General features: G+C 33.9%; 3 protein-coding genes and 1 pseudogene across 4 annotated transcripts; all 4 read left to right on the forward strand.

Annotated features, from left to right (window-relative positions):
- The first annotated feature begins 13,365 nt into the window (after positions 1-13,365).
- Positions 13,366-17,979, forward strand: LOC143602274 (BTB/POZ domain and ankyrin repeat-containing protein NPR1-like). The gene is made up of 4 exons (XM_077079446.1): positions 13,366-14,645; positions 15,200-15,953; positions 16,621-16,818; positions 17,654-17,979. Exons 1-4 carry the CDS (start codon positions 14,091-14,093, stop codon positions 17,911-17,913), a joined length of 1,767 nt encoding a protein of 588 aa, XP_076935561.1. The 5' UTR covers positions 13,366-14,090; the 3' UTR covers positions 17,914-17,979.
- A 5,196-nt stretch (positions 17,980-23,175) lies between these two features.
- LOC143602275 (E3 ubiquitin-protein ligase RSL1-like) lies at positions 23,176-25,690 on the forward strand. The gene is made up of 3 exons (XM_077079447.1): positions 23,176-23,614; positions 23,694-24,433; positions 25,030-25,690. Exons 1-3 carry the CDS (start codon positions 23,297-23,299, stop codon positions 25,466-25,468), a joined length of 1,497 nt encoding a protein of 498 aa, XP_076935562.1. The 5' UTR covers positions 23,176-23,296; the 3' UTR covers positions 25,469-25,690.
- Positions 25,691-36,861: 11,171 nt separating this feature from the next.
- LOC143602276 (transcription termination factor MTEF18, mitochondrial-like) lies at positions 36,862-39,024 on the forward strand (annotated as a pseudogene). The gene is made up of 2 exons (XR_013147803.1): positions 36,862-37,073; positions 37,275-39,024. The product of XR_013147803.1 is annotated as a transcription termination factor MTEF18, mitochondrial-like (transcript).
- A 17,330-nt stretch (positions 39,025-56,354) lies between these two features.
- Positions 56,355-58,548, forward strand: LOC143602277 (protein ZINC INDUCED FACILITATOR-LIKE 1-like). The gene is made up of 9 exons (XM_077079448.1): positions 56,355-56,516; positions 56,600-56,640; positions 56,736-56,796; positions 56,873-56,975; positions 57,065-57,167; positions 57,256-57,309; positions 57,448-57,510; positions 58,155-58,204; positions 58,322-58,548. Exons 1-9 carry the CDS (start codon positions 56,369-56,371, stop codon positions 58,440-58,442), a joined length of 744 nt encoding a protein of 247 aa, XP_076935563.1. The 5' UTR covers positions 56,355-56,368; the 3' UTR covers positions 58,443-58,548.
- Positions 58,549-61,815: the final 3,267 nt, after the last annotated feature.

Consider the following 61,815-nt stretch of genomic DNA (forward strand, 5'->3'; position numbering starts at 1 on the left):
TATACGTCGAGGCTTTTGTTTATTTAGTTTAATCGAGTCGTGGGGATACATTGTTAGATTGAGTTTCTATTGAATATTGATTGAACCGCCCGTACTCAATCTCCATTCGGGCGGACAATCTGGTTTTATAAATGTTGTACAGGGTCCCAAAATATTTCGTGTTTATTTGATTTTTATTTTACTATTTTATTATTTTAATATTATTTTATTGTGTGGGACGACCGTGACCGAAATGGTATACGGCCGGGTGCCACAATTTATTGTTGACATGTCTAACTTGCATGCTTTAGTTTCAGATATATATGTCTGATGTAACAGGATCGTCAGGCGCCGCCGGGCCCAAGAGATCGCGGACCCTGCCAAAGGGTGCGGGACGCCATGGCCCCGTTGCTGCTCCTCGGGGTGCATCGGAGGCCCCACGGTTTGTTGAGAAGCCTCTGAGACCGCCTCACGAGATACGTTACCACGGTCCAGAGTTATCGATTAATCCGGACATAGAGAGAGAGGATATTGTTGGTGATGGTCGCTACACTCACCACATGGTACTCAGGTTTGTTCTCCTATCTAATGAATATACCATGTTGACTAGGATACAGGGGATGCAGTTATTCAGGCATACGAATTTTAATTGGGGTTTATTGGCTACATTGGGGGTAGAGGATGTATTGAGGTAGATGTTGCAAGATCGGTGGGCCCATGTGCTCACGTGTGACTCGATTCCGTATGTCGAGCTCACACGCGAGTTCTATTCGACATTCAGGCACACGACCACCTATTTTTCCGAGCCACACACCGTTTCGTTCTTGCTGGGATGGCACATGTACGAGTTCTCGATTCCCGACTTCACGGTGGCTACGGGTTTTTATACACGGGAGGAGGTTTAGGCTCCCGAGTTTATGCAAATTTTTAGGGGTTATACGCATCAGGCGCTGAAAGACATGGAGTTTTGGTTGACTAAGGCTCAGCTAGCTCAGTTCTGGGAGCAGATTGCAGACGGGGCCCACTTGAGCACAGTAGTGGAGTCATCCATTCGGAACCCCGTCCATCGCTATTTACATAGGGTAGTTTCTTACAATAACGTTGGTCGTCATTCAGGTTGTGAGAAGTGTAGCAACTTGGATTTGCTTTGTTTATTGTCGATCATCACTAGCCGAGAGGCCAACATCGCGATGCTGTTGCTCACATCTTTCGCTCGTTGCTGTAGTCTGCAGGGTGCTTCAGCTCACTTATCGTTAAGGCCGTATATTATGAGGATTGCGGAGAGATTAGGGGCGTTCGAGAGATATCCTATTGAGTACTTCACCCCTGAACCAGTGACAGAGTTATTTACATTGGAGGATACCCAGAGGGCTGGAATTTGTGAGCTTCATGATCCTCTCACGCTGGTCCCAGTTAGACAGGGACCACAGGCTCCACCACCTCCGGGTACGGCCACGGGGATTGCTATGCAGAAAGGGATTCCAATGCATCGTCAGCATGTTATGATCCTGTGTATGATGCGTCCACAGCAGGGGTTCCCACTCAGATCTAAGCAGCCACATCAGCCGGCTTGACATGATTTATCAGCAGCAGCTGACCATCTTGGCTAGACAGGAGGAGGCACAGACCCAAATGGCTTGTCAGAATGATTATTTTCGTTTATTATTCACTCATTTACAGATACCACTTCCTCCTACAATTAGTGAGCCTGCGGAGCATGTGGAGCAGCCCGATGTTGGTGGCGATGCTCAGATGGACGAGTAGATCAGATGTTCAGCACATTATCGGTTACATTTTTTGTTTTATTTTTCCTTTATTTTGTTTTTGATGATCATGGTCTGTATAAATTAATATTATATTGGGAAAATTTGTATGGTTAACCGAATGGGTAGTATGTATATATATATATATGTATGTATATATATATCTTTGGTTTGATGTCTATTGTATTTAATTTATTGTATATTTCGTTATGTTTGGAACTTTGTGGGTGTAATTCACTATAAACCCTCACGGCACCTCACTCGTCCACACGGTCTACCGGGGGGTTTAGAGGGCTTGTTGCATACGTCAAATGAAATCGTGATTCCTACAAAAGTGAGTTAGGTCTTTTAACATTTTTAACTCGTTTAACAAAATTTATTGTGAAACTAACTAATTTGACTCGGTAACCGTCTTATAAAATTAATTAAAAAATCAATTTTGCAAATTTATTAAAAGAGTTATGTTTGACACTTGTGAGAAGCTTGCTTTTACATATCTCGAGATTTTGCATATTCGGTTATGGTATTTAGGGAGACGGGTGTTCACGAGTGTCCATGAGAGTTTACGAGTCACGTTGACCATGCATTTTCATTCATATCTAGTGATTTCGGTTTCATAATCTATTTTGTTATTGTAGTTTTAAGTGTTAGAAGTGTAATTATATAATTGTTTAGTTGAACCATCGCATTTGGGCCCCGAGTTTTAAAATGGTTAAACAGTCAATTATAACCTCGTCCCTCAAATGTTCTTTAATTGTTTAAAAATCATAACATTGAGGACAATGTAAACCTCAAGTATCTGGATGGGGGAAATTTTAAATTTTTAGCCCGATAGTACCTCGAAGAGTGTTCGGAAATTAAAGTTATTAACTGTTAATTATTGTCATTAATGTCAAGTTATAGGTTTCTGATCATGGTTGGTTTTTCAGCTTCTCGATAGTTTTCCTAACAATTTTTTTTTTCAAAAAAGAGAAGCTAAAAATGGGGTCGTTTAGGTGGGGACAATGAGTCAAGGGGACGAGTATACATGTTTCATATCGGCAGCCCATAATTCCAGAGATATTGTGAGATAGCCCCCTATACTTAATACACATATTATATAATAAATATAAAACATGTCTTATCATTTATTGAGAGAAACCAATATGTTTCACAGAATTAGAACTTGCTTGTCATATGCTTATTGAGATCTTAATACCACCTATATGGAGATTAGGACTTTAGAAAACTCGTACATACATTTTCCCCACTAAATAAAATTCCTTACCCAACATTATTTCCCTAGGAGCCCGTTTGGACCTTATTCATTTTCATTTGCTAAACCGAACATTACACACCATTTCAGCCTTGGCCTTTATTTTATTTTAACCCTGTGTAATGAAATCCGGTTCGTTATCGAGTTGTATATAATCAAAAGAGTTGTAAATATGTGAATGTTAGAGTTGTATATACTTGTTTCAGTGTTTTGTTTATCAGTTTAGTAAAAAAAATTAAAAAAAAATATAAAAAATTGAAAATTTCAGCAAAAAGCCAAAAAGAAGTTATCAGTTTATGTTCAGTCTGTGTAATCAGCAGTTTGCTTGTTTTTTATTATTTGTTTGTGTATTTGTAAAACTGGGTTTCATCCACCTTAGTCACTAAATATGCCTAACCTGCACCAAACCTAAGCCTCAGCAAAACCTTAGTTTGAGTCTTTATGCAACCGGTGGGTAATGGGTGGAGATAAGACTGGTCTGTAAGCATATTAAGTTGTGACTCATATTTGGTATTTGAGGTCAGAGACATATACTAGCACATCTTTTGCTAGTCCAGATATTAAACCGAGAGGAGTGTTGATAGTGTGAGGAGTATGAACATGCATGCCCTAACTGGAAACAAAGTACACTCGTCTGGGTGGCTCTATTGTTTCTATAGCATCATTTAATCACATTTGTGGGTTGTTAATCTAGAAAGTGTCAGTCTGGGAAACTGGGTATGACCTTAAACCTTACTAGAATTAATGGCGATAATCCACATACGTATGATTTAGGTTAATGTTTACTTTAGATTTTGCTTGAGGGCAAGCAAAAGATAAGTGTGGGGATGTTACGGTTGGATAATTTGAATATATTTAAGTTCGTTTATTTCCTATTTTTATACGTTTATTGTGGGAACTTCAATACTTCATACGTGTTAATTGTATTTCAGGTTACAGGCGTTAAAGCAGTTAATTTGGACCTGTTGAGGCACGAGATGAAAGCACGGGACGTCCAACACGCAAAACAATGCAAAATAACAATTGTTGATGGTGAAGAGACCCATCGTGATACACAATGGGAGAGCCTGAAGACCCATCGTGTATCGCGATGGGATTAAAATAATCGTTGTTGACTTTGGTCCATCGATACGCAATGGACCCTAGAAGACCCCATTGCCAATCGCGATGGGTAGCGAAGACAGGGATGCTAGGGTTTTTATCATATGATTCTTTTGATGACCCTATTCTCTCCCAACTGATTCCAGACATTTTCTAAAGCAAAGAGAAGGCGAATCCATCATACTAGTTCATACCGAGATAACCTACATGTTAAAATTCATCATAATTGAAGATTTTGTGATGTCGAGGCTCGGCTAAATCCTTCAAATCATATATGGGATATAAAGTTTGTATTACTTTTAGTTTTCTCACGTATTAAGAACACATACTTTGTAACTATTATTGACTAATCTATAAGTATTGATGTTTAGTATTGTTGTGCATTCAATCGGTTTAGCTTTACGTTGATCAGAACGATTAGTTTGTCAGTTGCTATAATAATTGCTCATAGGATTGCTTTGATTAGTTGGATACAAAGAAGCATATAATTTCCCTTAGTTGAGTCACACTGGCAGGGACTATTTGATAACCAGTTTCGTGTGTTAGCGATTGTTGATGCCTAAGGTTTAGCTTGTTAATCAGTCTGTGTTAATCGGTAATAGTAAATCTGTTAGGTTGCATGAGATTACTGTTTATTTGCATTCTTGAACCCCGGGTGTGATTTGATTTTGTTAATTGATTGAATTTGTTAAATTGTTTAATCATTCTGTAAACCAAACTATTTTCTTGTGTGATCAGCACTACACTTTATTACTTCATAATATTATAAAATTGGTTGCACGTTACACTGACCACATACTCCTCGTGGTTCGACACCCTACTTACCCTAGCTTGCTTATGTGATTATGAACGGATTTTAATTGTTTTTTACTATATAGCGACTGTCTAGCATCAGTTATCCGACGAGGGTTCCGATGGCGGCGTAAGAGAAACCATTCCAACAAGCTAGAGGTGAGCTGGTTTTCCAGCGAAGGTTCCAATGACAACATAGGAGAAACCATTCCAATGAGCTAATATGTTACCCCACCTCAGCTCATGTTCCAACCGATTCCAGGCGAGATTAAATCAATTCCAGCCGCCACGTAATTTCTACAAATAATTGTTTTTGTTTATACACATTTAAGCGAGGCGATGGTGGCTGTATAAAATTTTGATGATGGTAGTGGTGAATTTAGGTGAACGTGATGAGATAGAATTGAAGAAATTGTGGTTGAAGGGAAGCTTGGGGGGGAGTTGTTTGGAATTCCTTATTTTTGCCTCCTTATAACTTATGACTTATTAAAAAGTTAAAAAGGTGTTTGAGATTGTTTAATGTGTGAGTGCAAAAGTTTCATAAGTTACAAGGGTGTGACTTATAACTTATGGATAAGTCATAAGGAGATAAATATAAGGAATCCCAAACACCCTCTTACTTGGTCAAGAAATGGTGTCACAACATCTTTAAAGCCATAATTAGTTTTATTTTGAGTAATAAGGTAATTAAGTTGTTGTCTAAATAAGATATATATATATATATATATATATATGTGTGTATGTGTGTGTGGGGTTTGATGGTTGATTTTGCATTTTTTAAGCCATGTTGTCTTCCTTGTGCATGTTCGAATACCGTATGGTTTTAAGTTTTTTTTATTTGTTGTCTAGTAAATGTCAGGCCGGTCACAAGAAAATTTTTTGAATATTGCAATGAATTTTATCTCCTTTTTTGCTTTTAATATGTAATTTTTATTTTTTTTAGTTCCAGTACCATAACGAACATAACCAAACTGATCGAATTCGCATCGAGCACCGCTCCGCAACGCCCAGGTTTTACCGACCGGATAACATCGATTGAAATGTGTCGTACCGAGACCGAATGCATTTGCATCGAGTCGCCACCACAATATCTAGGTTTTACCGACCATATAATCGTCATTTTAAACATGTTATTATTTGTATCATAAGCTATACGAGTTTTTTTAGTTTCGATACTGTAATGAACGCAACTGAACCCTTCTGAATTCATGAATGGGTACATAACTAGATCCCAGCCTTGCACGAGGCAACGCGTTTGGCAAAAAAAATTAGTTATTATCATTATCATTATCATTATTATTATTATTATGCATGATTGACGATTTTGCCCTTTGTTTTAACGGTCAAACAAACAGAAAACGCAATTGCAAAAAAAATGATCACTACATGAGTCATACATGCGAAAAACCCACCACGAGATTGAATCCTGTGTTTTGGATTTCACCACAAGAACCAAAACTACAATTTAGTCTATATGATAAGTATTATAGCAGCAAATTTATATGAAATTAAAAGTAGCAAGTCTGCAACAAATTAACACCATGTCCATATAAAAAGGTTTAGTGGTTACATGTATGTAACTTATCTTTGTCACACATATAAATATATAACAATTGAATATAATTGCTGATACATATATGTAACTATTTGGTCAAACATGAGCTGTTAACCAAAATGAAAATCGACAAAACCAAACCAAAATTAACCGTAAGTCCGTAACCAAACTAACCGAAAGATGATTAGCTGTTATGTTTGTACCATCAGTTACCAAAATTAACCGAACTGAACCATTCATATTTTCACATATTTATAACTTTATATCTCCATTTCATGTTTTTTACCACAATTCTACGTATTAATAGTTCAATTTCATATATTTATACATTCATTTCATGTACCTATACATCTATTTCATGTATTTCTAAGTAAAAATTTAGCACAAATTTAATTTTGGTTATTAGTTGAACCAGACCGAAAAACCAAAAAAATTGAAAATTAGCGTAAACTGATTGGTTAATTTATTTGAAGCTATTATGTAAAAATATATATATATTATATATATTTATTAATATGGCCGTCTTTATCATTTATATTATATTAGATCAAAATATTAATTATACCTTATCATATATTAGTTTGGTAATTGTTGATGGGCCATATTACCCTTACTAACTCATAAAGGGTTTCCCCTTGGGTGTATATATAGAGAGTATAATATTAACATCATAACTTAATCATACACACATTATAACTTGTGTTCCTCCTCTCTCCTAAACCGGGTTCCTCTCAAGAACCCTAACATCATCCTTAACTATACATCCTAAAGGGAAAATCGATCAAGAAGACAAACATGTCGACGACATCATACTCTGTTGCGGTTACTACTCTCCATGCTGTAACAGGTTCATATGTTTCTTTTTATTCATTTTTTCTATTACCTACATGAAGAACTGATCAACATGTGTTATCAGAGCGATGTTGATTAATCAATTTTTTATGCTTCCCAAAATCTGGAATTAAGTTGAAAGACATGGATTAAAACCTGATAAACCCTCATTTTTCATGTTATGTTTTTTTTTTTTTTTTTTGTTCATAAAGTTGTTCATAAATTTCATCCTAATTATGATGAAAAATCACATAATTTGGTGACTAATTAAGTTTTAATTAAGTTTCCTTAAATTTTGAGATAAATCAAGATGGTGATTTTGTTTACCATAAACTGCATTGACCTAATCCTCAAAATTTAAATTTTAAATTATTATTATTATTATTATTATTATTATTATTATTATTATTATTATTATTATTATATATTTCAATACATACTAATCCTAATATATTTTCAAACTATTATATTATGATTATTATTATTCTTATTGGTATTATTATTTTATTTATAGACTTGGAGATAAAATAAAATATTTTAATATTTAAAAATCAAAACCTTAAGTAAATTCATACATTCCTTATTTGTTGTTTACGGGTTAAATTAATACATGGATTAGTCTACGGGTTTTCAAGTCATTGTATGAGTTTCTAACTAGTTTACCGATTATAACACATAAACCTCAGAAACCCGTAAACCCATTAAGATTCTCGGAAACTCAGAAAATTTTTGGAAACTCAATTTTCCAAGAACTAAATTTTTCGAGAACTCTAAATATTTGCTATTAATTATATAGTTTTGTAAACTGTTAAATATTATAATTATTTTTACAAAGCTAAGAAGGCTTAACTGAATGAACTTTTGATGCATCACTTCTGTCCAAAGGTGATTTGTTATTTTACCATATTATTCAAGTCTAACTAAAAGCTTTTGTTAGTTTTTGCCTAAGATGATACAAATGTATGAGTTCTGCCCAAAGGTGATGTGTTACATTTTTATCTAGCAAAACTAGCTCGTGCATAATTAAAATAATTGTCACACTTCTGCCCAAAGGTAATGTGTAACAATTGTGTTGCACACATACTTAAATAAATTTTAATTCTGCCCAAAGGTGATTTATTTTTTGTTTAAGTAGAACTTTTAATTATAGTCTATTAATTTGATGTTAATAATAGACATATCACATCTTCAATAAAATATAATGATCCTCACATTAATGATACTTCATTAATCTAATGATCATAAATTTTAATATGTATTGTTTTAATATCCCATAACATTGCTCACTATAATTTTCTTCTGTAAATAACTATCTCATCAATCATCCACTCTAATATTAAAATAAAATATTTACATCATAAAGAGTTTCAATAACATTTAGCTCTTCTCAGTTTTCATTATCCCATAAAAATGATATGACTATCCTATTGCTCTTTCTAATAATAATCATTCTAATGAAAACTAGTGCATAACAAATGGAATGAGTCAATCATAATGTCTCTTATGATAATGATAATCAAGAACTTATTTAAATAAATGCTATCACTAGAGTTTTTTTCTTGATTTAGTTTTTCCTAAAACTAATCAAAATAACTTATAAGATACATGCATTCCTTCTAAATTCTAACTATAAGATTAAATGGTATCCCTGAATAGATCATAATGTACAATACCATGACCCATAAAATTAAGGGTTCACACATGAAAATAAGTACAATTTTATAGTACATTACATACTAAAACTTTTAATTGTACAATTTGGTGCCTTAAGAATCAACTAAAACACTCAGAAGTGCCAAAAGAAAATGAGTGAGTTGATCAGCAACATATGTACACGAAAAGAAATGTCTAGTACTAGAAATAAGATGTTATTCAACTCACTACTACTAAAACCTAAAAGAGGATAATTCTAAGGCTCATAGACAAAATACAAGTATACTTCCAGTTTTAATTCCTTAAGGAGAAGTCCCATTGCAAAAATATGCCATTAGATTAGGCATAGGCATTACAAGACTATCCATAATTCAAAAGAACAATTGGCTAAAACTGATAGGTGTATAAATGATATTTAAGTCTGTTAATCATAATATTCCCATCAACACATGATTGGTTGAGTCTAGTTATATATGTTTACCTGAAATCAACAAATAACTAACACGAGTGTCAGTGACAAATTTACATGTTAAGGTTATTAGAACCATGTTAAACTGTCTTTTAATTACGCATTATGATACCTTAAATATTCTGGAGATTAATCAGAATTCAGTGTCAATACTTCGGCTACATTATGACAGTTGTGAGGTTTGCATAACCAATATAAAGTCACTTTTACCTTAAACTCTCATATTACTTATCAATATTTGGATCGAAACATTTATAACATAGAACTAGATGATACTATATACTTTCACAACTTTTGTTATCATGCAAATAAAATTTAACAAAAGACAAATGAGACCTATAAAATTCATCCATTAAAACCGAATTTCATGAGAAATCATGACATGGTTGATGAGGGTGATTTTTCATATAATCTCATTCTTAGTAATTTTAAATCATGTGTTAGATGCCCTAAACATTACTTGGCATAAGAAATATATATGGATCCACCAGAAGTTATATTTCACTTACATTCGTAGAACTTATTCAAACGGAATATTTAGACATAATTCTTTTATCATTTAAAAGGCTATTTACTTGTATTTAGCTTTCTTCAATGGTCCACGGTCTTAAAGAGATCCATTCATATATACTTATACGATTTCTTCTAAATATGTCCCTAAGTTTATTATGACATCTGAACGTTAATGAAATCAAATCAAGTCTAACATATATATGACAGATTCCCACGTCACGTACTTCATTGAAACTCCTTATGTAGTTTTTCTAGAGATATTAAAGATTAGTGAGAGCCTTAAGTGTCTCAATCATAACTTACAAGATTTGCAAGAGGTAGTGGAGTGAAAACTTGTTAATATATCAATACACCTCTTTTACAAAACACTGCTCCATCACAACATTATTCTATCAAAACTTATCTCTTTACTACTCTAACAAAGTTTCATTGTTACTTAAACATGGGTAACTTCAGATTTCTTACTAAATTAATTCTCACCAAGAGAAACTGCAACAACTTATATTATTAACTTGTTTCTCTGTTGGAATCTGTTGGTCTTAACATATTGACCCTAAGCATGCTAATTTCCTAAAGGTTTCTAAGGTCAGTGGGAGCAGTAAAAGTCCTTATAATGACTTGTTAGAAGTACAAGAGGCGGGGGAGAGAGTCATTAAATTTTACTCCAAATTTAAATCCAATTACACCTCTTGTACACCATACTGCACCAACTCTTACACACTTAGAATCCTGAAAATTATAGCAGCCAAACCTAGAGCTAATCCTTAAAACTGAGACTTTTTAAAATTACCCAATAATCAACGTAGGAGGTCATCTAGGTTTTAAAACCTACTGACATTGATGATTATGTAACCTCTCTAACTAAAGTTGAAATGGATGTTGGAATGTTTAATGATCCTACCCCTTCTAGTTAAACCATTAACATCAATCAATCTTCTGTGAGAATAAAGCTAATATTAGCAAATAACTTCATAAGTTAAAATAACTTTTGAGATTTTGTTGAAACACCTAAGGGTGTTTATAACTAAACTAAATCTTAATACACACGTTAAAGACACTAAGAAGAACGATTGGTTGTTAAATGTTACATGCAAAAGGGAATAAATCATCAAAGAATCTTATAACCTATATTACAAAAGTTTTTTTTGAGGATCATCATTGTTCAAGTAGCTTATAATAGTTAAAAAGCTACGTTAGAAGAACATTAAACAACTTTCCCTAACAACAGACTTACATATTTACATGTTCATAAAATAACCTGAAACTTCTAAACTGAAGTTCAAAGAACACTTATTATGTAAGTCAATAAAATTCATGTATGGGTTAATGCAGACATCATAATGTGATGAAATCTTTATACAACTATTTTTATTAAAAAAGCCAAGTGGATTAATGTACCTACCTCAAGATGAGTGGGAGCAACTAAAAACAAACTTGTCCTTATATAGATGACATTCTTCTGACAAGTATATGTTACATAATTCAAAACATTGTTCGTACATAATTTGATATGATGGATCTCAGAGATATCCCTTACGTAATAGATATCATAACATTCTGAGATAGACCCAAAGGGACATTAGTTTTGTTCTATAATTTTTACCTTAAATAGGTCCTTACTCATGTAACAAACAATATTGCTCTATTTAGAGGATAATAGGATCATTGAGATTATTAACTTATGCTTCATTAAGTAGAAGCCTTATGTAGGTTCAAGTCTATACTCGTTCAGATATTACTCAAAATTGCAACGCAGTAGATATGTCTAGATTAATTTGAAGCATCTAAAAGATTATTAAAATATCTTTAAAATAAACGAAAGACTATAATTTAAAAGAAGAAGTGAGAATTCAAACCGGTAGATTACTCTAAACTTTGATGTATTCAGAGATAACATAATGTAATTTTCGGGATATATTCTCATGTCAGCAGATAAATCTATCTCATGGAGGAGTCATAATGAACTGATAACAACAATTTAAGTTATAATGACATAATATATTGATTAATCACAACGCAATTAGCAATAAATGTTGTTGAAAATTTATCAGTGAACTCATAAGTTTATTAACTCCATATAAATTATATATTGAAGACTTACTGTGATAAAGTCAGCTACCATGTTTTCTCAAACAGTAACAGTTCGAGAGGTGCTGCATTAAATTTCGATATGAAACTAATTATTCGTTTATGAACGAATTGAGGAATCTAAATTTTCGTGTCGAATACATTCATGATATGCTTAAGGGTCCGACAACTAAAAGTCTCACCCATAAATATTATAAAAGCGCTTATAATAATGACAGGTTATTGTGACTATGGGCAATCGCATATCATACTATGTATATAACTATTAAATTTCCCCATCAGTTTTGATTTTGTACGTCTCTTAATATATCCTGCATGCATAATGACATATAGACGAATTAATATACAAATCAAACGTTTTGAAGGGCTTACTTGAAAATTTTGATCATAACTACTTAGGTTTTAAATAAGGACTGTAGTATGATTAATGGGGGTCCTGAGCTGATATTCAATTAAATGACTCTATTTCTCTGCTCCAGTTTAAGTTTAAAGCTAAAATGAGTGTTAACTCCTGATCAGACTTATCTAATACTCATAATAAATGATTACTCGGCCAAGTGGGAGAATGTAAGAATAAATATATATTATATATTTATTAATATGACCATCATTATCATTTATATTATATTAGATCAAAATATTAATTATACCTTATCATATATTAGTTTGGTAATTGTTGATGGGCCATATTACCCTTACTAACTAATAAAGGGTTCCCCCTTGGGTATATATATAGAGAGATTAATATTAACATCATAACCTAATCATACACACATTATAATTTGTGTGTCTCCTCTCTCCTAAACTGGGTTCCTCTCAAGAACCCTAACACCATCCTTAACTATACATCCTAAAGGGGAACTCGATCAAGATGACAAACATGTCGACGACATCATACTCTGCTGCGGTTACTATTCTTCATGCTGTAACAGGTTCATAGGTTTCTTTTTATTCATATTTTCTATTACCTACATAAGAACTGATCAACATATTAACCACACCGAATCGTACACACCCATAATTTTTTGTATACCATATTTTTCCTTTTACCTCTTGGTTAACATCAATTAATTTGCAATTATTTACAAGATTGTTATCATGATTCTCACCATTGATTTAACATATCAAATGTCCAATTTGATTGGATGGTTTTTTAAGAAAACCATGGTTTTCATTTGAAGCCTCCCTTAGTAAGAAGGTTATGTAAACATTGCTTTAAATATCGCTAGTAAATCTTGCAAGTTCATCAATAGTACAAGTACTAGTTTTGTAAATGATATAAAGATTGGAGTGCTTAATATTTAATTCAATAATTATTGCTTTCTAAAAACGTTTGCTAAACAAAAGAGTGACGTCCCAAACTGCGTAAGCCACCCTGACGTCATCATTGTCGTCATCCCAACTGCTTCCCCACGAATCTAATCCTTTAAACAAGCCGACAAACAATTTGTGAAATTTACAATAAAACCCCTTTTTCTTTTTTGCTACCAACGAAGAAGCTTCCCTGATTCTTGCACCATACTTTCTTTGAACCATCTTGCTACTTTGATTTCAGTTTTACCGATTCTTGAAGTCAATTTGTCAGTTTTCCCACATGGGTTTTGTTTATTGAGTGATTATTTGATCTGGGTATTTGATGGAAATTGAAAAGAAGATGACTAGACTCGGTAATTAGGGTTTTTGTATAATTAGGGGCTTTTGATTGGGTGCAATCCAAGAATCAGAAAAAAGATGAATTGATTTGGGGATTGTTGGGGCTTCTCAGATCCAGCTGTTTGTGAGTTTTAATTTTTTATTTGGCATGTATAATGTTTGATTTGATGATTTGATCCATTATATGTGGCTTTGGCTATGAAAAGCTTCAAGTTTTGACCTTTATTGGTCAAAAAGTCAAACCCATAATTGTTTTTATGTAAATTTGCAAACTTTCATTTCACAAACCTTTTCTTGATCATAAAAGTTTTCTTTCTTTCTTTCTTTCTTTTTTTCTGGTTTGAGTTCTTGTTAGCCATGAAAGTTTATGCGTTGACCTGTTTGGGATAAAGTCAACCCCCCTAATCATTCTGGGACTTTGACAATTTGACTTTTACCATGGCAAACTCATCTGAACCATCATCATCCATAAGCTTCACCTCTTCTTCACACATGTCCAATGGCTCAACCAACTACACCATCACCATGCCCCCGCCATCGGCCCTCGAGTCCCGGTCAAATATTGAAATCATTGGCTTAAACAAACTCAGCACAAATCTTGAAAAGCTCTTAACCGATTCGGGTTCTGAACCTGATAGCAATTATACTGATGCTGAAATTGTAGTTGAGGGTATTTCTGTCGGTGTTCATCGGTGTATTTTAGCTTCTAGAAGCAAGTTTTTTAGTGATAAGTTTAAGGAAAATACAGAGGACAGTAAGCCTAAATATATCATGAGTGATTTGTTACCATACGGAAGTGTCGGGTATGATGCTTTTCTTATATTTTTAAGTTATGTTTATACTGGGAAAGTGAAATCGTCTCCCCTGGAGGTTTCAACTTGTGTTGATGATGGGTGTCTTCATGAGGCGTGCCGGCCCGCCGTTAACTTTGTTGTTGAGTTGACTTATGCGTCTTCGATTTTTCAAGTTCCTGAAATGGTTTCACTTTTTCAGGTATGTTTGTTCATCCATTTGTTTTTTATGTGATTGATTTGATGTCACAAGTATGCGTCGATCTAGATAGTTTAAGTTGTTGACCATTGGTCATGTTGAACGATGTTTAAGATTGTTTTCAGTTAAAGACTTAACGTCTTCTACCAATTTAATGATTTAAAGTAGTTTATCTGACATGTTAAGTCAAATTAGACAACTAAACACAAACGGAGGGGTAACATATATGGGGGTTCGAATACTGTATGGGTCAGTTCGGATATAGCATATCTCAAACAGGCCAGATTGTTTAAAAAGTAATATAAAATGTCTATAATATGAACACAAGTCAAATGAGTTGACAAAGTTGTCCAAGTGTATTCAAATGCTTACAATGCCGTAAATCGTTTTATTCAGAAGTTCAGATATTAATTTTGTTACATAGTATATATGTAATTATATTATCTAATTTAATGAATTATTCATATAGTTAAAAAAAGACAAAAAAGTTATGGTTGATTAATGAAGAATAAAAAGAGCAACTTGAGAGACATTATTATCTTGGTTTATTTTTGCAGCGCCGTCTTCTCAACTTTGTAGACAAGGCTCTCGTGGAAGATGTGATCCCGATCCTCGTGGTAGCCTTCCACTGCCAATTACCAAACGTCCTATATCGGTGCGTTGACCGAGTAGTGCGGTCAAACCTCGACATTATCTCCATCGAAAAAGAGCTTCCGTTCGAAATCGCCCAAAATATCAAATCCCTTCGCAACACCTCCCCAGAAGACGATGAACACACTGTTGAATCCGAGACTGCGTTACATGAAAAACGAATTAAAAGCATACACAAAGCATTAGACTGCGATGATGTTGAGCTTGTGAAGATGATATTAGACGAGTCAAATATCACATTAGACGAAGCGTGTGCTCTTCATTACGCGGTCATGTATTGTAACCAAGAAGTTGCTAAGGAGATTCTTAATTTAAATTGTGTGGATGTTAATTTAAGAAACTCTCGGGGGTACACGGTGCTTCATGTGGCTGCTATGTGTAAAGAACCGTCACTTATCGTCTCGATTTTAAGCAAGGGCGCATGTGCATCAGATACTACGATTGATGGTCAAAGTGCGGTTAGTATTTGCAGGAGGCGTACGAGGCCGAAGGATTATCACGTGAAAACCGAGCACGGTAAAGAAACTAACAAAGATCGGATATGTATCGATGTTTTGGAACGGGAGATTAAGAGGAATCCGATGATCGGAGACGTTTCTGCATGTTCTTCAGCAATGACTGATGATTTGCATATGAGGTTGCTTTACTTGGAAAACCGAGGTGGGTTTCTTTTCCATTAGAACAGTTTTCTATATTATTTTTTCGTGAAAATATAATTACTCTTTGCGGCACAATAATTAATATCAGGGTTGTGAATGGGCCGGTCTTGGGCTTAAACTGAAAGTTCGATTTTTGGGTATTTGAAAACGGCTTGTTTTGGTTGTTCGATTATCTGTTCTTGTTTATACAATGAGTCCATTTAGGCTTGAGAATTTAGGGCTGAAAAAGAAAATGGCCCAAAATAATGGATTCGGGCCTAAATGTTTTTGGTTAATTATTGAATAATTTGTTATTACATAATTGAATCTTAAATTTTTGGTCTACACCATTTACTAATTTCTTATAAAAAATATTTAAAATCGGTTCTATCGGATTTTTCGGTTTGATTCAGTTTTTGGTTGATAGCAAAACTGACCAACCTAAAAATCGCTTTTTTTTAAACATAAAACCACACCATCAGTTTTAATTGGGTTCGGTTACGTCGGTTATTCCAGTCAGGTTTCTGTTATTTCGGTTTCGTGCACATTCCTAGTTAAAATTGCGTAGTTTGTCTTTTTCAAAGATGCTGATATGGCTCAGAATGTGCTGATGTGGCATGTGATTTATATTTAAAAAAATATCCACTTGGCGCTAACATGTCAACTTGTATGTCGTATGTGTTTTACAGTAGCATTTGCCCGACTATTGTTCCCATCAGAAGCAAAACTAGCGATGGAAATTGCGCATGCCCAAACGACCTCTGAGTTTCCGGGTCTGTTTGCATCAAAAGGGTCAAATGGCAATTTAAAGGAGATGGATCTGAACGAGACGCCATTGGTGCAGAACAAAAGATTGCGTTCAAGAATGGAAGCTCTTTCCCGCACAGGTATGCCTTCAAATTATTATTATAGTTATAGCTATAGCTATAGAGCTGGTAAAAAAAAAATACTTTCTATTTGATGTTTTAAACTCCTTTTTTTTAAATAAAAAGATGATGTCATTTATGATTAGTTATAGAATGCCTTTAAATTGGCCGTCGACCTGTTGGACGTGTTTTATATTTAAGATTTGGCTGGTTAGTTTTAGGTTGGTGGGCAAGTCAGTAAGTGGGTTGAATTGTTTCACCCGAACTCAACCCATATATTCATCTGTGCCAAAACAGCAGCTCTAACTTGGGCATGCTTAAAATTCCACCCCTTTTAACTCATTTATTTAAACGTGTCAAACGGATCGACAGGTTACAAGTAGTAATCAAGTTGTAAATGTGTTAATAGATGTCTTGAACGGGTCGACGGGTCCTAAACGGGTTGTTGGGGTAACTCATTTATCTAAACATTTCAAATGGGTTGACGAATAGTAATCAAGCTGTAAACGTGTATTCGGGTTGTAATAAATTAGTTAAACGGGTCGACAGGTCGTAAATGGGTTGGCAGGTAGCCCATTTTTCTAAACATTTCAACCATGTTGACAGGTGGTAATCAAGTTGTAAACATGTTAATTGGGTTGTAATAAATGGGTTAAACGTTTCGTAAACAGGTTGGCGGGTCGATGGTTAGTGGGTCATGCTGTTTAATTTTATTGGTGAATACGTGTTAGATATGACAGCCCAAAATCTAATTAATTTCATGTGTTGTCAGATATTGTGATCCCTACATGAAATATGAGCCAAAAAGGCCCATTTGCAAGTCTAATAAGAAGTGTTTTTTCTTATGTGGATGCAGTGGAAACGGGTAGGCGGTATTTCCCTCATTGTTCGGAGGTTCTGGATAGGTTCATGGACGATCTACAGGATCTTTTTATCCTGGAGAAGGGTACCTTAGAAGAACAAGAAATCAAAAGGACGCGTTTTGTGGAGCTTAAAGGAGAAGTTCAAAGAGCCTTCACCAAGGACAAAGCCAAGCTTCATCGTGGTTTATCGTCATCAATGTATTCCCCCACTGTGAGGAGCGGGTCAAAGAGTAAAGCGCGCAAATACACGTGAAACCCCCCGTGTGTTTGCTTCCTAGATGTTGTTTATGGTTTAGGGTTTGTGCATTTCAACTACTCTTATTTGGTATTTGGTTGATATGGTGTCAAAGTGAACGACTTTTAGTAGTCATATGTATGCTGATGTTCCGTTTTTGTGTCATGTATTTAGTTGCACAATAAGTAATAATATAATCTCTAGTAACCAACATTTGTTCTAGTTAGCATATGCGTAGTGAAAATCTAAAACTCATCTTCTAGCAAGAAAGCTTATTTATTCTGTGCAAATAAGTTAAACCTCACCTTGGGTTGGAGGGATTTAGGAGGTCTTGGGGATCACAGTCGACAACAAGAGTTAAAAATAAATTCGTCGTGGTAGTTTATACCCCGAGTACATGTGTGACACCTACAAAATCATACAATATACATGTGTTATGACCCATAAGATGACCTATAACCTTTCCCTTGTACGCAACTGTTATGTTGACTCACAACTTCGGACCAATTGATCTTCTAAATGTTGTGGTGATCTCCACTCAACCGCGACTCACTTGAAGTTGAGAGGAAGTAGGACAAGGCTAGCACAAAAACGAATGTTGTCAAAGCTAATTAGAAATAGGTGTATGAATTCTATATTTTTCAACAAACTGGTTTCTTGTGAACTTATTTACATACCACTGAAGACTTGTAAAGGGATGGCTTGGGTTTGGTTGGTTCTTGTTCGGTTGATTCGAAAAGGGATGGCTTGGGTTTGGTTGGCTTGGAAAAGGATGGCTAATAAATGATTGGGCCTGATTCAGTTCGTATCAGTTCAACTCAACCTTTGGTCTATATTTCTTTGCGTTTGAACCCGATGATAGTTTTTTAATGAGGTTTATTTGTAAGTTGAGAGACTCTATAGAGAGTATATTGAGTACAAATGATTGTATGGAGACGAATATTGGTGAAATAGTTTAGGCTTTTATGTGTTTATATTTAAAAAAAATTTTGTTTCTTTCAGACGGCTCCATGCTCACAAGTTTCCAAGCGCAGTCCAACTACCCACTCCTCTACTCACCTGGGGGATGGGGGGGTGTCTAGCCTACCTGTTACTCGCCTATACTCAGTGTCACCCTAACTCCCTATGGTCTTGGAGGTCTTGTCATTGTGTATGCAAATCGAAGGAGTCTTTTGGTTCCCGCCTTCTCTTGAGTATTGGGACGGAGACTAGAACCACGTGAATCCAAGTTTTACTAGGTGTAATGAGTCATGACATATACATCTCGCATCCTATAAACACCCATATCTAATATTTGTCCACTTCATCATATTCATTAATGTTGAATCGAGCGGATATCTGTCACACCCTATCTTAGGCCTAGGAGTATGATCCATAGTTGGTACCACATTTGTAAATAAATCAGAGTTGCGGGTTAATGCGGAAGACTTTAATAAACATGTGGATTTAAAGTTAAAATATTTACAATACAAAAGACGAGACAAAAGTCTCGTTTGGTTTTACTTGTCTATATGTTTTACAAAACACCATATATACTAGTTTAAACAAAATTATCCGAGCCATCGGATTCTTGAGCTCTTCGTCTTTCAAGCTCTAGTCTTGATTACTTGCAAAATGTTATAAAATACGTCAACAACGAATGCTGGTGAATATGCTGACGCAAAAATATTTTCTTTACTTAATTACTCCTCTAGACCACGTAAGCCTTGGCCCATCTTGGCTTAGGAATAATCAAGTTAAACAATCATCATAAACTCGAGTCTCTACACTAGGTCACCTCAGCAAAACACCGCAGCGTTTCGACGTACTTAGGTACCATAAATATGCACAAGGTCATTCTCACTCGAACATACTTTGGTTCGGCCCATCGTGGCTGGAGGTCGTGACCAGGCGTGGTGCGATGTGCCCACCGCATACCACATATGTAAGGATCCAGACAAACGTATACTACAGCCTGAGGGCTAGGCTTTTACTCTTATTCATAATGTTTTTAGGGACACTTAGTCTCATGTTAAGTTTTACACATAACACGTTTGATTTGCTTGAAAACAAGTTTATAAAAGTGGGGCGTATTCACCTTTTGATAGGGATCAGTTTCCAACACCGTCCGTGAGTTCTTCTCTTGCTATCTCGCACCTATAGTGCGAGTATAACTTTTGTTAGTCGGATACACGATCCGGCTTAAGACCTTTAGTCTTATTTATCTCGATGAACCTTTAGTTCATAATCTCTTTTTACTTTAAAACCTTTAGTTTTAATAGTAATTTATAAACCTTTAGTTTATTCTTAAAACCCGACGTTTCTTCTTCTTTAAGAAACGTATTCTTTTCTTTATTATTTAAAAATACTCATTATTCTTAAATAATATATTTTATAACAAAGAGTAATCATATTCATATATATACTCACATATATGTTTTCATTTTTCTTTTCTTTATTTTCTTTGTTATATGTTTCTTCGTTTATCGAGAATAACTTCGACTTGGGTATTAAGCCTTTATAATATTTTATTATATTTTGGTCGGGCATCATGCCTACCTTTGTTGGCTTAGAAATACCCTAGTCACTTGGGCAACACTTCAACGCCAATTGCTCTTTTCTACTCTTGGCACGCTTCTCGAGACACCAACACTTCTTGGCACGCACTTCGAGATGATTGTCGGGATATTGGGACAACACTTCTTTCTTGTTTGGAATATCGTCGGGGAATGGCACAAATATCGAGGTTTCGGGGCACGTTTATCGAGGTGGATCAATGGCACGCTTTTCGAGGTTTAGTGAGAGAGTAGTGAGAGAGTAATGTGTGTGATTTGAGGTGTGGGTTGTGAGAACCCGTGGCCCTTCTATTTATAGCCAAATTTGGATCCCATCGCGGTACGCGATGGGTCCCTTGGCGTAGCCTGTCGCGTACTGCGACATAGGCTTGGCCAATCACCACTAGACCTGCCACGTGGTGACACGTGGCTGACGACACGTGGCGAACGTGTTGCCACGTGGCGGTAGACGTTGCCACAGTGTGCCACGTGGCACACGTGTCACTGCGTGTCAGACACCCCATCGCGTGACGCGGTGGGCTCTCTTCTTAACCCATCGCGTAGCGCGATGGGTCAGGAAATTCAGAATTTACATTTTAGTCCCTGGAGTTTAGAAATTGACGGATTTTGTCCCTTGACTTTTGAAACTTGACATTTATGGCCCGAAATTTACGTGATGTTACAATATCCAACGTAAAGGATGCGAATTTAACATTTATTGAAAAATAAACTAGAGTAAAGTGCCAAAATTGTCCTTAAGGTTTGGTTAGTTATGCGCCTTTCATCAAAAAAACTTATTTTTTGCAAATGAACCATTGAGGTTTTCCACTTGTTGCCAATTACATCCAAATCATTAACTCCATTTATTTTCATAGTTATGTTAGGGGCATTTATGTCTTTTTACTAATTTGTTTATTTGATTATTATTACTATTATTTAAATTCTAAAAATAATTAAACAAATATAAATAAAAATCATCAATCACTCTCTTTCTCGTTTTAGTCAACTGTGCAGCACTCCACCACCACCACCATCTTTCAGTCTTCCACCATCTTCACCCTCAAACCTTTGAATCAAGATCAATAAACCAACCCAGAAACCCACATCACCACCACAGCCGCCTAAAACCTTCATCACCACCACCACATGATTCCGACACAAATGCTCACCACCGTGATTGATTGCACCACCTGAGTCTCATTATCGTTCAAGAGAGAGGCGTTGAGTGGTGGGAGTGCGAAATCGGGAATAGATTTGCAATTTCATAACCATTTAACTACCACCGTAACGATTTGGATTTGGATTTGGATTTTGGGTATTGGAGTTGACGAAAATTGTATAGGGAACCTGGAACCAGAATTGATGGTTGGGGGTAGCGAGAGCGGTGGCTGGAGTTGACGGCGGTCGTTTACCCCAATCTTTGGTTCTGGTTAATTGAAGTTAATGGCACGAAATCAGAGTTTGAAAACAAGTGGGTCTTGTTCGTTTTGCGGTTACGAGTTAGTCTGGAACATTAATTTGGTTGTCTCGTTTTGCTTCGGAGTTAGCCGGAGACGTGGCCGGACTAGGCACAGGAAGAACGAGACCTGGAAGGAGACGTAAGAGTGAAAGGAGTTTTAATTATATTGCTTTCTAGTCACTCTACATTGAATTATTATAATTTAACCCTCTAACTTTTATTTCAACTTAATCTCACCTTTTCCATAATTGCCCCTGCACTTAACCAAGAAATAGACGATTTGGACGTGATTGGCAAAAAGTGGGAAACCTCAATAGTTCAGTTGCAAAAAGTAAGTTTTTTTGACGAAAGTCGCATAACTGACCAAACCTCAGGGATGATTTTGGCACTTTACTTAATAAACTAACATGTATTATGTAGTAGCTCATTTCCAAGAAAAGATGTTTCTTATATGAAAAGTTATTAGTTTGATTTGGGGTAAGATAACATATTTGAATATTTTTTCTACATAACATGTAGGTGTGTTAAAGCTTTTTTCAAATATTTGGTAGCACATTACTTTTCGCCAGCCTCGAGTTTGCGTCGAAACTCTCCACGCAACACATTCTTCTTTTTTTTTCACAGTTTAGAGCGCTGCATCACACACTAATTACAACTTACAACTGTATAGTTTAAATGTCCAATCACCTAAATAAATTAATAATTATTAAAACCTCAATTTTTTTCCTAAAGGCAATAAAACTTCTATTAATATATAGTATATTTATAGAAATATTTTATTAAAATATTATTTCCTGCCCATAACTAATACTTATTACCTGAATAAGTGATATCCAAACATGTTTATAAAATTTGTATGAAAGTATATTATCTTAAAAGTTTAATAAATGAAACATCATCATGTCACATGTGCTATCTAAAAATACATATACATATATATCTTTCGCTTTCACATTACGCCAAAAACCCAAATAGTCACGGATGATTCTATTCCTTGCCCCAGCTTAGAAATCGGATTTTAAACTTTCTTATATAGTAATAAAAATTAATAATATTAAACTAAAGTAAAAGTGGTTTTATGTGAAGAAAAACAAGCGACAGTTTTGTCAGATTGGGGTTCTTATTATGTATTCAATTCAAACCCAGAGATTTGTTGTGATTATTTAAGCTAAAATTTATTCCTTCACAACCATTATTTTATCATTACACAGGTATGGAACCTTCACTTTCACATTCTTTATTCAATTTGCTCATAACTTCAAAGCAATTATCTTCAAAACCCAAAACCCCATCTGGGTTTTGAAGCTCGTAGCTAATGTGATCTGGGTTTTGTTTCAATTTAAGAGATTTAACACAATTAGATCTGAAATTTGATGGGTTGGTGTAGATTTTACTGGGTTTGAACTACATGGAGGATACTATTCAGTCTGAATTTGAAGATGAGTTCCGAAGTTGTTGTGGAGATGAGGATGAATTGGAAGAAATTGATGAGTTTTGGGTTCGAATGTTGTTCAAGGGTGTATCGGTTTTAGGGGTATCTGGAATTGGGGTAATGATTGAAGGACCTGATAAGGATCATGTGATTCAGGTTCAGAAAAAGCTTGATTTGTTTGTTGAAGAACATGTGGCTGATTATCTAGCTTTAATGGATGGTTTATTCGAGGCGGCTCGGAATAATATCAAAAGGGTATATGCAATTACCAATTCCCAAATCTTATATGATCAGGCGAGTCAAGTTTTTATTGATTCTTGTAATATCATTACATTCAAGATTTTCTAGCATATGAAATCTTTATATTTTGCAGATTACGAATAAAGAAACGACCGAGAGTCCGCTTATCATGGCATTGAAGCAAAGAATACTAGAACATGTTGAAAATCTTGAACATTTTGTGCTAAAACATGCTCTTGATGTCAATCTCGACCCTCCATTGCATCTGGCGCGAGTGGCAATTGGGGTCGTTTGTGATACCAATGTCGATCCAGCGGTCGACAAGTGTTTAATATGTTGTGAAGATAAACCAACATTCATGATGGTCACATTGAAATGCTCACACAAATGTTGTTCTCATTGTATTAAGGATTATGTTAATGTAAAAGTTGGGTTATCCGAGGTCCCCATTAGGTGCCCGAGCCCAAAATGCAGATATTACATTTCTACCCCTGAACTTAAGGTGTTTCTTCCTGTTGGATCTTTTATGTTGTTAGAGGAAGCTCTTTTGGAACCGATTGCGCGTGTCTGTGACAAGTTTTACTGTCCTTTTGATAATTGTGCGGTTCTTCTTGATCCTAGTGCTGATGTGGACTCGACTGATAATTGTGTTGAGTGTCCTGTTTGTAGAAGGTTTGTGTGCGTGAAATGTGGGGTCCGTTGGCATTCTTCGGTTAGTTGTGATGAGTTTCAGAAGGGCTTAACGGAGGAGATGGATGCCATTGATGCTGATCTTGCTTTTGACTGTCTTATTGAGAATCGAAGATGGAAACTTTGTCAAATGTGTGAAAGGATGATTGAATTAACCCATGGTTGCTATGATTTGACTTGCTGGTATAATCTTTTTGACTTTTATTATTTTGAAATTATCGGTTATTCGCTAAAATTAAGTAAATTCATATCATGATTGAAAATGTTTGACTTTGAAAGTCAAAATTTGACAATGACAGTTAACAGAGATCAAAAAGGTTTCCATGAAGATGATTTTGCTTGTTTAATTTAGGGGTGGCAAGTCTTGACACGAACCGAAACACAATCTAACCCATTTAGTGTCTGGGTTGACCTGATTAGCCTGTTCAATCAAACAGGTTGACCTGTCAACCCGTCTACAAATTTTTTAACACAGTTTTTTTATCCCATTAGCCCATTTATCCTGTTTACACCTTGATTAGAACCCATTTATATCCAGTCAACCCGTTTGACTCGCTTAGATAAACAGGGTAAATGGTTTGTGTTCTACATGATTGTAAGCATGTCCACGTAGGAGGATTCTTTGACACAAATCAATACATGGGTCGTGCACAAGTTCAGATTTTGTTTTATAAAGCAGAATAATTTAACAAACTCATTATCCCACTTTTCTTGAAAAAATCATATTTTTTTAAAGAATTCAATATTCAAACAAGAAACTGGTGCACATACTTATGCAGGTGTGGACACGAGTTCTGCTATTCTTGCGGTGCCGAATATCTTAACGCTCAAAAGACATGCGAATGTGCATCGCGAGTCGACGAAGAAGAAGAAAATGACCAAATCACCCTTACATCGACCACTCCATCCGAACCTGGCCAGCAGTTTGAGGAATGGGCATGGGAGTCATTCGGGTCACTCTCAAACATAATGGATGCTTACTCTGATCAAGAAAGATCACAACTTGCATTGATTCAAAGATTTCTTGCAGGCGGGTTTAGCCTCAGCGACCACCACACGAACCCTTGTGAATCACCACCATCATCATCGTCATCTTCATGTGCAGATGATGATACTTCGTATATTGACAACACAATTAAGGACCTGCACCAGCTTCCTTGGCTTGAGTGGTTTGTTTCTGTTATAAGTGATAATTACTATGATGAATGCAGTCAATGAAGCCGTTTTCGCGCGTATGACTATTGAAAAAAAAAGGGTCAAAGTGTGATTTCAGATGCTTAAGGTTCTTATTTTGCCTATATGTGAGGGGTTTCCTTGTCTGTTGTTTGTTGAATAAAAAGGAGTACAAGGATGATGGTGAAAATGAAACTGATTATTGCATTGTTGAAGAATTTTTATAATGTATTCTAAAGGGCATATAATTTTTAAATTACATGGCTAAATTTGTTGATAAAGAGAGTTTTTATTTTATTTCTTGATCATTTGTAGAACTCTTTAGTTAGTTTAGTGGATGCTAACTAATTAATTTTACATCCACACTATTATTGTCTTTACTAAAGTTATCACTCTAAACCAAATAGGGTAACAAGAACTTGTTATTTAAATTTGGTTGGTAATGATCATCAATAAATTATCTGTAATAGCTCTCTAGTATGGATCTCTAACTACATGTCTTATGTTTAAACAAGGTGAAAAGTCTTCACTTTTCAAAAGTGAACAAAATAATCCACTAAACAAAAACTCCATGGATGACAGACATGTTGTTCACCATTAGCATGGCGACGGAAACGACGCAAAAAATTGATACATGGAACTTCTTTTTAAAATGGAATTAGTATTTGCGACTTGCGTGTTGCGGTGAAGCCGTTAAACCGTACCAAAAACAGGCATTAAGCGAACAAAAAAGTGTGTTACAACATGTTAACTAGCAAAATTATACCGAAACGTAAAACACTATAATGAAAATGAATAACCAAGTCGAAATGAAAAGAGTATCATTCAAGTAGCTTTGAATAAATATAGAATAATATTATATTTTTACTAATACTCTACGGTGAAGAAAAGTTAAAATTATCATCATGCAACTAAAGCTTACGTAAAACTTAAGGAGTTAAAAGCTTATAAATATATTTTAAAAAATAAAAGTATATGATTTACTAAAATTTATCGTAAGGGTTATTTTAAACTTTTACTAATGCAGAGTTTAAGAAAAGAGAACATAAATATATAATAACACTTTTGATGCTTGTACATACACATTTAAGACTTGTATATATATATATATATAAAAAACTAATAGTGGAATGTGGATCTCACACGACATCCACAAAGAAAAAAACCATATAGTGTGTTTGTGAATTAAACCAAAATTAGTAAACAATGAAACTACTGCTCTAATAAAAGAGAATACTATTTTGTATCATTTGTCATTCTCTAACGCTTTATTCTTGAGCTTTTAACCAAGGAAAGAAAAGAAAAGGAGAGGAAAGGATAAGAAAGGAAAGTGAAGGAAATTTATTTTAATTAGGTGTGTTCTTGAGTTGGAAGGAAATTAGAGAAAAGGAAAGGATAACTATGTTAAAAAATAGTTATCCTTAGTAATCATCCCATCTTCACATTTTTAAAACTCATTTTGTTATTTGGATCATATGTGGGTCAACCCAACCCTAAATAGCCTTATTTTAATGTATATATAAAGCAAGTGTGTTAATGTTTATCTATTTATTCTTTTTTTTTCTTTTTATATTTTAACGTCATGTTTATCCTTAAGTAATAAAATGAAATAATTTAGCTATAGAAAAAGAGCATGTCAAATGGGATTGAAATGGTCGGAACATTGCTTTATTATTAATTTTTTTTAGTATTTTCAGGTATATAAAATAAAAGTCAATTAAAATACTTTATTCCTTAAAAAAAATTTATTATATACACTGACACATTCTCATAATTTGTTTATCGACATACTAACCATTTAAATTTGTTATTGGTTTATTTTGGAAAGCTAGAATCATGAAGTTCTTTTCTTAGCTATCATATATATATATATATATATATATATATATATATATATATATATATATATATATATATATATATATATATATATATATATGATCAGGATCATGAGAGAACCTTTTTGAAATTGAGAACTATGAGAACCATTTTGGATCACAAAAAATCAAAAAATAAAAAAAATCATAAAATAAAAAAAAAACACAAAAATCAAAAAAGTATAAAAACCAAAATTCTTATTTTATCATCCCGGTCTCAAATAAAAAAAACTCGGTTTAGCTAAATTATATACACATATGTATAATATATACATATATGTATATTTACATGTTTTTTTTGTACACATGTGTATAATTTAAGATAAATGATACTGTACATATGTGTATATTACGTAACCAAAGATTATATAAAATTATACATATGTGTATAATACGATGTTTTTTTTTTGTATTTTTTTATTTTTTTTAATGAAACCGGAATGAAATATAAGAATTTTGGCTTTTTTACTTTTTTAAATTTTTTATTATTTTTTGTTTTATGATTTTTTTAAAGGTGTTTTTAGTGGTTCAAAATGGTTCTCAAAGTTCTCAATTTGCAAAGGGTTCTCTTAGGATCCTTACCATATGGTAAGGATCCTAAGAGAACCCTTTGCAAATTGAGAACTTTGAGAACCATTTTGAACCACTAAAAACACCTTTAAAAAAATCATAAAACAAAAAATAATAAAAAATTTAAAAAAGTATATAACTAGCTTTTATTTTCTGTAATACGGAGTTGTTTTATATTATTCGTTTCTTATTTTAATATATTTTTTTGGATTTTAATTTTATTTATTGTAAGGAATTTATTAATATACTTAGGATTTGATGATTAAAGGGTTTCAAAAATAAATTAGATGTTATAACTCGGTTTAGAGGCTATATGGGTTTGATAAAACCCATGACCCACTTTTTTTTACTATAAAACTATTTTTAAATTATAAATAATATTTTATAAAAAAACCATATACTAATTTTTAGTATATCCATATTTTATAGGATTTTCATATAAAATATTTGATGAGGTTAATTTTTAATATAATGAGATGTTATAACCCGTTTAAAAGGTTATTTGAGTTTGGTGAGACCCATACTCGTGAATTCGGTTTAAATGCATGAGAAAACTTCTTTTACAAATAAAGCAATCTGATGGCTTGAGATAATTTAAAAAGGTTACGTTTATATATATTTAAGATTAAGATTTAATACATAATCTTGATTTTATTATTTATGGTTGACTTGTACTTGAAAGACCTTGTGTTTTCACACGGACATCTATACGTCGGTTTGTCAAGATTTACAAGCAGACATTGACTAAACATTTTGATTATTAGGTATATTGGCAAAGACAACCGCAAATGTAAAACAAGGAAATTTTTTCTTATAAGTAAATATTTGCTTAATGTTTCTTTAGTAATTCCTATAATTTTAATATAAATTGTAATTTTATTAACAATATATAATACTTGTGTTGTCTATTGTATTTTGATTAATGTTCAAATTTTATAATTTTCATCAATTTTCTATGTAATACACGGGGCTGAAACTAGTTATAAATATTTCAACTAACAAAAGTCAGTGGGTTTAAAATTTGAATCAAATGAAAAATATCATGTTTGAATATTTTAAAATACTTGTTGACTTTCAATGGTAATAAACCTATAAAAGTGGCAAGCTTTTAATAGTAATCAACGTACAAAAATGGTAGATGGAAATGACCGGAAGTGTGAAATGTTTAAGACTACTATAATGCATTTAGGTTGTATTTTCTAACATGGATGTTAAGTTGGAGAAGAGAGGGAGGAGAGATAGGGTAGGAAAATTATTGACTAAAGCTATTCTTTTTGGTTACTCATGTCGCTTATTCAACATCCACGTCACCATAGTGCCTCACATTTTCCCCTTTATGTGGCCATCCATATGACACCTTATTTAACACCTACAAAAGTGACGAATGTCAGCCACCCACCTTAAAATTTTACATCGTGAAAATCCCAATAGCCCCCCATAACTTTTGAAATCATTAAAAGGAAAAGAAAAAAAGTTTGGAATGATCGGAGATATTTCTGACGAGGACACTAAGAAGTTGAAACCTGCAACTTGATAAACCAAAAAGATAAGACTTTATATATTTTTACTTTTAAAAAGTACTTCTGCATAAAGGTGATACATATTAACTTCTAGTCAAAACTTTTGAATAATTTTAATAATTTTTTTAAAGTAATAATTTTAATTATTTAGTTATTGCCTTCTTTTATTCAAGGGATAATCTAATAAAATATTAAAGTGCATTTCCTTTCTTTCTTATTTTATACTTAGATTAAATGCCCGTGTGATACACGGGTACAAAAGGAAAATGTAAAAATAAAAATAAAATATAATACACTAACTTTGATATCATACTTTAATAAGGATTTATGTTAAGACAAAAAATAAATCACAAATGAAGTCACTAATAAAAAGATTTGTCAAAGTTGGAATCAAATGCATTAAGAAAAGCAAAAATAACATCGATAAAAGCTACATTAAGAAATAGTTATTTTCTAATCAAAAGCTAAAACAATAAACACATTAAAATATAAGTGTTAAAACCATATTATGAACATTCAACACAACAAAGTCAAAAGATGTTTCAACATAATACATCAAACTGTAAAAACAAACCATTCAAACTTGTCTTGACAATAAGCAAAACAAACTTTTCTTTTCTTTTCACATTCATTTATACATCAGTTGTCTAATTTCCTTCAATGAAGAACTTTTGAAACCAACCTAGATACTTCATTGCAGTCGTATCGAAAGTTGCATTCATCACCATCCTCTAACACGCTTGCTTTCATGAATTTTCACAACATTAGGAAATTATATTTGAAGTTCAGGATATACAAAAGAGAAAATCAGATCCCCCTATATAAGTTAAAACCTCATTGATTGTAACAAAACAGAAAAGCAGATTTTGAAAAATGAATTGAAGTTAATTTGAAGGATGACTGCATACATGAAGAATATGTGAAGTTTTTAGGGTATTAACTTTTTTACTTATTTGGTGTAAAGTCTAGAAAATGTTTGAATAGTAGACATGTGCATGTCTACGTAAATAGTTGACCAAAAATTAAAATTTATAGAAGTTAGAAACCTCAAATACTATAATTTATGTTATCTCATTTGAGGTTTTGTATGTATGGTTAATTCAAACTCAGATTCAGATTTATGTAAACACAAAAGAGATGAATGTTAATGTTGAATTTTAAATTTGTGTTTAAAAGAATCTTTAACAAAGAAAGCAAAATTGATATACTTTTTTTAAATAAACACTTATTTTATAAATCTTGAGATGGAATAAAGATTCAAAGTTGTTTATAAACTATTACAACAAATAAAGAATATAAATAGACGTCTAAACAAACAATAATTTAAATATAAATTTCTTAATTATATATTGTGTAACAAAACAAAAAGGCAGATTGATCGAGAAATGTATATAAATTGTAAAGCTATTTAAGAAATATATATATATATATATATATATATATATATATATATATATAAAGTTTGAAGTGTTTATGGTATAAATTCTTATATACTTTTTTATATATATATATATATATATATATATATATATATATAAAGTTTGAAGTGTTTATGGTATAAATTCTTATATACTTTTTTTGTGTAAGGTCTTGAAAACATGGAAATGTGTGTAAAATAGTCATACCTTTAAATTGAACTGAACCAAACCTTTAAAAACAAAAAAAACATTTTTTGATATTGAATTTTTATTTTATAAATTTGTTAAAAGACTAAAAAGGCGGATTAACAGAAACTGAAAAAAACTTAACCCAAGCCAAACTCGTTGTGAAACTTGAAAACCGAACGGTTTAGTAACCCAAAAACCAAAATTTGTATAAACATATAAAGACAATACTTGAGCAGGAGAACCAACGATCGACATCCAAAGCAAGAGGAGAAGCCATATGAGCATGAAAATACATAACATTGCGTTATGGGTCAACTCGAAACGTCTCGGGATGAAAGCTATAGTTCCTGAAATTAAAATATTTAAAAACATAAATCTTTTTTTATTGTTACTGAATAACAGATAGTTTATGGTTTTTCAAACAACCGAGTTTTCGGTTCAGTTTCGGATTTTTATGTACTGAAAACTGGAAAACTGAACCAAACCTTTACAAACTGAAAAAAACCCAGTTTTTGTTATTGATTTATGTTTATTAAATTAATTAAAAGACTGGAAAAAAAAACTTAAACCAAACCAAAGTCATTGTGAAAATTGACTTAAACCAAATCGTTTAAACAACCGAGTTATCGGTTCGATTTCGGTATTTCATGTACCGAAAACTGGAAAACTGAACCAAATCTTTAAAAACGGACAAAAAAAACAATTTTTGTTTTATAATTGCAAATTGAAATCATGGGCTTTATTTTTTCATAATATGTGGAGATCAAGAATGAAAGTTTAAAAAAATAAACACATAAATTAAGAATAAATTAACGACTAAACTAATGAGTAACTCTTCACAGTTCATGTTTTTCAACAAAAATGAAGAAATATTATGTGGTAATTGAAGGCATACCCAATCTAGTGATGACTCTATATCTTTAGCAAAATCAAGCATATACCAATCCAATAGTTTTGGAACCGCAACCATTTTGTTTGAAGTTGAGATCGCGATTGCAGCTTGTAAATAATCTTTCTTCGTGACTTCGAGTTCGCTTTCGACTTGAGATCTCGTGTAGATTCTGACCTTTAAGTTTTTGATCATGGGTATGAATCAGTTTTGATATTTGCTTTAAGTTTAATAATGTTTACTAAATAATAAAAGGTAAGCAACATTGATATAAATTTTATTTTAGGCCAGAAAACCATCAACGTTTTAGCTTTATAAATGAAATAATGTCACAATAAACTTGGTAATTATTTTTGCAATTAACCATAAGATCAAAGGCTTTATCATATATGTTTATGCATCAAGGATGTGGTTTTAATAAACATCAACTACAAGTTAACCGTTGGTGAAAATTATTCAGATCTCAAACATAAATATTTAATTTTACCTTACATATTTGAATGATAAGGGAGCTTCAATATCAAACGTTCGATGGTGATCGCGTTTAAATAATGGCCTCCAACGTAACACAACTCAGTTAGGGTTTGACTGATTCATTAGATGAGCATCGCATTTGTTGTTTGTGAAACCTATACAAAAAGTGAAAGAAAAGAAAGTCTTAACATAATCAAAGTAATGATACTAATTAATTTCAAGAAAATTTAACAATTGAACTGTATCTGAAGTTTGACAAAATATCCATACCATGAAATTAGGTGTTCGTCGAGTACAACTTAGTTAGGATGTGATGAAATCATTCTATGAGCATTCATTAGATGATCATCGCATTCAGTTTTGATTGTTTGTCAAACCTATAAAAAAAGTGAAACACAAGGAAGTCATAACAAAATCAAAATCAAAATAATTATGATACTAATTAAATTTAAAAAGAACTTAACAAATTAAGCAGATCTAAAGTTTGATGAAAGAGTCGTACCTTGAAATCAACGGAACATTCGTCAAGCAAATGAATCGTAGGTTAATCAAGAAGCTAAGGTTAATTTGATGGAGAGAAATACGGCAGTAGCATCGATGAACAACGATTGGGTTTAGGGTTTCTGGAGAAGAAATAAGAAGAGAAAAGAAGAGGCGATATGTTTGTGATATATTTTAGGGTTTCAGAAAAATGAATGGATTGATGAACCGGATAATGAATTGATGAACCGGTTTTTTGAGACCCTTGCTTAAAAAAGTGACACATCAGTTAATTGAATGTATGAGTGACACATCAACATATTTAAGGAGAAGGAGACAAGTGGCATAGAAGATTGTCTTTTATTATGTAGGGGGATTTTTACTTAAGTTACAGTTTATTACCTTTTATAAGTTTTATTGTTCTATTATTATAAAATATACATATATACTTTGATATAGAAAGCATAATATTACTTGTCATGAAATCCTTTAATTACAAACTAACGTGTTGTACATTATTCACATAAAAATTTACTAACATGTAACTGTGAATTCGGAAAAAAAAAAGTTATGCTTGAACTTCTGGTTAAAAGGTTATGGTTATATCACTCGTTGAACACTACGAAGAAGATCGAGCCTTTTGATGCATTTAGGTTAGTGAGAGAGATTTTTTCATGTTTTTAACCAAATTCACTCAAACTAATGAGAGGAAGCAATGATATGTGCACCAGAATAATTTTCCTTGTCAAATTTCACTTCAATTTTCATTTCTACGTGAAGTATTTAATAATAATAATAATAATAACAACAAAAACTTAAATTAATTTTCTTATTTTTCTTCAGTTTCTCTTTCATTTATTTATATGTAATTTCTTAGTGTATTTAATTTAGTTTAAAAATGTTTAGATTTTAAAATTTTAAATTCTTTTATGTTATTACTTAAGTTATCTATTTTGCATCAATTAAAGACTTACTATTATCTTGTGATCCTAAAAAAATAATACACTATCACCCTCGGGTTAAAAGTTTCTAATAATGCCACTAAATTAAGCATTTGTAATGATGTTGGGCATAGTTTTCTTAATTGCATAAAATTTAGTTTGATTATTTTCTTTTTTTATGACCCGATCGGAAAAAAAATTATACGACACCTAAATAAATCCCCCCTGAAACAAAATTACAGGTCCGCCATTGAGAGAGAGAATGCGTAGAAGGAAAGAGAGAGAGAGAGAGTCTAGAAAGATGATCTAGCATACATTTATATGTGTTTGCATTGAAGATGATGCAATAATTACATATAAGATGAAAATAGACCAACAGAAAGAAAGTGTTAGTGAACATAGATCAATAAGAAGCCAAAACAATAGTAATTGTGTGTTGTAGGGGTGACCCTATCACCTTACATGCTTCAAACAAAATATGTTCCATCAAATCACGACACCAATATCATCAACGAGGTATCAACTTAATAACGTTGAAATTGTTTCAATCACACCTTTTTTGCAGTTTTTTTTCTTTTATATAATTTCTTTAGGTTAAACCACAATAAGCTTGTTAAATTATGAGTTAGTTAAAACTCACAACGTGCGTGATAGGATTATGCACATTTTAGCTAAACCATAATGCATAGTCAGAGGTCATGGCATCATTTTTGGTCGAATATGGTTGTCTACATGAATAAATGCTTGAATATGGTTATAATGATGTCACGTTTGTTGGTCATGGCTTGTATCTGTACAAGCGAAACCCGAGAATTGTGGAAACGAAGGATATGTTTCATATAGGAGGGTTAAGAAGCTAGTATCGCATGAACTAATGAAGAGGGATTGGTAGATAGCATTAACATTTTGAAATCATATTATCCTCGTTAGTTGCAAGGCCAGGTAAATATCTATCTGTCCATCCATATTTCTTTCTTTCTTTTGGTGTGTAAATAATTTTCGGTAAGAGCGTCTATGGTTTAGTTTACAATTCTTTTGGTGTGTAAACTTAGGTTCAGTTTTAGCACCTGTAAAGCTTTCATCCTTCCTTCCATTATGTTGATCATCACTGTCAGTTTAACATATCTTGCTCCGGTCATGCAATAGGAACTCGAAATTGACGGCGGTGGAGACAACATCTCTTCCGTCGCAGCGCCACCACTGACGTGAGGTCGAAGACTCACTCAAAAATAAACCGAATACAACTAATTAGATAGCGGTAAACGGGTGTCGAACACAGCGAGTTTGTGGAAATGTGTTACTAAGTAGCTTTGTAATTAATCTATATTAAACTAAATGTAGAAAATAAACTAAGTATTTTGTTGGTTGATTTGATTAACGCAAAGAACTGAAAACAATTTAACGAGTTTTAAAACAATAAGAGAAAATATGCCTTCCCTCGGTTTCAGGTTTCTATGAATGTCAAAGTTAATGTTTAAACTGAGATGAACAATAAATAAAGTTCGTGCTTATGTAAACAATCACGATAATTGAGGATCAAGTACTTGGACTACACAACGCAAGGTAATCACTCAAAAACCAATTAGTTTATCCAACCCCGATTCCCTCCCGGTTAATCTCAATTGCTTAAAGCACCAAGAACTGACGGTTTAGAACACAAATTCAATAAACTAACAAACTATCAATCAATGCATAAACACAATAATAATGAAATCAATAAGATCAAACTATTATCTCAGAAATTGCATAAACATTCAATCAAACATTCATAAATAAACCTTACAATCCGAGGGAGAACACAGAGGGATTTAGCCGAGCATGATTCGATTCATCATTCCTTCGATTATAGTAATCATACAAATCGAAAACAAGTGTTTTACGGTTACACAACTCACCATTGATCTATGGCACCTCTAAATCGCCCTTAGGTCATCCACAATTGAAAGATAATGATTAGAATGTAAACAAGCCGTCCAAAATACGAGTTAATATGGTAGTTACAAAGTTTTGCGACGCGCCCACCGTAAGCTACGGTGGCCACTGTAGCTCACGGTGGCTTCCAAAGCCCTACGGTAGGCACAAACTGCCTTACGACAGCCGGTTTACCCAGCCTCCACCGTAGCTTACGGTGGGTACCGTAAGCTACGGTGGCTTCAAACTCCACTTCTTGTTTTCTTCATAACTTTCTTGTTTCAAGTCCGTTTTCTTCACTGTTTTCGCCCACATTCTCGTAATTTCATCATCTAGCATCTCCTACCTGCAGTTATACGAGTAAACGTAGTCATCTAATTCCACAAGATAAATTGATTAAGTGCATGATTATTAACGGTCTTAGATCACTTAAGGGTTGTCCAATGGACCACCCGTCAACCACCACGTATCCCGTTGCTCCGCATCTGCGAAAAAATTCGCCGCCAATTCTCTGTTTAATTCGCATTCCACAACTGTGTATTTCTGTGGATTATCAAGAAAAATCCATGACTAATTTCGTCGTCGAATCATCATTGTTGCGGAGGTCCAATTGCCGCCAGATGTGGTTGAAGAAGCTATGAAATTTTTAGTGCGTAATCGTGGTCGTCTGTTACTTCATTCAATTCGTCTTCTAATAAATTATGCCTTGTAGCTCTTGTTTTGGATTCATGAAATTTAGCCAAAATTATAATAATGTAAACAACACGAAACAATATTGGATTTGAAATTAGGCGATTAAATTGATTTTTTTTCGGTGGTGGCGGTGGCGGTGATGATGATGGCTTCTGGCGGTAGAGAGGTGGCTGCCATGAGGGATAAAGAAAAAGTTGAGTGGTGATTGGGTTATGATTTGGTGGGGTTGCGGGTTGGAGAAGATAAAGTAAATAGCTATTTTATCAAAAATAAATTTTAATTATTAAATACTTAAGTAATTGACACCTAACACGCCATGTCATCACAAATTTAACGGAGTTAACGGTTTGTTAAATTGGAATTGCTATTGGTAACAAAACTAAAAGTTGGGATTATTAATAGTAAGATTGTTAGTTGGGATTATTATTGATGAATACTCAGTAGTTTGGATTATAGATATCCAATTTTCCAAAAAAACAAAAAAACTTCCGGGTCATTATGAAAGTAGCCATAATATAAAGGGTAAATTCGCACTTAATCATTAATGTAAGCCCAAAACCCTAAAATCAGGGCTTTACAGTTTAGACGAGCCCTCCATCTGAGGCTTCACCTTCAACAGATGAGGTTACACAATCAAATGGATACAAATACAACCTTCTAGATTCAAATTGAAGAATCAAAATGTCCTGTAAGTCATAATGTTGATTCGTATGCATTCATACTTTCTTTCAATTATCTTTTCTTGTTTTTTTTATATCAATTTGCTCGAAAACCCATATGAGAATGATTAAAGCAACGATTTTTATCAACACCCTCTTAATATTCCGCAGAATCCATATCTGGGTATCGTCAATTTTGCTATGCTGATTCGTGGGATCAATAATAACAGGCTATTTTGGATCTCTAACATGATTTCTCAACTTCATTATGTGCTCTGCCCACCAACTGTTTGTAAAAATGCCTGTACCGGAAATGGACCGTCTTTTCTATCGGTTAAAAGGAGAAACTTTTGCACTTCAGACCCTACAACTCAAGTCAAAACCGGAGTCGTTTATTCCCATCAAACACAAGGTAGTGTCAACGGTAACCGAGTTTCACGCCTTGTGAGAACCGAGGCACAAACTGCACTTTTTGATTATTTGCATTTTACCAGAGGCTTCCATTTCACTGATGCTGAGTACATGAGCGAAAACTCGCCTCATTTTATTCAAAACTTGTTGTCTGTGGTTGATAACGAGCAAGATGTGTCACGGGCTTTGTCTAAGTACTTTCGCTACAATCCGATTAATGAGTATGAACCGTTCTTGGAGAGTTTAGGTTTAAATCCCGTTGAGTTCCCGTCACTGCTTCCTAAATCATTGATATTTTTGGGTGATGACAACCTCTTGCTTGATAATTTTCATGCTTTGTGCGGTTACGGGATCCCGAGAACAAGGATTGGCAAGATGTATAAGGAAGCAAAGGAGATATTTGGATATGATCATGGTGTTTTATCTATGAAACTTAAGGCTTATGAGAAATTAGGGTTAAGTAAATCAACAGTAATCAAACAGTAATCAAACTTAAGGCTTATGACCCACGTTGATGATAAGTTTCTCACTGTTCTTGATAAGCTGAAAGGTTTCGGGTTTGGAAACGAATGGATCGGTAGTTACATACCTGAGAGAACCACTTTGAATTGGGATAGAATGTTGGACACCATGAGTTTTCTCGTGCAAGTCGGTTACAAAAATAAACAGATGAAAACTCTGTTTCTAGATAACCCCACGTTACTGTTTGAAGGCTCGGGCAAGCAGATATACGTGCTGGTCGGTCAATTGCTAAAGCTAGGGCTCGAAATGAACCTAATTTACAACCTCTTTTCTAAAAACCCCCAAATTTTATCATCAAAGAGTGCAAAGAATCTTTCGACAGCAGTGTGTTTCATGGTTGAAATCAAGATGGAAATGGAAGTAATTGCAAGCATTGTTACTACCCACATGGAAGTTCTTGGTTCTAATTTATTAAAAGGGCCGTTAACCGTTATGAACAGTTTGAAAATCAGAGAAGATGAGTTGCGTGGCGCTATAAAGAAAGACCCTTTAATGCTGATCAATTTGGCTACTAAATCCGACACTAAAACAACCGATAATCAAGATTAAAATACATTTGTTGAAAGGAAAAACTTTTTGCTAAGATTGGGTTATATTGAAAACTCTGATGAGTTATCAAAAGCTCTAAAAAAGTTTCGTGGCAGAGGAGACCAGCTGCAAGAAAGATTTGATTGTTTAGTGCAGGCAGGACTTGATTATAATGTGGTTTCTGGTATGATTAAGCGGGCCCCTTCTGTGTTAAACCAGACAAAAGATCTTCTTGAGAAAAAGCTTGATTGTTTGCAGAATCGGTTGGGTTATCCACTGGAAGCGGTTGTGGTGTTTCCATCATACTTGTGTTATGATATTCAGAGGATTAATTTAAGGTTTTCTATGTATTTGTGGTTATTGGAGAGAGGTGCGGCAAAGCCTAAGTTATCTTTGAGCACCATTCTTGCATGTTCCGATGCCAGGTTTGTGAAATATTTTGTTCATATTCATCCTGATGGTGTTTCCACATGGGAGAATTTGAAAAGTACATTTAATTCAAATTAATATTTGATACCAAATTTTAGTTTCTCATGTTGTTATATACAATTATATTTGCTTATTTTCTCATAGTTTGTTTCCGTTTAGTTCATTTTCCTTGGTGTTGGTGCGCACGAGCTCGAGAATTACAGGTTTCAAAATCACGCTTAACATATTTTATTTTAACGTAACAATGACTGCCGTTAAGCACTTCAGTTACTTTCTAAAATTACAATTTTACCCTTACCCCTAAAGGATCAATTATGTCATTTTTATATTTTTATTTTTTTACTGTAGTTAGTGTAAATGACGTATCTGTTACAAAAAGTTAACATTAAGGATGTTAAGCGTGATTTTAGAAGGTAAATGATGAATATGCAATTTATATAAACGTAAAAGATGTTTTGTGTAATTTTGACTTTGTTTATGTTTTAATTATTTTTGTGTTATATTTATATGCATCATTAATTGTATTTTTATGTTATAATCATAACTTTTGTATATGACAAATATATAATATATATTATTTAGTTGTTTTTATCATAATAATTTTAAATACATTAGTATGATATAAATAAAAATTATATAATTAGCAAGTTGAGTTGATAACCGGAGCTTCGGTTTGAGCTCGTTTTTTGAATAAGTTTCGATAGAGACTTGGATACTTGATATAAATTCAGCTTGATTCGAGTTTTTAGCGAAATTGGCTCACAAGCAGCTCCGTTGTTTACATCTCTATTTGGAAGTGAAGTTTCGGTTGGAGAGGATGTGAGGTGGGTTAGGCCTTAGAGCCCGGACCGCATCTAGGCTCAAGCCCAAGCACTACACACGTCATTAATATACATCTTGTCTTGTAGTCTAGGCTTCAACTTATCAATCTATAACATCTTTGAACATAAGAGTATTTTTTTTATTCATCTTCAAGGAACATAACTTCACTTTTGAATCTTAAATTGACATACATGGCCTCTGTGTTACTTGCAAATTTGCGATTTTGACTATCAATTTGAATGCTTAATGGGAACGAGGGCATTGGAATAAAATTTATTCTCTTGTTTGTTTGGTTGCTTTTAAAATGGAAATTTAAGTTGATGGATCTGGAATCTATTTATATTTTATATTTTTTTAATTGCGCGTCGACCTACCCATTACTACTACTTATTAATGGAGTGAGTTTTTCCGTGACACGATGTCAACCGTTTATTTTGAAAAAGAAATCCATTGCTATAGGAAAACCCATTGAATCATGTTTCAAACATGAGACCATAAAAATCTTAAGCATTAGTCATTACCTCATGCCATTGAACTAATAGACTATTTATGTGTATATACACAAGAGAAACTATGAGAAGTAATAAACTGAGAAACCGTGAATGGCATGTGGCTTTTTTCTGAACTATCAGTTTTTAGTTTAAACCATTATATAATGAACTATGTTAGATCTCATGTAATACACGGGCTGGTAATAAATAAAAACAATAAAGAAGAAGAAATTTTGACACAAATATATTTACAAAATAAATAAATATATATTTTGTTTATAAATAAAAAGACTCGGCTAACTGATGATAAATATTTAGTTTCTCCTTAGAAGAAAGTTAATCCACTTATATAAAGCGAGAAGGGAACTTCATCTTCTGAACCATAGTAAACCACAAACCATAACCTCCTGCAAACTATGAAACGATAACACTTGAATTTAAAAAAAAATGTAAACGTGATTATATATTGACTTGTATCTACATATCACAAACATTACTTAATGAAATAACAAATATTGCAGAGCAACAAAAAGATATGAGCAATTGAGCAACTTATCATTCACTTCAACTTTAAGTCGAGCTTGACACTCGTTAATGATCAAAATTGACAACAGATCACATTCAAATTTCAATGTCTTCTGCCAGAAATTAGCAGGGGTCTATATTTCTGTTTAAAGAATTCAATTGCTGAGATAAATTTATAAGAAAATGTATTAGCAAATGAGAGCTTTATCTTAAAAAAAATATTGAGGAAAGTTAGTGGTTTGTGTAAAACGGTAACTAAATGGGTTCTTAACCTCATTACATATGATTTTAGTAGCCCCACTGATAATTAATAACCTTCAATTATAATCACTAATAATTGTAAACATTAGTATATAAGTATTAGAGAAAATTGCATAAATAGTCCATGTGATTTGACCATTTTGCATTTTTAATTGGTCACTTGACAAAATGCATGAAAACCGAACAGTTATAAGCAGTCAAAATGTATGCGACACAGATTTCAGAGGCTGCAACATGATTGACCCGTATGCATTTTTTGACGCTGCAACACAGCTTGATCCATATGCGACCCATGTGCATTTGTGAGAGTATGCGCAATTGATTCGTATGTATTTTTTGAGGCAGCAAAACTTTTAGACTTATGCACAATTTATGCATTTGTGAGAGTAACCACAATTGACATGTATGCATTTGGGAAAGTTTGCACATTACATTGCAAAAAAAAAAAAAATTGCTAAATTAGATTACTATCATTTATAAAATTGAAATGAAGCTGAACATTGGATCACCAAATGTTCAGAGAAGTTTATTTGAATCACAAGTTTTATAAATATAGTATTTGAAACTTGAAGTTGATTATGTTTTTGTGTTTTCAGATCAAGTCAATGCAAAAATGGATTGTTTTTATTTCAAAGAGGGTTTAATTCTTTTGGGACAAAGGTTGTTTTGCTTTGTCATATAAAGTCTATGCAACTATGGTATTATATATGTTTAATTGTTTATATTTTGAAGCATACCCATATTTTATTTTTTCTAATTAGCTTTGTAGTAGTCGTTAATTATCAGTTAAGTTATTATTTAATTGGTAAAATAATAAAAACTAAAGAAAAATAACAAAATACTGACCATAAGACTGTTTGCTCCTTCAAACTCGTTTGCATACAATTCGGCCAGGGCTTCATTATAGTTTGCATCCTTCAACCGGTAACTTTTGCACAAAAGCCACAGTAAATACACTTTATATCATCAATTTTTCACATTTATTAACTAATGATAAATAAAAAAAATAAAAAATAAACATAGAATAATTATATACATTTCCTTGTCTCCAAAACTAGGATTTGAGTATAAAGCTTCTTGAAAATAAAATCTATGTTTTGAAGCAACATGACATTGAAAACAAAATACGTGTATGACTAATCGGATTACATATCAATATGAATAATCGAATTGTTTAAATTGAATCCTTAAATTGAATATGTAATCATCATAGAATTAGGGTTGAGGTTTAAATTTAATTTATTATGTGAATTAGATTACATTTCGACATAAGATGAATCGGATCAGGTGATGGATTTCAAAGATTGATCAGATGTACTTAACTATTGATATCAAGTTTGATTTGATTGATGTTGAATCAGATTACATTAGAAGATGAAGATTGGTCGATTTTTAATGATCAACATGTGATTTGATACATACCTTTAAAGTTGAAGATTGGTCGATTTCAAAGAAATTCCAAGCATAATAAGAAGATGGTGATTATCTTCATTGTTAGGGTTAGAGATATTGATTATAATTGGCCGCCGCTGATGAAAATGGATTAGGCGCGATTTTGATTTGGAAAAATAATTAATTAAAATAATTAAAAAAATTAGAAAATGCCACATGGCAATTTGAAAACATTTGGTGAAAGGTTTATTATATAATAAAGAGAAGAGAGATAACGTAAATCTTTTATATATTTAATTACTAGGCTAAATGTCCATGTGATACACGGGTAAAAAAAAAGAAAATGAAAAAAAATAAAAATATAACATAATACATTAAATTTGATATTATACTTTACTAAGGGTTTATGTTAAGACAATAAATAAATCATAAATGAAGTCACTAATAAAAAGATTCGTCAAAGTTGTATAATAATGCTATGTTTACGTTTTTACCTTTGTTATTAAAAATGCAATCGTTTGTTTTACTTGAAGGTGAACATTGAAGCAAATGCGTTAAAAAAAGCAAAAATAACAATGATAAGATCAACATTAAGAAAGCACGAAATATTTTTGTTGTTTTTGGTTATCTATGTTTAAAATTATTTTTGTACCATATTCATATAGACAACATATAAAAAATTGGATATCAAATAAATATGCAACATTGAGTATCAACTAAATATGTAACCAAGTAAATCAAATAAATTCATAAATGATCAAAAAGTATTTACAAACTTATAAGTTAAATATTACATTAAAGTAATTACAAACTTATTACAGATTTCTGAATACTTCTTTGTATACCATCGACGAAGAATATTTGCTTGCATAGTCGTACCCTGTAAGAATAAATAAAAAGGTTTCATGTTTTATTAAATCAAGTAAATGATAATATATAAGTAACGAAGAAACATATACCTGCTCGTCAACAACAATCATTTCAATGGAGTGCCACTTTTGAGAATTGTAGTTCACGCCTTCACGGGTTGTTTCCATAACCGGATTACACGAACCTTGACCGTATGATCACGGCATGACAAATCCAGATCCTTCAGATAAGTGATGTTACCGAGTGCAGGCAAGCTGTAAACAAATATAAATGTTTATCAATAAATGTTTATCAATAAATGTTTAACAATGTATGAACTATGTTGATGATATGAAACATGAAAAAGAAAACAAAATATGAAGAGAATATAGTACTTGAGTTACATTAGTTGAGTGGTATTTGTTAGTGTAAGAACTAAATAAACACAAAGAAGGGTTCAGATGGTGTGTGGAAATCTGATGGAGCATGGGTGGCATTTATAATGTTGAAGAGTAAAGCAAAAAATCTATTTTAGGTATGTATCAAAAATATAAAAAGTTGAATATGTGATGGTAACCGTGCTGGTTAATTGTTTGGTGAAAATGTTTGAAAACTTTGTTCTCGATAAAAATATGTAAGGTCGAATAAAAAATATAGGGTGTAACAAAAGAAAAGTCATATTTTGAAAGGCTGAATTTTAAAACTATATTAAGAAGGACTGAACATATGAAGAAAGTTTAAACGTTTAGAGTAAAAAGTTTTATACTTTTTAGGTGTAAAGTCTTGAAAAAGTTTGAAAAATGACGAATATGTGAATCGTTGATCATATGAATAATAAAAGAAAATTTCAAATGATAATACTTTATATAAGATGAAATTTCAAGATAAACTTATTTGTGTGATCAATTCAGATTCAGATTTATGTAAACTTTTGAGACTAATACTAAAATTGAATTGTATATAATGAACAAATGAAAATTTTCCAATATGTGTTTGAAAGTAAGTTTAAGAATGCAAATTTGATAGAAATTATTTGCCACTTTGGTTTTTAAATCTATAAATAGTGTAAAGCTATTTTAAGAAGGGCTTAACGCAAGAAGATAGTTTAAATGTTTAGGGTACAGAGTTTTATACTTTTATGGTGTAAAGTCTTGAAAATGTTTGAAAAATGGTTATGTGTCAACATAAATAGTTGACCATTTTTATAGAAGTAAGGAAAATTTCAAATGTAATCTTATATAAGGTAAATGGAAAATTTCAAGATAATATTATTTGTGTGGTCAATTCAAATTCAGATTTATGTAAACTATTGAGACTAATGTTAATGTTGAAGATAATCTTATATAAGATGAATTGTATATAATGATCAAACGGAAAATTTCAAATGTGTTTAAAATTAACTTTAATAAAGAATGCAAATTTGATGGAATTTTTTTGCCACTTTATTTTTTAAATCTAGAAATAGTGTAAGCTATTTTAAAGAGGACTGAACACATGAAGAAAGTTTAAGTGTTTAGGGTATAAAATTTTATACTTTTTTGGTGTAAAGCCTTGAAAAAGTTTAAAAAATGGATATGTGTCAAGACAAAAAAATAGTTGACCATATGAAATTTATAGAAGTGGAAACCTCAAATACTAAATGTAATTAAAACTTAAACAACAATACAAAATCAAATAAAAAAATAGACAGACACATACCTTGTGGTCAATTATAGCAAAAATAGTAGCATAATCCGCATCTATGGCAGTTTTTGGTGATTCCAAACATCAGCTTCCATATGGTTTTGAGTTTTAGGATTCTAAAAATTTCACAAAAAAACATGAAAAACATACCCTTGTGACCAAAACCACATTCAGTAGCAAGTCCTAAGATTATAAATACATTAGATGAGAAATAAAAATGCATATGATGAAAAATGTAAGAAGTCCATAACTTGGTTGAATTAGTTAACTCACGAATTTTACAAACCAAAGAATCCTAATTCCTAAATTACTTTAAAAATCAACTTTTTATAAGATCTCTATACTTAACTCATCAATATACAACCAATCCTAAAAACATAACACAAGATCCACAATTGTATTAAATTAAAAAAAGCCTTATAAGTAAAGATTCACAAGTTTTCCTCCAAAAAGTAGGCAAAAACAACCAAACAATATCTTGTTTTCAACAAAATTAACAACTCCAGTTTGTGTATAACAAAAAAAAACTTAATTTTATTAAGTCAACAATTATCAATTAATTCGTCTGCGAATAACAAAAAAAACTAACAGCAAACTCTCAATATTAAAATCCGTATCAACAATCACATACATATACACATCATATATCATAATTAGAAGCATCATCAATCAGTAAACAGATCTAAAGTTTGACAAAATACTCATACCTTGAAATTAGTGGTTCATAAAGTTCACTTAGTTAGGTTTGAACGATTGATTCGATGAGCATAACGTTTAGTTGTTGTCAAACCTATAAAAAAAGGGGAAACCAATGGAAGTCATAAGAAAATCAAAGTAACTATACTAATGTATTTCAACAAAACCGAACAAAGTAACCAGATCTAAAGTTTAACGAAAGACTCGTACCTTGAAAATTAGGGGTTTATCAAGTAAATCAATAGTAGATTATTCAATAAGCTGGGTTAATTTGACAGAGAGAAGTACAGCAGTAGCATGGTTAACATCAACCAAAGAAGCCTTGCTTTTATCATTTCTTTCGGTTTTAATATTTTAACACAATAATAAATCAAAAATCAAGTAAAGAAAAAACTAAAAACCCATAGACACCATAAACAAATAATATAGATCCAAACGCAAATCACCTGAAGAACGACAGAGCGGAAAAAAGAATGAACCTCTTTCCGATTTTGGCGGATTGAGAAGGCATATTGATGTGCCGCCGGAGATTACGGTAAGCAAGAGGAACGCCAGAAATAGGACCTGAATCTGAAATTGAGTTTCCGATGTGTCGTCGACGATTATAGGAAGGAGGTGGTAGGGAACAACGAACTGATTTAGGGTTGGTTGAGAAGAAAGAAGAAGATGCAGAAAAGAGGAAGAGAGCGGATGTGTTTGATATATTTAGGGTTATTCAAAATTGGACGGATGATAGTAAACCGAGTTTATTATTTTTTTTGGAGGTTGAATGTAAATTTGACACGTCAGCAAATGAGTTATATGATTCATACGTAATCTTGTTGAATATTAAAGGGACACGTGGCTGTGGAGATTTTCTTTTATTATATGGGGGGGTTTTTAATGTTCTTCTTTTTTCTCTAATAATTTAAGTTTGTTAAGTAATAATTACCTTTAATTAAATTTTCATTTCTTAACATACCTACATAAACTAAACTAAAACCCAATATATTTAGTATCATAAATTATACCGAGTATCATTACCGTTACTCATATCATGACGAACCGAATTAATATCGAACGAATAACATCAGCACCAGTGTTTTATCGAAACCAACATTGCTATTTGTTTCTATGATATTTAATTGATGTGAAGTACATGTTGATATTCCACCGTTAGAATCTTCTAACGAGGAGGAAAATGATTCGTCTAAGCCAAAATTCATGAAAAAGGATTATGTGGAATCATCCTAGAAATACCCAAAATGGTCATTCAAGAATACTCGGACCGCTCAATTAAAAGATATTCCATTCGACTGTTTATGCAATGTAACATCCTGAAATTTCTAAGAATAATATTTAATATATTATTTATTTATGGTGGAAAAATTTACTTGAGTTAGTAGAGAAATAATAAAAAAAGATGGAAGTATAAGTAGAGCACTCACTTTACTAGTGAGAGGTAGGGGGTTCAAACCTCACTATCACCAATTTATATGGGAGATATGAAGGATGAACCTGGCTTGCCAGAGTTCGAGTCCTGATTTCACCCGGTTTTACCGGCTCCTCGTTGTCGTGCCGTTTGGCGGGCGTGGGGGTCTGGTTTTATCTGGTGAATCCCTCAACAGGTGGACCGCTAGGGGCTTCGTCCGTTCGGACTAGTGGCCGGCTCGGGCTACCTTTAGCCAATGGGGGCCGCGTACGGAGTACCCGACGTTACTTAGTTGGCCGTTCAAAAAAAAGATGAAATTAATTATGGACCAAAAAGGAAAGATGGACCTAAGGTCCATGGGCTTAAGGGAGTAAATACCCCTTAAACCCTAATCCTTTCCATTTTCATACATCTCTACACCATAGCCTACACTGTAACATTCGTCTTTTTCGGTTCGTTTTGTATTTGTATTTGTATAAAAACCCGACCCGATTTGTAAACTGAATCTTTCGATAATATAAAATAGTGGGTTTTTTATGTTTCATAATCATCTCTTACTTTTCGGATTTCGAAAATACTTTTTAACGGTCTTTAAAACGCTTAAAACGCCTCGAAAACGACCCGAAACGACTCGCGAAGCAAACCGGACCAGGCCACCCCACCCCTGACCACGTCGCGCCGCGCGTCGCCTAGCCCACCAGCTCACTTATTCAGGATTTTTGTTGTTTGTTTGTATTGTTTGACTTGTTTAACCTTTTTAAACACATGCAAGTCTTGATATAAACCATGGAAAATAACTTTGAGCACTACCCTATGGAAAATAACTTTGACCACTACCCTATGTATACAAGGTTAGAACACCATTCCTAACCTTCAAGGTTCATAATAATCAAGCAACAACCTTCTTTAATTTTTGTTTTGTTACTTAGTAATTGAATCTTGTGGTACAACATATATATATATATATATATAATATGTACCCCTTGTTTCCTTCGGCTTTCATCTTCTCCGGCCATGGTCGGTTGAGGTGATATGCTACAAGGCAAGGCTTCATGGAGGACTCATTATAGTCCTTGTCGGAATCCAACTTGATCTTATAACAAGTTTGAACCGGTGAAACCAAATACTCTCTTAACGTACGTCAAGGTTCTTCACAATAGAACTATATACTTGGTTAAGTCGTTTTGATTTTCTTGAGTTATCTCAAAACATTTTGGAAAGTTGACTTTGAGTTTAGTTAATTATATAGACCCAAATTGACAAATCCGAACACTCGATTAAAACCTTGTTTTGGTATTTATATAACTAAGGGTCTTGCAATAGTGAATTATAACCCACATAAGTTACTTAACATAGGTTGAGTAATATTTATGAATGAAATACCAAGACCCCGGTTTCGAGTAAACTTACTTTTTAGAACATCTCTTTAATTTCCCAAATATTTACATTTTTAAACCATAAACTTCATATACTTACTTTACTTGTCATATTTTACTTTAAACCCTTCCAAGACTACCTACTAACTTAAGACCCGTTTAATCTAGGTCTTGCTCGTTAACCCGATCTCTGATTATTCACGAATCAATCTTTCAAGTTACTTAGTTAACGTGAGTTTATTTCATCCCCCTTTTTCACTTTTATATTTTGGGGGTAACATGCATACTTATTTAAAACAAGAATGATTTATTATACTCATTTCTCAAACCACAAACTTTAGGGTGTATGATACTTTGAATACTTGCTCGATTGTGTGTTATATGTCTCATATGCTTTACGTGCACGAGTGTTTATTTTTATGTTGTTGTTGAGCCTCATTAAGTATGATCATACGCTCCCCTAACTACTTAGCCTTGTGCTAGTAGAATAGGGCCTCATTATCCAAGTATGTCGGTTTGTACCGATTAGAAAGGATCCTCATTTACATATGTTTTATATGCCACGATTGATGCTTTTATTTATAGTCTCATATACGTTTGTGGATTTCGCTCATATTATATATACTCAAAACTATGAAATTGCTCACCAACATACGTGTTGAAAAATATTATTTTATGCATTGTTACATGTCTGATTATTACTTGAGTTGGAGTTTGAAGACGTCATTCTATTTTGATACCGCTAGGTTATTAGAAGAATGAACAATATTTATTTCTTATATTTTGGTGTTTATTTGTATGAACAATATGTGTTACTTTGGCGATTGAATGAAATTAATGAGTTGATTAAATATTGTTATTTTATTAGTGTATTGTGTTCTTGGGAAATCCGTTGCACCCCGGCATGTTCCGCCGCCTTTGGTCGATGTATGACATACACCATCAAAACCCACACTTCTCTAATTCCCGTTTTTGAGAAAATAACCCACAAAGACACGATGATTCTCGAAGATCTAACCTTCGGATCGGTCTCAAAGTTTAATTGAGTGTTCATGGCATATAAATGAAGATTCCCACCGATTAGATCTTCAATAAGAGGTCGGCATGTCTGGTGTTTATCAGCAAAACCATAGCAGCTCAAAAATGAAGATTTCCGGAGACTTTAGCCACAGTTTCCAGAGAAGCGAGCTGATGGGTTTGTAGATCGGGGCGAGATGGTTCCGTGGCCGCTTGAATCACTCAATTCTGAGTTCGTTTGATATGGTTTTGGTCTATTTGAGTAATTTTGATCATAAACATCAAATGCACGTTTTTGTTAAAAAGGTTTACTTTTTGTGTACGGATTTACATGAAAATTGGTAGGATGATAGATCGGGTCATGATTATTGATAAAGTAATGAACTTGCTAGTAAACGGGCTATTTGGTTCGTTTCAGGTAAAACGAGTAGTGTTCGGTTTGTGAAAAGAACGGGTAAACGAAGTCGGTTTTGCATGAAATTTAGTAGGATAGTAAATCGGACCTTGTTATGTGACAAAAATGCAAACTTGATGTTTAAAATGGACTAGATAAACACAATGGTATATACGGCTCACATGAGTAACCCTAGGTCTAGCCTAAAAACGTTTTAACTCATAAAGGTTCAAGCTTTATGGATGAACGGGCTAGGTCTTAGCCGAAAATGGGCGTGGGATCGCTTACGGGTTGATACCATACTTTAATGAGGGTATAAATATTAAAACATGTAATGAAATGATGATAAAAAGAACAAGTAACATCAGGTCATTCGAATACACTCTATATATTCGAATACAAGTTATGTTCGAATACACCGATCAAATTCGAATACCCTATGCATGTTCGAATACATCATAGATTCGAATACATACTCATACTCTATTACAGTGGCCTACTCGAATACAATGGATAGATTCGAATACAAGGTGTAAACTCGATTACATTTATATAACTCGATTACAATAAAGAGACTCGAATACAATACATATACTCGCTTACAATGAAGGATTCGCATACAAGGGGTACACTTGAATACATTGGAAGACCCGCATACATACATGCATTCGAATACATAATGTATTTGAATACAATATATGTATTCGAATAATATATGTATTCGAATACATAATGTATTCGAATACCCTATATGGTGTGCAAAGATACATTTTAAACTTCCATTCAAATACAGAGAAGGAGAAAGAAGGATTAAGCGAGTGTTAAGTATTCGGTTACGAAAGGAAAGAAAGATAGGAACACATTGTATTTAAATACATTAGTGTTTGAGGGTAAAATTATATTCTAAGTAAATTGTATTCTAATACAAGACCATGCTTATGAATACAATACCTTATAAAGCCATTAGAATAGACAGACTTAGCCATTTTGGTTGAAATATGAATAATGTGATTAGGACAAGTATTGATACACGTGATTAATATACAGTTAGAAGAGCTCAGTTAAAGAAAGGAATAACCGTGAACGGAGAATGTAACAGGATCCAGGTGAGTTTCTAGCCCCATTTCCTAGTTATGTTTTCGGGGTTGTGTGCATACTCGATGTGAATGTTAATACACTTACCTTAAATGGTAAGTGTATGCTATGATGATTAATGTGATAGTATGTATGAATGTTATGAATGAATGCTTGTCGGGTCGTGAACGATCTCTTTGGATATCGCTCGTATCGTTAGGGAAAGTAATGTGTAGTATGTCTAGTATGAAATATGCATGTATGAAGGTAAGTAATGAAAGGAGTATGTACGAAAATATGTTATATAAGGAAAAGGTATGTATGATTAAAGGACGGATTGAATGTATGGTTAAAGGGTTGTAGACCCTAATAATATCTGCGAGGGTTAAAGGGTTGCAGACTCTTCTAAACTCTGCGAAGTTTAAAAGGTCGCAGACCTTAATAATATCTGCGATGGTTAAAGGGTTGCAGACCCTAATAATATCTTAGAAGGTTAAAGGGTTGCAGACTTTTCTAAACTCTGGGAAGGTTAAAGTGCTGCAGACCCTAATAATATCTGCGAAGGTTAAAGGGTTGCAGACCCTAATAATATCTGCGAAGGTTAAAGGGTTGCAGACCCTAATAATATATGCAAAGGTTAAAGGGTTGCAGACCCTAATAATATCTGTGAAGGTTATAGGGCGAAATGCTCTTTAAAACGAATAAGTTTGTTATGTATGTAGTAGTAGTCTAAAACAAGAAAGTATGAAAGAAAGAAAGTATGTATATACGAGTGAAAGAAATGTAACAGTCTAAGTATGTAACACGTGTCTTCAGATATGTATATAAGGACGTATGTGAATGTATTGTATGTTGCCTGATTAACTAGAACTCACTAAGCGTAGCTGACTTTTAATATGCACGTAGGTGAATAGATTGAGGCAGTTGGCTTGAGAGAAGGACACATGGAAGGATTGAAGGGACTGGCATCCAAAGAAGTTTGGTCATGATGTTTTAAATAAACTATTTATGTTTTGTTTTTAAGACAAGTATCGAATGTTTGTAATGAATGATTGAAGTTTTATTTATTCCGCGAAAGTTTTAATTAACTCTGATATTTAAAGCTTTGTTTATGAGTAAATCAAACGCCAAAGTAGGGCACCGGGAACAGGGTCTTACATGCAATCATCCACAACCAAACACGTGTCTGCATAAATAGTCAGGCCTGACCTTTTTATAAAAAGGTTAAAAAAGTCACAGATTTTGCTCAAAACCGACAAGTTATTAAACAGGCGGTCTGAGTTTTAACAAAGAAGTGTTAGGGTGCGGAGCCCGAAGTCAGTGTAAGTTAGAAATAAGAAAGTGAATATGATAAAAGTCTCATAAGATAAAGGGGAAGGTAAAATTAAAGAAGCAGATGCACTTGATTATTTGGTCCGACGACACGGGGAATGAAATGTAGAGCTTGGGCCCTTTAAGGTCATAAGTTTGATCTTGACTCCAGGGGTTGTATCATAATTGTGTGGGCTCTTCAAGAACTAGGTGACGCGGTGATGATCAATGCACTGATGTAAGAGCTTCCCTTATGGGGACGTCCAGTGTATACCCCTTAGTTGTGGTGGTGTGACTTCGGTCGATCTACTTAGCCGTTAAAAAAATCAAAGAAGATATCATGTTCTATTGTAGGAAAACGAGTCCTATGAAATATTACAATTTACAACACCGAACTCTTAACCTCTTATGATCCTACAAAGAATATACTCACAAAGAAGATTATAATAATAAGTTTATCAAACCAATAAAAATATTTTATTCATAATGTGTGGTTACATATACTAGAAAAAAGACTAAGATCAAGGCATAACATAGGCCAAGATCAAGCAAAATAAAGACAAGTAATTAACATGTAAGTTACAAATTTCAAATTATATTACAGGGGAAACCGATTCTTAATATATTCTCTAAGGCTAATGGTAGTGGGGCGCTAACCCCAGAGCGCGATCTAGGTGGCATTCGCGCACACCATTACCACCCTCAAGCGAGCGGGGGCGCGAAGGCTTGGGGCGAGCCAGACAGCGGGGCTCATAAGAGCCGTTGGGACGTGGATTTGCTCAAAAGAGCCGTTGGGGCTTGAGTTAAAAAAAAGTTTTTTTTAACCTATAAATACCAATCCACACACTTCATTTTAATTAAAACTCACCCCATTCTTTCTTGTTTCTTAAAAAACTAAACTTTCCCTCTACCAAAACTATATTTCTCTCCATTTTTATAAATGGCATCGTCTTCATCGTCTTCGTCTTCAAATTCTTCCAAAGAAGACGAACTCATGTAATGTTTTAAATTATTATTAATGTATTATAATAAATTTTTATTAGAAAAGTAGTATTTAAAAAAAAATAAAACTAAAAACGGGATCAAGCCCCAGATCACCTGGACCACTACACCCTCTAGGGCTTGATCCAATGCAAGATCAGCACCTACGTGTCGTAAATATATTGGATCACTTTGAAGTGGATCAAACCCCACTACCCTTAGCCTAATATAAAATACTACCAACAAAGTTTTTAAAGATCAAATGAAGCATGGAGATTTGAAAGATCAAAACAAGTTTTAAGTTTAGGTGAAAGTATTGGAAATACTACCAAAAAAAGTTTGATATTGAGTTTATCTAATCTAATTAATTAAGGCATAAACAATAGTTGTTTGTCAAACTTAGACCTTCGAGTGTGTTTTTAAAGTTACACAACCATCACTAGTTTTACCAATATACTTGTGCTAAATAAAACTTTGTCAAATTATACTTTTAAGTATATCTAATATATATAATAATATATATTTGATACTAAATAATTACAAAACTAAAATGCATGCAACATTTATGCTCCGGTTCGGTTTCATATGACCGTTTTCGGTATAAACCGTAAAGCGCAGCGTTCGCTCTAGTTTGAAAAGTTTTGAAGCCGGCCAAAAGTTAAGTGAGTATAAAATACGAATGATTGGGCGTCCAAATTTACTAGTTTTATACATTATAAGTAGATAAAACACTATAATGTTTAAATTATAAACTTGTGTCGATGAAATTAAGCCACGAGTTAAAAATCTATATCTATACTTCTATACTCTCTAATAAAATGATACAAGTTTTGACACTTGTCACTTCTACATTAAATCTCACCCTTTTTAACAAATTTATAATTATAAAATAGTTGTTACCGTTATTAAAATTTATGCTTCAAAATTTGTTACTTCATATTTTTTTTCAAATATTTGATATTTATAATTATCTTTTACTTTAAAATTGTACTAAAGACTATTGTACAACGACCGTATTAATAGTGTTTAACAGGTGAATGATTATTTATTAAATATTGTATTTTCAAGAATTACATGTGTAGTACACGGGCTTGAAACTAGTATTTTATATTCCACTCAATTAGCTTTTAAAAATAAATTGTATGGTAAAACTAGTGATGGTTGTACGTGTAACTTTTTAATGCTCTTATGTATGGATCCCCTAATTTTGGAAGTTCGTTTAACCTTATATTTTGTATTTATGAGAGTTTGTTTGATGCACGAATACTTTTAAAAATTTCCAGGTCTTGCAAATTGCAATACCATAAATTTCGTCGATACAAATATTAGAAATCACTTTTATTGTTTCTTTGTATACTCGAATTGTTAACGTTCTGTACATTCCCATCCAATGCACGAGTGATACCATACGTACCGTTTTGATTTATAATGTATTTCTAGAGCAACGAATCTATATTTCTAAAAGCATCTTAGCTAATCAAGCTAGCATCATGCACATCAAGTATTACGAACAAGAAATTAAATAATGTAAATGAAATTATCAAGTTTTCCGTAAAAATGTTATCACATTCTGCCCATGTTCAAAAAATATCGTCTCAAAATTCAAGCTACGTTATATAAAAATTGAGACCAGTCATATATACAGCATAAAGATTTTGAAGATAGTCAGTACTATAGATCTAAAAAGCACATATACAAATTAATTATAACAAGTAGGATTATAGCATTTAACTAGGCAAGTTTCCTATAGTTAAGCAGATTCATAAGGGAAGAAACAAATGAACTACTGCTGCTAATTAATAGATCGTTGATCATGAACCACATTATAAATACATGTCGATTGATGTTTTAGCCGGTCAAAAGAATTAGAGTGTTCCGAAGGGGTACGGACATAATAAAGAATCTATATACTATGATCTTAAGGTTGCAGGTACTGGAAACCAATAGCTAGGATAACGTTATAGATATGAAGCGATACTATAGTCAAGGAAACAATGTATGAATTTAGAAAGCTTATATTATGAAGAAATGATGCAAGTACACGGATTCTTGGAGGAATAAGCTAATGAAAACATGAGAGTATGCACAACCGTTTTAGGATAATGATGCAGATTGAGTCTGTTAGAATATCATAGTGTAATTTGTACACATATAATCTGCAAATAACGAATGCGAGTGATTGAACCGCATAATTAGTGTACTGGTTCAAGATGTGAGCGATATCCCGATACTGGAACTAAGGTTTGGATCGAGCATCAGGCTCATGGGGTGATCGACATATTATTATTCATTCCGTGATCCGAGGTTAGTTCCATCAACCTGGTTTTTTTTTTTTGTTTTTTTAAGTATATTGATATGGAATCGGCATCTTCTTTTTATGATGCGCAGCATGCTTTACATAAAGGAAGTACATAGAGAAAAGTAAAAACATTTATGAAAAAGATAAAAAATAAAGGAATGAACAGCATCGAAAGCTAATGAAGAAAAGATAGAAAGTGAGCATTTTCCTTAGTTGTGTATGGTGTGGTCTGACACGTGGACGCGGTTTAACGTAACAAATTAATCCAGGGTTTGGCAGTTGGTCTTTTGGTCAATCGGATGGGGGTGATGCTTAAAGCTTGAGAGTTGCGATATTAATCTTAGTTTCGAAACTTGACTTAACTACAATGGTGTGAGTTTTCTCCTTATGGTGTTCCAAGGTGAGTAAGGCCTACAACGTTAAAATCGGTATGGATGGTTGACATTCCGTCTTAGAAATGCTCACCAAGGTATTGAGGATGGTTCTAAACATTGTTTTGACAAATGAAAAAAAAACAGGGGTTTAAGATCCGAAAAATACCACTTGTAAAAGCATAAAAGGTTTTAACACCAAAATGAGAGACATGTGCTTAGCACCGATTTAGAAAAAAAGAAAAACTCCATTCTGACCGGTCTATATTTAATTAATAAACCCTTAATACACATGTGTATACATAAAAAAGAATCATTTAAAGCTGACAATATATAGGGTAAAAATGTATAATTTGATTCTCCACTATCTCACAATGCAGCTGTAGAAAGCGTTCTTTTTAAGTTGATTAATTCATAATAACCGAGCAATAAATTTTAGAAGTGAGTTTGGGTAGTAGCTGCTATTTGCAGTTCAAAAAACATGGCTGACAGTGAGTTTAAGAAACCACTTTTGGACAAAGTATACTACAAAGACTGTCCTGGATGCATTGTTGATCAGAAGAAACAGCTGCAAACTGGGTTACCGATTAAGCAAGTGTTTTCTATATGGATTATGGCGCTCTCCGTCAGTAAGCAACGTACTCTTATTGATCATATTCATTTTCTACTAAATTTATCTTCATGTAACGCGCCTTTCCGTTATTCTTCTCAGCACTGCCGATATCATGTCTCTATCCGTTCCTATATTTCATGGTAAGTATGTTGTTCATTTCTTCATTTGCTTAATTCGCTTTTCATTTGTACCTATATATAGACATGTGAAATTGTTTATCTTGATTCTACGGTAGATTAGGGATTTCAACATTGCGCAGAAAGAGGAGGACATTAGTTACTATGCAGGCTATGTTGGTAAGGAAAATGTTGATTGATTGATTGATTGTCTACTGAAAGCATACCTCATATGATCCTTAATAATTTTATCAAGGGTCTGCATATATGATTGGAAGGGGACTGACCGCTGTCTTATGGGGAGTGGTTGCTGATCGATATGGTCGAAAACCAGTTATTCTTTTGGGCACTTCATCAGTGTTCGTAACTACTTAAGTCCTCAGTAGTTATTATATTGGCGACTATGTTTCATACATATAATACTTATGTTCTTATATATCATCTTCAGGGTTATCTTCAATACACTTTTCGGTTTTAGTGGCAACTATTGGATGGCTATCATTCCAAGGTTTTTTCTTGGCTTTTTGAATGGGCTACTTGGAACTTTAAAGGTAATCCTTTTCTTACATCTCAATACTGATTTTAGATTTTGTTTATTCATTTAACGTTTCTGCTGATTCGGTACATTCCTATAAACAGGCATATGCATGTGAACTGTTCCGTGAGGAACATCAAGCTTTAGCATTGTCATCTGTAAGCAATCATGTACTTGAGTCGTTTCTTTTAACAATAGTTATTGTTTAACATTACAACCCATTACATATTTTTCATATAGTTTTCTTACATGGAATTTTATAAACTGAGTGATATATATATATATATATATTTCAGATTAGTACATCTTGGGGGATAGGACTGATCATTGGTCCGGCTTTGGGAGGTTTCCTTGCACAGGTTTATACCTCCAGATGTATCTTGATAGGCGATATGCATTATTTATATAACTGATCTGCATATATTTTTTTTTAACAAAAGTATATTTTTATATATAACACAAACCGAACTACATCTGGATAATGGGTAAGCGAGCAACAAGCTGTGCCACTATCCCCTTTTGAATCGCAAAGCCTATTCTACTAAATATAAATCCTTGGTTCCTCGGGCTCTGCGAGTCACTGTGGACCACCTTCTGCACCCGCTCTAAGAAGCGAACCGCCTCGGGAGCTAGGGATCCAAAAGTGTCGAAGGCAAATGGAATGAACACGTGCTGATTCTCCAAACACGATGTCTCATGATCTTGAAATTTGATTAAAAGAATAGTATTTTTCTAAATGAGTAAATAAACGATTTAACCCTCTGTTTAGAGCAATCCTTACTTGAAAAAATGACTGATTGATAGTTATGATTTATCTAAACGATTTAACAAACAAGTTATCACAAAATAATTACAACTTAAATTGTAATGAAATTCATGATGACACTGATTGGAAAAAAAGGTGATTATTTTGCTGCTTTATAGTTTATTCTGTCGAGAGTCGGATGAACATTTTTCTCTTTTACTCGCGTCTTTTAATTTTTGTGCTTGTTTTGATATTCAGCCTGCAGAGAAATTTCCAAGTCTAGTATCTTCAGATTCGTTATTTGGGAGGTAGTTTATCCCTTTCTTAACTTCTTTATATTTAGATAGTGATGACGGTGTTCGCAATTATTGTTATAGATATGAAAGTTCAGATTTGAGTGACAACAAATATGATTTGTGACGCAGATTTCCATACGCATTGCCTTGCCTTTGCATCTCCACTTTTGCACTTTTTGTGACCATCATTGTAATTTGGCTTCCGGTACAGTTTTATGCATTTAACTTTTCCTTGGTTCTAATTACTTAGGATGCATCTTAACATGATATTTGTTCAATGTTTTGAGTCAGATACTACTTAAAGTCTTAAAGTCTCCATTTTCTATGAAGAAAAAAATAAGTAGAAATTTTGACTTATGAGCTGTTAATGAAATATAAGTTTGTTTGGTAATACCTATATTGAAGAGGTATGCACCCGCCTTAACATCGAGCGGGGCAGGTCAACCCACAAGATATAGACAAGAGGCTTGAAATTAGGATGTCATGAAGACACAAAGCCAAAACCTATGCGCATGGCGCATATCACATATGCTCACGCATCACATATGCTCACGCATCATATATGCTCACGCATATCACATCTGCGCGTGGCGCATCTGCGTGTGGCGCATATCACATATGCTCACGCATCATATATGCTCACGCATATCACATCTGCGCGTGGCGCATATCACATATGCTCACGCATATTACATATGCTTGCGCATATCACATCTGCACGTGAGAATAAAGAGAAGACCTCGGCATCCCCAGGATAGGCGCATATCACACATGCACATAATCAACCACGTCCTTATCCAAATCAGGATAAGGACAACCATGATTGTGCTCATCAGACAACCTTCCAGAAGGTATCCTTTAAGGAATAAAGAATATGCTGATGTTGACAGCTGCCAATGAAGGGTGGACAACTCAGCAAAACCCATGTGCTACCACGTGATTGCACATGGGTCAGGTGAAATACCTTGGTCAGAGAATAATCAATGAAAAAGCATCAGGTGTCCTAAGGACACGTGGCGCGAAGCAATAGGAGGAGGCCAAAAAGGCCCTAATTGGGTCTGAGCCCAATCATTGGAAACCCTAACACTATAAATACCACACCACCTCCACAGTGGGAGGTAAGCAAGAAAATACATTCTAAATCCTTACTCATTTTCAGATTATTATTATCTTCTCCTACAATATCTTATTCTCACACCGGAGGGTTACCCCAAAGAGGACCCCTCTGTCCCTTTTTGAGGGGTAAGTTCACAGTGCTGCTCGTTTTGTAGGTGGAAGAATTCATACTCCGGAAAACCATCGGTGATATAGCATACTCATACCCGAGGAAAGTTGATTGTCTACTAGTGAGTCGATCCACGTTTCTTCATTGGCACCATCACCTGTTACAACGGCAACAAAACCACTATCTCATCAGTTCTCTCTGAAAATCTTCACCATGGTTTCCGGTGTTCGAAACAGCGATCAAGTTCTGGAGGATAATGAGCTTGAGGATGTTAATGAGGGACAGCAGTTTCTGAGGGCGCCGCGTGATACTGCGCGCACCACCAGTAACCATCCCTTCATCACAACACCTCATAGCCAGACTGAAACTCCTCCAGACGATCTCACGTTCCAAAATCTGACTGGTGCAAAACAAAAAGGACCAATGGGTCCGGAAGTTGAAACCAATGACCCTAAAGAATGGCTCATAAACGAACAACGGCGTTTAATGGACAAATACAATGAGCTGGTCAAACACAAAAAGTTAGCCGACTTAACACAAAGGCTCGCATTTGATAAACAAACCATTCAGGGAACAACAAAAAGGGCGCGCGCGCCGGAAGATGGTCACTCTGTTCACACCGAACACACTGATTTTAGTGATGAGGAAGAAGTGCACAGCATGAGGAAGACGCGAGATACCCATGCAGGAGGTTCACAGCTCCGCGCGCACATGAACATAGCGCCTGGAGCCAAAGTTGATATGGATCTATACGCACCGTACAACCCACAAGCGAGAGGACAAGTGGACGTAACCACACCATATAGGCCAGCCATCTTGGTGAAGCATTCAAAATTCACTAAGCGAATCGCGAAGGCTCCCATTCAACACAAAACCAAGATGCCAAGTGGTCTAGGCAAGTACGATGGTACAACAGATCCAGATGATTTCTTACAAGGTTTTTACAACACTGGAAACCTAGAAAGCTGGACGATGCCAACATGGTGTCACATGTTTGCTCGCTGCCTCACGGGCGCAGCGCGTGTCTGGTTCGAAAGCTTGCCGACTGGACAAATCGATGGGTTCGAAGAGCTATTGGAGAAGTTCCAGGATCACTTTGTACAGCAGCGCAGACACACGCGCGACCCCGATGACATCATGCACTGGGTGCGCAGGAATGATGAAACCATTGAAGACTACATAACCCGTTTCAATCAGGAATCTCTTGCAATTGGAGGTATCACTGAGCAACTCTTGCGCGTGGCCTTTATACAAGGTGCGCGCAGTGATCAACTCCGCAGAGCTCTCGTGAGCAGAGATGGCATGCCAACCACTTGGGCTAAACTAATGGAAGCATCGCGAGTCTTCGCGCGAAATGAAAAACAAATTGCCCAAGACAGAGCAAGAGATAGAGGGCATCAAACAAAAGCACCACGCAACAATGAAAGGAGGGGCAAACAAAACTCTGTATGGTCCAGGCTGCAACAAACCATTATTCTTCCGCAGAAAAGCAGGCGCAACAAAGTTCACCCCAGCCCCAAAAAGACATTCGTAATCGCGGAGAAGGTGACAAGAGGGAAGGCGGCAGAGAGCCTAACATACCTCTACCAAGAATATGGACTCCCCTCACCAAAACGCCTTCACAAGTGTTAAGCACAGAGAATGTCCAGTTTAAAAGCCCCAAGCCATTACTCCATAAGGGACCACCAAACAGTGGCAAGTATTGTGAGTTTCACAAGTCCACAGGGCACAACACCGATGCATGCCACCATTTGAAGGATGCGATTGAAAGAGATGTGAAATCAGGCAAGTTGGCTCACCTGGTGAAAAACCCAAGACCAGAGAATGAACAACCAGACGGAACCTCAGCCAGTAAAAAATTCAAAAGAATCTGTGTAGCTGAAGGAGGAAGGCAAGGGCAAGGGTCGAGGAAGAGAAGCGCGCAAGTCCAAGGGGATTGGCGCGAGCAACAGGTAGTCTTCCCAAGAATCAGAGGAGGCCCGTCTATCAGCAGTCCTCTAGTCATCACTACACACATCGCTCATTATGAGGTGTCAAAAGTCCTGGTGGACACCGGCAGCGAATCAGACATCATGTATGAGCAATGTTTCAGGAAGTTGGATCCAACAGACCAAGCAAGGCTCAAAATTGTGAATGCACCAATCTCGGATGTCTCAAACGAAATTATTCACCCCCTAGGTCAGATACAATTCGAACTAACTATGGGGGATGAGAAACACAAGCGTGCTGAAATTGTCAACTTCTTGGTCTTGCCCACCACTTCATGCCATAATATGATCTTGGGTAGAGGAACGATTGCCCAATTCAACGCCATACCATCGCCAGCGCACGGCGCGTTGGGGTTCCCAACACCAACAGGAGTAACATTTGTATACCGAGATCATTTGTGCGCAGTAAC

This window comes from Bidens hawaiensis, unplaced genomic scaffold (genome assembly GCF_021521415.1).
Source record: "Bidens hawaiensis isolate Kalapana, Puna unplaced genomic scaffold, B.hawaiensis_p1.1 tig00058267_1, whole genome shotgun sequence".
NCBI classification, from domain to species: domain Eukaryota; kingdom Viridiplantae; phylum Streptophyta; class Magnoliopsida; order Asterales; family Asteraceae; genus Bidens; species Bidens hawaiensis.

Excerpts from the sequence above, each read along its gene's own strand:
- LOC143602274 (XM_077079446.1), top strand. The coding sequence starts at position 14,091 with ATGGCAAACTCATCTGAACCATCATCATCCATAAGCTTCACCTCTTCT. Across the intron at positions 14,646-15,199 it reads AAATGGTTTCACTTTTTCAG|CGCCGTCTTCTCAACTTTGT; the intron begins GTATGTTTGTTC and ends TTATTTTTGCAG. Across the intron at positions 15,954-16,620 it reads GCTTTACTTGGAAAACCGAG|TAGCATTTGCCCGACTATTG; the intron begins GTGGGTTTCTTT and ends TGTGTTTTACAG.
- LOC143602277 (XM_077079448.1), top strand. The coding sequence starts at position 56,369 with ATGGCTGACAGTGAGTTTAAGAAACCACTTTTGGACAAAGTATACTAC. Across the intron at positions 56,641-56,735 it reads ATCCGTTCCTATATTTCATG|ATTAGGGATTTCAACATTGC; the intron begins GTAAGTATGTTG and ends ATTCTACGGTAG. Across the intron at positions 57,168-57,255 it reads GGCTACTTGGAACTTTAAAG|GCATATGCATGTGAACTGTT; the intron begins GTAATCCTTTTC and ends TCCTATAAACAG.
- LOC143602275 (XM_077079447.1), top strand. The coding sequence starts at position 23,297 with ATGGAGGATACTATTCAGTCTGAATTTGAAGATGAGTTCCGAAGTTGT. Across the intron at positions 23,615-23,693 it reads CCCAAATCTTATATGATCAG|ATTACGAATAAAGAAACGAC; the intron begins GCGAGTCAAGTT and ends TATATTTTGCAG. Across the intron at positions 24,434-25,029 it reads TGCTATGATTTGACTTGCTG|GTGTGGACACGAGTTCTGCT; the intron begins GTATAATCTTTT and ends ATACTTATGCAG.